This window comes from Drosophila grimshawi, unplaced genomic scaffold (assembly GCF_018153295.1).
Source record: "Drosophila grimshawi isolate 15287-2541.00 unplaced genomic scaffold, ASM1815329v1 contig_1377, whole genome shotgun sequence".
NCBI lineage: Eukaryota > Metazoa > Arthropoda > Insecta > Diptera > Drosophilidae > Drosophila > Drosophila grimshawi.
The window spans coordinates 3,007,783-3,079,871 of NW_025062900.1; the positions used below are offsets into that span (position 1 = coordinate 3,007,783).

Sequence of the window (72,089 nt, forward strand, 5' to 3'; positions counted from 1 at the left end):
TCTCCATTTCTCTCTGCTGTCTGTTTTTCCCATCAGCTAACTAAGGCGCGACAAATGTATGGACTTTACTCGCTCTCTCTCTCTCTCTCTCGCTCTCGCTCTCTATCTCACTCGCACAACACAATAGCACAACACACTGCGCCATTTCCCGATTTGCTACTTGGCAAGCGTTGGATGTGATTGTAGCGAATGCAAGGACGAATGCACAGGATCCCGCATTAGTTCACGCACGGTTCAGTGCACCAAACTTAATCCTTGCTCTGCGGCACCAGCCACGCCCCAACCACTTCTCTATGTGTGTATATGTGTACGTGTTTGTGTGAGTGTGTGCGTGCTTCGCTGGATCGTTAGTTTATAATTTTAAAGTTGGATTAAGCCAGCAAAGCAGCGACGTGCAAGCAACCAGATAGGTTGAGTAAGAGGTGTGGGGTTGGGGTTTGGGGATACAACTCGTTTGGGGCGGGCTTTTGCGAAGGACGCGTAAAGAATGTGCTCTAGAAAATCAGGTCAAATGTATGTGTCACTTTTACAGCTTATTATGGCAAGCACAGGATAAGAGTTGCTCTCCCCGATTCCTCTTCTCTGCTGTGGTTGCTGCTGTTGTTGCTGCATGCAGCCTTTTATGGGCAACATTATCGCATAATGTAATCATTGGGCCAATGATAGCATGTCCTCAAGACAAATTCTTTGTTAAAGTCCTTTGCTCTGATCCCCCCTTTTTGGCATCGCACGTTGGCGCCAGCGCCACATGAGCGAGGAGAAAATCCAATAAAATAATAAAAGTTCGTTTAGTTAAAGGCAATAAAGTGACAACACCTCATCACCGCATCATACTCGTTATCCTGTAAGCAGCAGCAGCAGCAGCAGCAGCAGCAGTAGCCGCAGCAACATCACAATGTGAATTTGTCCTGCGGGCTTGTTCCAGTTTAGAACTATGTACAGTGAAAACTGTCAGATAGCGCACTTGAATGGGGTAGCTCCCTTTTGAAGCGTACAATCGCCATTGTGTCGAAGCATTTCAATAGCTGAAAGATAAGTTTGCCATTCAAATTGACTTGGCAACTAGGAAATAATTTCTTTTCTTTAAACTATAACTATTATTAAAAATTGCGAGAGCACAATAGATTCGACTGCCTGCCAGCTAGCATAATATTGACATCGTTTTCATTGAATGGTGACATTCCCATTCTGCTTTGAATGAATACACAGAACACAGAACGAATCCAAGTTTGTGCAATTTTCTGATGGATATAAATGGATACTTGAACTGAATTTGTTGCTCAATAATGCTGTTGAATCAATTTTATTTTTCCGAATAATTTATTTTTATTTGACAGAGGCAAGAATAACATTTTTATGGTAATAAAAATCAATTTAATTTCTTTAAAAGTGTATTTATATTTATAAACAAACAATTTTTACGGAGTTCTAAGAATGGAAAAGTTTAAAAAACTTGACCATTTCAACTTGAATTCTATAATTATATAAAAGTTTTTTTTCTTAGTAAATCAATCAAATCAAATATCGAAGATAAACCGAGTTCACAATTTAAGACACTTTCAGCAGCATTCGTTGACAACTTGTAGCAAAGTACCAAAAGTTTTCTATGCTTCAGCATATTCGCTAAAGTTTTAACAAGTAGTCAAAGGGCGTCATTTAAATATTATTATTATTGTACACAAGTTGCACGCTCTGACTTTTGTTAGAAGACAAGTCTCAAAGATAGGCCTCAGTATGCGTACAAGTTCTCGTTTTATATTTATTAACAAACAAAAAGCAGAGAAAAACAGAAAAACATTTTGCCAAGTTATTAAAAGTTTTCTGTGCAGTAAGAATGCGTGCCACAAGAGCGCCAGAAGAATAAGTTCCAAATAAGGTTGTTCGTCACACAAAAGTTCATTACCGGGGCGAAAGTTCATTGTGGACAAGTTTGCCATGTGCCACAGTCGGTGGCAGCAGCAAACAGGCAAACAAGTTTTCGGTGCTTAGTGTCTTATTGTAAATGCATTCAGATTTGCCGCAAGCACACCACAACCGAGCTTGCCGCAAAAAGTTGCAAGCAGCGCGATGCTTACACAAAACTAATGAGTTTCCGTTCAAGATTTGCACTTGTTTCAACTTTAAATTGAAGTGATTTGTGGCCAGTTGCAAGTTGCAAATGGCAAACAAAACGGCCACTCGACAGCATCTTTATCGCTTTATCTCCGTGCTCTTTTTCGCATAATGCATTTTTATTTGCCTCACTTTTGTTGTGCCCCATTGTTGGCTTTTATTTTTGGGTCTTTTTCACCGCTTTTTGCTGTTTGACTTGGCAACAAAATTTGCATATTTATTGCACAGCATCGAGGCAAATAAATCTGCGAGAAAATGTAAATAACGGTAGCCATAAAAAATCCTAGCCAAAATGAGCTGCTTCTACTTCTGCTGCTGCTGCTTATCTGGCATATTGATCACTGCTTACTTAACTCTTATTTTGCCACTTAAAAATATAAATAAATATCTGAGTCAGCAATTTGACGTATGGCCGAGATAACTGCGAATTTATTATGTCTTTTTCTTTGCCGACTTCTTTTTTTGATTATTACCCTTGGCAAACATGGCAAAATCAAATTCCTTTGTGTCTACAACTTTTTAATGCGACAACTGTCAAAGAGCAATGTCAATTTGTCGGCACATGTATAGATATATAAATATATATATATATATTGATAAATATATATGCAGGTCTATGTGGCAGCCAGTTGAGTTCACGATAATTGATTTACTTTCAGCTCATTGTCGTCAATCAATTGTGATTGCCATAGCCAACACTCATACGCCACGTGCGCCCAGCAACAAAAAAAAAACGACTAAGTCGACATAACGAGCAAACTCTTACACACTTTCTACTCTTCTCTTCTCTTTTCGCTCTCTTCATATCTTTCTCCTTCTCTCTCTCTATATAAATATATCTCTATGTTGCCCCCCGAGTGCTGATAACATTTTTTGAGGGCGGCGACGCACATTGATTGATGTCACTTTGTCAATGGCACGCCAGCTGCCAACTTTCTGTGTGTGTGTGTGTGTGTGTGTGTATGGCCCATCAGGGGGCAATCAACTTTGCTCCGAGGAACTAAAGGATTGCAAAGCACAGAGAGATGGCAAGATTGCGTGCTCTTCACTTCCAACCATCCTTTGTGATAAAATTGCCTTGAAAATGAATTAAACATTTTGTCTCAATTTACTTTTTCTATGAATCAAATAGTATTGATTCTTAGCTTGATTTCAAACTTGTTTATTTATTAAAATAAAGCTTACAGGTCATATCGGAAATAGGAGCACAAATTTATAAGTCAAGCATTTAATTCTCTTTACATTCACTTTGTACCTACCACAAAACTTGAACCTTCTAGAAACGATCCTCTTAATTTAAGAGTCATAATTCTAAAAACTTCTTTAATTCAGCATCTTAAATCGAAGCATGTGTTTAGATTAGTCTCGCTTTTTTTTGGGATTGGTTCAACTCAGCGTCTTAAATTAAAGCACTCAATTTGTTCTCGCATTTCCCATCAAATGGCGGCCTTTAACTATAAGCAAAGTGATTGTACACATTGAAGTCTTACAGACAGTTCGATTGTTGTGCAGTAGTTGTTATATTGCAGAGTAAATGTTGTGAGTCGTCTTTTTCTGGCACGCTGCCATCTCCACTCAGAGTATAATTTCTTGTGAGCGAAACACAATTGCGCCATTTAGATGAGATTGAGCGTGCCACTCGTACTGTTTTGGGAGTGTGTGTGTGTTTGAGTGTGTGTGTTTGAGTGTGTGTGTGTGTAGTGGTGTCACTGTGTGATGGCTAAAGTTTGGCACGTGACAAAAGCCTGGCAGTAATGCCGTCAATGGGAGGCTCGGAATGGAGGCACTGTGGCGCTAAGTCGCGATGTTGGCCGCAAAATGGCAAGCGAAAATAATGACGCTTATATTTATGAAATTTATGCGTGACACCCACTTGAATACGACTTGGTGTGTGTGCTAGTGTGTGTGTGAGTGTGCTAGTGTGCTTATCAGCAAGCTGCGGGCTGCTCCGACAAACCAGAGGCCAACAACAACAACAACAAGTTGCGTTTCGCTCATTTTTAATCTTAATAAGAGAAAACTTTTGCCATGCCAAAAATGTCCGTGGAGGCGTTTTTATTGCAAACGCCTAACCTTTATGGGGGGACGGGGGATTGTGGGTGCTGAGTTAAACTAATGAGCTCTCACAAAATGGGTGTACGTGTGTGCGTGTGTGTGTCATCTGACAAAATGACATTGGGCTAGAAGTATATGTATATATACCATTATTATCAATGCATGCCTGGCAAACTTTTGCCCTTTTAACGCTCGAGCTTTGGTCTCTCACTGAAATAAAATGAAATCAAAATATCATCATAAACACTTGAAGGCTAACGGTTCTGTCTCCGACTGGGCGTGTGTGCCACTCCAGATATATCCAATTACATATATATATACTTATATATATAACTCAATACTCCCATATATACATATTTTTTATGCCCGCAACTGTCGGAGTCATTAGATAAATAATGCCAAAAATAAAGTTTGCTCAAAAAAAGCAAGTTCGCCACAATTTTCTTTTTTTGTTTAGCTTAGCTTAACTTTGGTGTCAGTTTCAGAAGTTGTGATTTTCTTCTTGGCAATCGTCGACGGTGAATCAACAAACAAATAAATAAGGCCAATAATGGTTGGAAAATTGATGCGTTTTGGTATTTCTTGTGAAGTTGTTGCTGGCCTTGAAAGTATCTATTGATACACTGGCGTAGCGTGGAAAAATATTGTGGCGAACTGGCGAAATGTGTAACACAATACAGTCAGATTTAAAAAGACTCCCAGTCGTCAATAACAGCGTTCGATATTTCAACTTGAACAAAATATAAACAAAATTCAATTCAAACTCAATATGTGTAGCACTGAAAATTTCAAATTAAACTCTTAGATTAAATTATTTTATTTTCTTTAACTTAAGTCACTTAAGTCCAGTCTGCTAAAATACTTATTTGAGTTCTTGCATAAAATATAATAAATATTTATTATATTTTATTACATGTATTTTTTTAAATATTTTGATCCTTGTTAGGAATTTGAATTTTGATCTTCTCAAATATGCATTAGGAAGATATCTGTCTTATAACATTAAAAGCTTGTTTTATATCTAAGATTTGTTTTGCTAAAAGATGTATTTCAGCAATTAGAAACACAAAACTCATCTTTGGATTATCTGAAAACAAATTCAGCTTTGTTAAAAGTCTTTTGTGTCGTCGCCAACGGCTCTCAAATGGCTCCAAGTGAATTTTCATTTTTTACAACACAAATTGAACTGCTCTTTAAATGAAGTTTGCTTTATTCTGTGCTGATATTCCCTTGAGGCGTCTTCATTTTTTTTTTTTTTGTGGGCAAAGTCCACAAAAGTTCTAGCTTGCAGATGCTTATTAAATATGTATTCGGTTGAAAATGCTGTTTAGTTGTGTGTGTGGTGTTTTTTTTAGTGGTTTCTAATCAACTTGAACAGTTTTAAATATTCATGTTAAAGTGCTCAAGGGTTTTTCAAATGCTTTACGTTTATTTTTGACTGCTGAAAAGTGTTAAGCGCAGTTCTACGGAATACAATTTTTAATTTCCAGTGAACATGAATTTGTTTGTATTTTTATTTTTGATTTTTCTTTTCGCAAATAGCTGGCAGCTGTCGCTCAGTGTTTTTAAAAATTCGACAAATTGTTTTCAGAAGAGCCAAAAAAAAAACATTTTTTCCAACGGCCACAAAAAAGACCAACAATCGCAACAAATTCAGCGTTTTATTGACTGTCACTAAGTTCAAAAATAGAAAATCTAAAACAAAAAACTAACAAAGAAAAAAGAATATCAATGAACGAAGTACATCGAGCAAATACACAAATTGAACACAATTTGACACAGACACACACATGTATAAATATAAAATGAGGGCGTGTCGAAAGCAAAATGTACTCAAAAAATCAAATAAATCAAATGCTCGTAAATAAATCATTTGAATTTTCTTTTTTCATATGGACCGGCCCAAAAGAAAAACCTGACAAAATAAATGCACGATAAATACTCCAAATGACAACAACCAGGACAACAACAACGAAATGACGACTCGACACGTTGCATAAGGACCTTTAGCAACACTCGCCCCACACCACTGTCCAGGCCATAAACTGAAAGCAGGACACGCTCAACAGACACTGAGTGACAACAAAACGTGGCAGACAGGACACTTTCAAGTTGTCTGTTTTGTCCTGTGCTGAATGTCTGCTTCCAAAGCCGAAATGTTATTTTCTCACTTGCTGAGCCTTTTTATGGGTGGGTGTGGGTGTGTGTGTGTGTGTGTATGGAAGTGTGTGTGTGTGTGTGTGGGTGTGTTTGTGTGCTTTGCACTTGTGGTTAGTTATTTGGTTGGCCCGCCTGCTCTTTGGCTCAAGTATTTGAGGACTGAAAACAATTTCGCCTGATGCCTGCTGCCTGCTGCCTGCTTCAGTTTCATTTTGTCAAAGCATTCCATTATATTATTCCACATTTCTTTTATGTATATATTTTTTGTGTGTTTGGGGTATTTAAACGTTGGAACGTGTCTGCGCATTCATGGCATCTTTGCAGGTTCGTCATTTTAGCTGATTTGAATGTTGTCATATCAACGATATGCTTCTTATTGAATCAAACACATATTTTGGCCCATCAGAAACACATATTGCCAACTAATTAATTACTGAGTTCATATATTAAGCATGAATTTAGAATTTAGTTCATTGATCAAAGTAAAATCAAATCTAATCAATTTAACAATTCTCATTAGTCAGCTCAATATTAAACGAGCTGTTCGATTGAAGTTATGTTTTTGATATGGCTGAATGTGGTTAAAGGCATTCAAATTAGAGATATTTGTGTATTTAATCCTATTATGGACAGCCTTAATTAGCACATCATTTTACAATATGAACCTGTTCTAGCCATTGTTAATTTTCATCTTCTCTGGCTTATTCGCCAGAACCTGTCCAAAATTTGATTATCAAAACTTTCAAACTTTCCTTTGTTTAATTTTAACAATAACAAATATGAGAAGACGTTCGATAGATTTTAATTATTGACATAAACTTGTCGAAACTGAAGAGATTTCCGCAAATCAGATATTTTCGGTTGTGGTTTGCTTCAAGTTAATACTCTTTCCAAAGTTGAGAATCATGCTAAAATAATACCATCACAGATTGCTTCTAGGAATGGGTTGAAACTTTGTCAAAACAGCAATACGAGACTTGTCCAAACTTTTCACTGTTAGTGCAATTAATGTAGCCTGATTGTTTGATATTAATCCAGTATACAGCACACAATTTACGCAACTATCTGCTGCTAGTATTTTGCTTTATCATCTACTTGGGGCAACAAAACTGCTGGTGGACAAACATTTCACAACAAATTCCACTTTGTTGTTTTTGCTCTTCAGGACTTTTCAGTTACGCTCGCAAATCTTCATTTGGCAGAAGTCCTCTTCATCTAGTTGCCGATTCCTTCTCATGTAGCCACAAACAAATCTTTTAAGCTGAAGCATTTCTTGTTTTGTCTGAAATGTTGAAACACGAATTTTCAACAACTCGTCTGCTGCTGCTGCTGCTGCTGTTGCATGCAGCAATAAGCAAGTAGAAGTTTCCTGTCTGCATCAGTTCCTGTTGCCATTCTTGCTCGATTCCTCTGGCTTGTTGCCGTCAAATGAATACAGGCAGGCAGGCAGGCATCCAAACAGAAATACAGACAAAGATAAACGTAAGCCGAGCTGCTGTGTCAGTTTTAACTTGGCCAACAACACAAGTTGGTAGCAGCGCCCCCATTGGCAAAACAAATTAATTACATTTTATTCAAGTTGTCAGGTTTTGTTGCAATTTAGTAGTTTGCTTGATTCGCTCGTTGTGTTTAGTTTGATGACGGTGGCAACGCGGTTCTCAATTTTACAATTGCTGCATGTGGCACGTGCGACGTCAGCAGCATTGCCATTGTGCTAATTGAATAGTTAAGCGCACTTCAAGCACCGCCAAGTTGCTTAGCTAGCTTGAAACTTGCACTTGAGCTCAGCTGCTACTTAATTTGCAAACGTGCCACGCAGCGGCAAGCTCCTTAATGATGAGCTAGATCAGCAGCAGCAGCAGTAGCAACAGTTGCAGCCGCAATGACAACGTGCCACTTAAAGTACATCTGTCTGGTAACATGCGGCTATCTGCCACTTTTGCGGATATGCAGCTTATAATTGTTTTTGGGTGTTGTTCTTTTTGTTACACTCGGAAAAAATACAAACTTACTTCAAGAAAATGTTTCGAGAAATTGAGGTACAATTTTAATCCAGTCTTAAATTATTTAATTAAAAGTCTTATAAATATTGTGGTCTGTTTTGAGTCAACCATCAATTTTCATTAAGCTCATCACATTCTCGATTTAAGTTTGATAATCTAAGCTGTGATTTCGTTAGAGATTTTAATTTACACGTTATAAAAACCAGAATAATTTCTTGTGTTTGTATGACATTTTAAATTCAACTGTATATTTTTTCCAAGTGTATTCTGTTTTTCAACAGAGCAATCTAAAAACAGCTTTAGAGCAGTAGGAGCATTCACATAGGTTTTAATGCCCCACACAGGGCCTCTTTGCTGCTCTTGTTTGTAACTCCGAATGACTTCAGTTTTTTTTTTTTCATGTTGAACGCATGTCGTTGTGCATGTTGTTGATGTTGTCGCAGTTGTTCTTGTTGTTGTTGGTATTGTTGGTGTTGGTGTTGTTGTCGCTGCTGTTGCCTGTCCTATGTAGGTCACTTCTTGCCTTCTTAACTCATTTGAATTGCACGTCAACAATTCGAAAAACAAAGCCAGAAACTTTTGTCATTTGCTCAACTACAATAACAGCAACAACAACAACAACTATCAGAGTAGCAGCAACAACAACAACAACAACAATAATCAGAGCAGCAGCAAACCAACCAACAACAACAACTCGACAGACGAGTGCTTTTACAGAGAACCAGGCAGCTTTGTGTGACTTTGTCGCATAAAGCCGCTTAGAGATTTGTTTGGTTTGGTTTTGTTTTTGTAATTGCAAACGCATAAAAATTTGGTATTTGTTGTGCTGAATGTTCCAGCTGCTTAAACGACAAACATGTTATGAGATCTGTTTTTGAAGTTGCTACAAAATCACAAATAATTGCTTTATTTTGTGTGTTACACAAATGTACGAATGTTACAAATGTTTTTAACAATGTTAGTTCAATAAAGAACCTATTATTGACTGTAGATATTTATTTTTAATTTTTGTTTTATTTTTTCTTTGAATAAACAACATATTCCTGCCTGTGGGATTTTCTTGTGCTTTGTGTACGAAATGCTTTAAGTCTCATAAAGCATTTAACTGTTGGAATTTTAATTCTTTTTCCAAGCTATTGGTTTCTTTTGAATTGCACAGCACAATACAGACCATGTTCTTAATAGTTTTCCATTTATTTTTTTCTCATAAAAATTATACAGAAAATATACAGCTGAGTTTACCACCAAAAAACTTTCAGTACCATAAATATCTACTCTTGTCAAAGGAATTTATGAAGTGAAAGACCTCAAAATTGCATAATATTTTTGAAGTTAACAAAAGTTATTATGCGTTTTGGCTATAGAAAAGTTCATTTTCATTTCCCTCTTGGCCACGAAAAGTGGTAATTAATATTACTGAAGGAAATCATTGAAGTGGAATAATATTCCATTCGCATTCCCATTTTAGCCGGCAAAATGGCAAGCTGAAAGGTTCTCAACTAATTTACTTTGCGTATTTCCGCAGTCATAATTTTTTTTAGTGTTGCTTTTTTTTCTCTTATTTTTATTTTTGTTTTCGTTAGTGGGATCAGCTAGCAAGTTTATGTCCATTAAACTTCCGCCACAATTTGCGCTTTATTTTTTGGGGGTTCAAACTTAGCTCCACTGTCGCTGCGGTCGCTGCTCTGGCCAGAGCTGGCCGGAAAGTTGATGCTTTTGTATTTCCGTCGAAACTAGCTCAAAAGGGCTTTTTGCGCTGCCACTTCTTGTTCTTGGGCTTGGTCGTCTGCTCCTGCTGCTCCTGCTGCTCTTGCTGCTGCAGCGGATGTTTTACTTGTGGCGGAAAAGTGCAATTTCAAAATGTGTACAGCGTCGCTGGCAACGGCTGAGTCCTTTATGCACAGCTCAGTGTCCTGAGTCCTTTACAAAGCAATGCTAAGAAAATGAGCAAGTCCAACTTTTTGGCAGCCAAAAAGCGGGCTTAAACATTTTTAAGCACAGCCAGACAACTTTGATGGAGAAGAAATATAGCAACAACAACAACACCAGCTGCAGCTGAGCACTCATCAATTTGCATAAGTTGGGCAAAAATGAGGGCGCAGCTGGCTTAAGTCATTCAAAGACTGACGCTAATATTGTTGACCTCGATTGCAGCGCGTCTTTATTCTTGCCACTTGCGCATTATTCGCACTTTTATAATCATTGCGCGTCCGCTTGGCTGTCATACTACCAATTGATTTGACCACAAAAGCTCTGGCAGATCTTTTTCCTTTTTTTTTGTTTTCTTTTTATTCTTGCGCACAATTACACCGTCCAGTTTTTGCCATGCATAATTTATGAAGACAGCGAACACAACAACAATGGAAAACCGCCAATAAGGCGAGCCATTTGTATGCAGCACTCAACGGTGTAGCGGAAAAAGCAATTGAGTTACTAATTACTTTGCGTTAGCCCTAATCGCCGCCTGGCTCTAGCTGGCCAGGCTAAAAGCAGATCCACTCCTTTGGGCTGTCCATTAAAAGTGAACCAAATGTTTCAAGTGCTGCCATAAACAATTAAATATTTACGCAGCGACAGCAGCAGCAACAGCAGCAGCAGCAGCTGCTTTTACTCATTCTGCTCCAGTCATCCTTTCAATTGCCCTGCAGATAAAGGTCAAGGCTGCGGTGTAAGCAGCCCACAGCACCCAGCCCCCAGCCCCCGCCTCCGATCCCACCTCCACACAGTGGCCCTTGGGCTCATTTGACTAAGCCTTAGCTGCGTTAATTGGCGCCTTTTGTTTTGGCCCTTCCCCAAGTTAGCTAATGGCCGTAAACTGTTGTTACAGCCAACAACCCAACCGGGCAGCAGCAGCGCGCTTAGTGTTTGAAGTGCGATTGAGAATTTGTGAGCAGCACGCGAGGAAAATTGTGCTTGGCTGCGAGAGTAATCTGCAAACGTGGTAAGAGTAAACACCTTGCCGCGGGCTATCTAAATTCTATTGCAACTGAGCCTTGACAATTATTTGGGGCGTTCGCAAATATGACCCACTTAGCGGAGCTGTTCTGCTTCTGTTAACCCGTTAATGGTTTGTTAAATTTGCTGAGATATATATGTGAATTATTTCACATTTCGATTTTGCATTTGTGTATGTGGGATGAAAACTTGTTCAGTAATCAACTACAGGTTTATCTTGATTTTAGATGCTGCAATTGACGCAAAGTCAAAGTCAGAATAGCAAAATAGTTGGAGAGAAACAAATGTGATGTAATTGAATTATTTCTGATTTATAAATAATAGAAAGTTCGAATCTTAAAAGCTATGGCAGCTCCAAAGAATTTGTGCATTTTTGATCCCAACTAGTGAATATTATTATAATTACTCAAAGAAATCTCTGCATGAAGATTTCATTTGGCTTCAAGACAATGGTTTTTACTTTTACTTTTGCATTTTTAACCTCAATTATTTTCAATAAAATAATCTCTACACAAAGATTTATTTCTTATTGTATCAGAATACATTTGTTGACTACTCAAATGTATCTGTTCATAAAGACGTCGTTTTCTTTGTGCTAGAATACATTTCTAAAGAAAATTCAAATTTGTTGGCAAATATGCAAATAAATATCAAGTTTTAAAATCAAAAAGCAGTCGAAATTAAATTGCTCTCCTGATTGTGGAACTGTTATTCATAGTCAAAATTATTTTTGCACAAAAATGCTTTAATTGTATGTTTCTGCATTTGATAAAAGTATTGCCTGCTTTTGGGAGTAGGCAAAAGCTTATCTTGCCAGAAACACAATTTGAAAATGGGAACACAATATCAAGTTAAAAAATGATCAGATTTAGCTAATTTGACATCAAAAAGCAAAAAGCAAAACGGAAAACAAAACTGAAACTGAAATGAAAATGGGAATAAAGTTAGTTACACTGCAGCACAAATTGACACAAAACACACAAAACAAAATGGAAAGTGCATAAGCTGGTTAAAAGTTGATGGCAATGTCATAAGTTTTTAATAGCTGTAGATAATCAACGCAAAAAACATAATGATGATGATGATGATGACGATGATGAACGTTTGTCAAAACATTGTTGCTGCTGTCGTTGACATAAAATATTTAAATAAACCGCATAATTTTAATTACCACAGCACGAACAGAGCACTGAATGCGAAATTTTATAATGAATTTGAGAAGACCAAGCAGTTGGGTGTGTGTGTGTGTGTGTGTGTGAGAGAGTATTAACTAAAGCCAAAAATTGTTAATCCATCAAATTGCAAAAGTTCAAATATTTTCCACAGTTAATTAAAATGTGAATTTCAAGTAATAAAACAAATGTTTGGTACTATGAAAAACGCGCTACATTTCGATTTATGCAAACGCCATAAAAGTGCACAACGCAAACTATACAAATGCCACAAAGGCAACAGCAACAAGGACAACAGCAAGAGCAGCAGCAGCAGCAACAGCAGCAGCAACAACCGCAGTTGCAACAGCGGCAGCCTTTGCGCTTTGCTCATTAAACATAGTGCGAATCAACAAGCAGGCAAGCAAGCTTACCACAAGCAGCAACATCAGCCACAACAACAGCAACTACAACAGCAACTACAACAGTATCTGCAACAGCAGCTGCAACTACATCAGCAACAGCAACTACAACAGGAACAGCAACAGCAGCAACAGCAGCTGCAGCAACAGCAACTACTACAACAGCAGCATCATCTACTCAGCAGCCAAAGTGGCATCCATTATTTAATCTTTCACAGCAACAAAGTGAAATTACAAAGCTTCGCGCCTCACCAAAACGTTAACAATAATTATAGCAGCAGCAGCAACAACAACAATAACACAGCCCACGGCAACAGCAACAGCAACAAGAACAACAACAACAGCAACTTGCAGCAACGTGAACAAATTAATTGCTGGCTACTGTACAAAGCTAGGCAGTAAACAAGGACTGGCGACTGGCGACTGGCGTCTGCTAACGCTATTTACTCAAGGTGTTGCTGGCGTGCAGCATTTGCAGAGCAACAATAACAACAGCAACAACTGTAGCAGCAGCAGCAACTTGAAGTCAACGTTTGCTGTTTGCTGTTTGCCTGCGTAGTTATGGTCGATCCATTAAAAATCTTTTGGGTTTTGACAAATAGCACCTATTTGGGTAAGTGTGTGCACGGCAATTTCTCTCTCTGTATTTGTTTCGCCACTGCAAATCAAGCTAAGTAGCAGACGCTTCATGTGTGTGTGTGTGTGTGTGTGTGTGTGTGTGTATTATTTACAGCTGTAAACCACTGCTGTTCAAATTTGCAGGATATGTGTGTTATTTGGCCCGCGGGGAAATGCCAAACTAATGATACCCCTGTGTTGAGCCTTTGAGTAGAGGGCCTTTTAAGCATGCCTCTATATGTGTGTAATTCTTTCACTGCAACGTGGTTATTATTTTAATGGATGCATTAATTTCAAGTCTAGCTAAGAGATGGATGCTCCTTAATGGCCCGGCCTGATGACTGTAATATGTTTTGAGAGTGCCAGAAAATGAGTTTATGAAAGAGTTTGCCTTATGTGTGTAAGAGCATATACATAATAAAATATTGTCATTTGTCAACGAGATTTTGCCTTTTTACTCTACACATTTAACTGAGTGATTGTTGTCGTCAATATGTATGTATTTTATATGAATTTATAATAGGATATCATCTTATACATATCATATATACACATATAATAAATAAGATTGAACTCTTTGGGTGTCTTAAAAAGCATTTGGGATATTCGTATTTTTATAAATAATAAAATGCATATTTGAATATTTTATTATGTCAAATATTATTCCATAACTATAACTAGAAAGCAAACAAAAAATACCACAATTGTTGTTGAGTCTTACTCCCTTACTGAAAGGGATTATTTACTTATTTTATGCATATAAAATAAACACAATTACAACTTATATAATCTAATTTACACTTGTCCACTTAAAACTTGTAGTCAATATCTAGAAACTTTAATAAAACACTTTGCGAGCAGTTTAAAGCTGCTCAGGGGTTACAAACAAATCTATTTGTATAAGTGCCCAGCTTTTGGCTTTGGCAAAAGTTTTTGCAAATAAATAAATAAGCTACACGCTTTTAATTTACTAATTAGTTTTTGTGACACAAAAACAAATAAATAAATAACAGCATCAGCAAATACATAACAAATACTTCAAACCACACACACACACACATACACACTTATACACACTCACACAACTACTTTTTTATTGCTTTTCGTTTGTCAGCGCAAAAATTTTAATCCTCAAGGCAGTTAACATTGCGCCGACCACGCCCACGCCCACTTTCATGCCCACGCCCATGACCATGCCCACGCATAATGCGACAACCGTTGCGTAATAAATTAGCCAAGTTTATGATAATCTCTGTATTGTGTTTACACATGTATTTCGGATTTAGTTTGCCAACGCTTCTGTCTGTGTGCATACCCTGTAACCTGTAGGCGAATTAGCTCACGGGTATGCTCAACTTGTGATAGGTAACTGCTGCAATCATGAATTAGAAGAAGAATACAATTCCGAATCCAATTCTAGCCTTATTTATAATTTTCATTCTCATTTCCCAAGAATTCATTATCATTTTATGATTTTAAATCTTTATTTTAGGTTAACATTTGCTAAAGTGATAAATGTCTGAATCATGAGTATCTACTTCGGACAGCACAACTATTTCTTGGCATGTCTAAAATCCATATGCAGGGTATTTTATAATCGAGTTTTAAACTATTTCATTACAACTTGTTTTTCTCTGTGCTATGCAAAAAAGTTGCTTTCACATAAAGTAAATATCGAGTTTTCTGTTTGTGTTTGTCTATTTACATTTATTTGATATTGTTTGCATCTGTGTGTCTGTGTGTGTGTGTGTGTGTGTGTGTGTGTGTGTGTGTTATTGTGTGTGCTTGTGTGTGGCGACCATTAAAACTATTACAACTAATATTACTATTAGTGGGTTTGGGTTGGTTAGGTTAAGTGAGCTGTTTTTGTGATAAGCGGCGTATACGTGATATATCAGTGTGCCAAAGGCGAAAGTTGGCAGAGGCTTTGACATCGTGATTCATTAAATGGGAAGCTCTATATTAAAATCAAAGGGTTGAAATAAATTTAGTTAATTTAGCCTGCGGTCTGGATGAATGTGTGTCCGTGTATCTCTTTGACTTTTAATTAGTTTTCACCTGAATTGATTGCTTTATTTAAACCGTTGGGCACATCAAGTAAAGCTTGGCTAGCAGCTTTAAAAAGGGATATAATTTTTCCATTTATATGGTATTCTGAGAATCAGAATGAATTTTGTATTTTAATTCAGCTGGTGACAAAAAAAGAAGAAAAAAAAGTAATAAATATGTACATGTATCCAAATCAGGGGGCGCAAAAGTTTTTAATTGCGGCTGAGCCCTCTCAGCGGACATAGACCGTAATTAACACGTGCAGTCGAGTGTCCGAGGTTGCCCCTATACCCATCCCCGAACCCTGTATCTCGTTAACTTGCTCGTTGCGTTAATGAACAACAGTAACGACAACAACAACGACAACAACGGCAACAACGACAACAACGGCAACAATGACAACAACAACTTGCAACACAAGACCTTGACAAAGACTCACAATGTGAAAGCGTGGAATGGGAGCAACTCATTATAGCTGACAAAATATTTGTCAACTCATCAGGCGCTGCCGTTATCGCCATTGCCGTGCGCCATATTTTTTAGCTGTTGTTCTTGTTTTGGTTTTTGTTCTTTGTTCTTTATTTATATTTTGTGTTCTATATCGCGCAATGTGCGCCATCTTGTTTTTTTGTGCGCATTTTTTATGACTTTTTGTTTTTTGCGGTGAGCTTTGTCTTTTGTGCGTCTTTTTTTCTGTTTGCCTTCTGTCACTGGGCGCATTTTTCATTGCGATACCCTGTGGGTCAATGGAGGGGGGTGGGTGTTATGAGCAGCGATAGCATCTTTAAATATTTTTTAGTAATTAATCTAACTATAGCTAACGCAAAAAATATTTGTCAGAATATACAATTCTGAGTTCATCAGCATGTCAATTTTCTAGTTTGAAAATATGAGAAATGACCACACATTCTTTTAAACAATTAATTATCCCTGTTCATTTCACATTAATCACTGGCTGCAGAGGATGTTTTAGCTCTTCAGTTGCTATCATCTAGCTTTACAACTTGTTTATTTTTCAAAGACCCACGTACTTTTTAATTAGTCATAGTTGGCGGTGTCTAAGTACTAAGAATCACTCGGAAGTCTCTTCAACAAATACAGATTTAAATGCTCTTGGGCATCATAAGCACGGCCAATGATTATTTAAATATTTTCACAAGTTTAATTAGCTTTACAGCGTCTTCCAATTGTTCAGGTGCAAGTGAGGTCACTTCGGTCATTGGCTATTAAAGCCCGTTCCACACACTCTTAATGATGTTGCTCTGTGTGTGCTAATGAATACAAATATATGAAGTAAGATAAAATATATATGTATTTATTTATGTGTATATATGTTTATATAAATTCGCGGCTCTTTCGACGCGCCTCGATTCGCAGCCTAATTGAAAATATGCCCAGCAGCCGCTAAGGAAAAACAAAATCCTGTTCACCACGGACTCTGACCCGCCCTGCTGCTCTCGTCCCTTTGGATGGGGCATCAAAGTTAATGAGCTGCAGCGCCGCGTCCGAGGTCGAGTTTTGTAGTGGCCCAAGGGCGTTATTTGGATTTGGTTATTCGTTGGGGTTCAACGAGTTTATTAAATGGATTTAATTGTGTTTTTACTTTGTGAATAAAATGAGGTTTTCTCTCTCTCCCTCTCTGTATAGTCGAGGTTTTTGCGTGCTGCGGCTTTCCAGCTGATTCACCAAATTCCCAAATATCTCTCTCTGTGTGTGTGTGTGCGTGTATCTGTGTATCTGTGTGCGCCGCTGGTTGCACATAAATCATGCAATATAGCTTAATAATTACCTGTGCTAATTACTCTGGGGTCTAATTGGAAATTAAAGCCAGGCAAAGAATTTAAGAAGCAGGAAAAGTGAATTGAATTTGATGTCTTAATCAAATATTGAATACATGAAATAAGTAAGCAGCAGTGAAAGTAAGTCAAATCATAAATGTAGAACAAATACATAAACGTTTGTTCGCTTAGGGCTCCAGTAATATTAGCTAACTTCACGTAACACGTATAATATTATTGCAGTCTCTTCTTTCACTTGAGTTCTCCCTTCTGGCCTCAATTTATACATAAATATTTTTGCAATTTTTTTATTGAATTTTAATATTACTTTTTCACCCACGCATGCAAGAATTTTTCTTGAATTTGTAATATTTATATTACTTGCGAGCACTCCCATATTTCCTATTGAAGTCAAACATTTTAATAGGGGTCCAATAATATGAGTCAACTTCACTTCTAATATTTATTTTACATTCACTTTTTCCTTCTCTTTCCAAACTTAGTTTGCCTACACACAAAAGAATTTTTTCTTGAATTTTTAATATGTCTTTTTCACCCACACTTTGAAGAATTTTTCTGAATTTTTAATCTCTGTATTATTTAATTTAATTTATTTATTAATGACTCCTTCACTTATGACTCCTGTTGGTGGCACTTCGTGTCGAAACACCTATTATTTTATTATTTGGTTGTTCAAAATACTCTTATGCTTAACTTACTTTACATCATGAGCCGCGTTAGCTGCACGAACAAACAATAAACCTAAAAAAATCCACTCAACTAGCAGGAACAGACACCTTCTGCCCCCCTGCTGGTTGGTCCCAACATCCCTCTAGTAAATCAACAATGTTTAACCCCAACCTGCTGTCACTTTAAATGTTTTGCGCTTTGTTGCCTTTTCGGATAACAAAGCACCTTTACTTCCGGCTCTGTAAACTACTCTATTTACCTCCTCACCTACTTCTCTAATGCACGTACTATATAAATATATATTTTTTGTTTTTTACCATGGCTGATTTGAGCAGCTCTGACACTTGACTCCGCTCTCCCAGGGCTGTGCTCTAAACCAAATTATAGAAAAAGAGAAAAATAATGATAATAAAAAACTGCACGGGGCGCTGCTCAGAGAGAGAGAGAGAGATAGAGAAAAAGGGGAGGAGTGGAAAAGGGGAAGGTTAGAGTCTGACGAAAAATGTTGTTGCCAACAAAATGTTGAAATGTTTCTCAGTCTGGTGTGAGTGTGTGTTGATGTTTACAGAAGCTGCTGCTGTTTCTGGCAGTCATACAATGACAGACTGACATATGGTTTGGTTAGTCGTAGGGCCGTGTGGGGGTTGGATATGGGTGTGTGTGTGTGGTTGTTAGTGTGCCAGTTATGTGACCATAAATAGCTGACTTCAGCCCGGCCACGTTAATAGTTTAAAGTGAGTCCTTTTGACTGCCGCTTGTCGAGCGCTCAGCATTCCGTTGCCCCCTCCCTGCCTACATGTGTGCTTGGCTGCCACTGCTCAGTTTGTTGGCCAATTTAACAGCAACAAAAAGGCCACTTAAATATGCAGGCTGAATGTGCTTTTTGTACTTTTGCCTATGCCCTTTAGCCACGAGTGCCAAAACTTAAGTCAAGACAGCGACAAAGTACAAAAAAGGACCAACAACAGCAAAAACAAAATTCAATTTCAGCTAGGGCTCTATTTGCTCAGTCAGCTGCTGTGTGTATGTGTGTGTGTGTGTGTTTGTGTGTGTTTATATGTGTGTGCTTATAGCTGTTTTTATATTTATTTAGTATATTGTTCTACACCTACTTGCGTACATGCTGCGAAGTGCCTCGCTGACTGCTTACAGCTTGCTCTGCTTCTCTCTAAATATACCCTGAACCCATTAAAAGTGGGAGGAAGGGTATAATGAAGCTGTTCAAAAGTATGTTATCGCATTTTTGATTAGCAGCAACAGACGAAATGATTTAGCCATTTTCGTCTGTCTAAGCAAACCATTCTCACAGACTGTAACAGCTAAGGAAAATGTTACCAGATGAATTTTATTAAATTCTATCGATAACTACAGCCGCGTATCGAATATCGATACAAAGCGATGTACAAGTCAAAATTGTAAAGATATATCCATACATATTACTGATCAACTGTAGATTTTAGTAACCAAAACATATTTTCATATTACAATCAGCAAGACTACTCTGTATTTAACAGCTGAGTGCAGTGTATGTCCTAATCGAGCTGACGTTAATATTCTAGCTTCTAACAAGTTTTCCACATCGGACAGCAATATCATATAAGCAGCGCACAGCTCCTGGACTGTTGTCAGAAAGGATATGTAATATTCGGCTTCCCAAAAATGCATTTTAATTTTCCTTTTTTATTATTAAGTTTGCCCTATTTACAAAAGTTGTGCGCCCCAACAAAAAAAATTTAAATGAGAAGAGTTGTTTGCGTTTTTCTATTTACTTTTGCGCATTTCTCATTTTCTTTCGCTTTCCGGTTTTCGAGCATTACGCGCCTCTGCGACCCCCCTCAGCCCCTTCCCCAATGTGTTCAACGAGTAAGTTAAATAAAGCTGAGCTAAATTCTAATTTAGATTTCGTTTATTATTTCACGACCTGATTACTTTTAATTTAGCCAACTGAATGTTATAAAAGAAATGCCTGATAAATTGTTAATGAAAGCATGCGAAATTTAATCTCAGTTGCATATAACTAATATATTTTCTAAATTGAAAATCATATAAACGAATTAAAAATAAATACAGAATATTGCATTTTGGAATCTAAAATTGAATTATTTGGCAAACTCACCGAATAACGTAGAGAAATTTGAATAATTAACGAAATCGATGCGCAGTGAAAACATTCGAAATCTATGGCATTTTCCGTTGGAAAAATTAATAATTTTTCACTTTGCCCAATAAAAATAAAGTGCTGAAAATTGTGAAAATAAATTTAGTTATTCGGTATTATTTAGTTATGTGTTCACGCCGGAAAATCAAATCGACAGAGTACAATGCAAACATATGCAATTAGTTGATAAAATGTACGCTCTCTTTGAATATTAAATATATTTATAGATATTGAAAGAGCCCACAGAACATGTGCATATATTTTAAAAATTTCATATATGACAGATTAAAATGCATTGGGAAATGCATTTAAGAAAATGCCTTATGTATTCTGATCAAAGCAGGAAAGACGCCCGCACAACTTGCGTTCTTTGGCATATTACGTATACGCATGAAGTGCCGGGCTGCAATATTCACATCCAGGCTGCTGTTGACTGCCAGCTGGCAATATTAATTTTTCCCAGCAACTTTATGATGTGTGACCAACTGTGTGTGTGCTGTTGTCTCTCTCTCTCTCTCTCTCTCTCTCTGTCTATCTCTCTGTCTGTCTTCCTTTGTAGCATTCACTTAAAGCATTTATCGCATTTATTTTGCACAAAATACAATTTTATTTATTTATACATGTTTGCACAAGTTGCAGTTGCCATGAAATTCTAGCAGGAAAAGCGAATTATTGCTTCCGCATGTGGGCAATTTTCACAAAGAAACCAGAAACTTCAACTTGCAGCAAAAAACTTGTTTTTGCTTCCCGTTCCGCCCCCTCCCTTTGAACCTTATCTTGTGCTGTGCAAGAGTGTACTTGAAGATATCTGTTTTTCAAAAGCAATAAATCAATTATGAAAAAATCACATTTTATTAAATGCATTGCATGGATTAAATGCAATCAAATCAACAAGCTGAAACTTCATCAAAGTCTTAAGAAAGATGTTATTGTGAAAAATGTGGCGAAAGCTGAAGCAGAAACTCGAATGCATTAAAGTATTTAAAAGCAAACCAAATATGCAATAAAAACCGCAATGAAAAGGAAGATTCATCTCAGAGCTATGCCTTTAAGCAGAGCAGAAAGAGCATAATCTAATATTTTATACATTTTGCTAAGGCACTTTTCCAACTTTCCAAGTTTTAAAAGCTTCTTTAACACACATTGCTCATATTTTATGAAAATGCAGCATAAGTTTAATATAAACATTGGAGTTAAACTCCAAAAGTCATTAAAGCACAGATTTCTTTGGCCAAAGCTCTTTAGATAACTTTAAGCAGGAAATTAGCACTGCAATTAAGCAAATAATTCTATAAAAATACAAAGCGCAAAGAGAACAGAATTATTTTTAGCTTCACTTGCCGTTGCAGCAAAACTATCTTTGCTTCGAGCGAAGATGTTATCCAAGAACGATGTTTGTCTGCGATGAGTTTTCCTATTAAGTGTTGATGCATTCAACACTCGGTCGTCAACTGATTCGACAATTTAATTATGCTCATTAGAGCACAGGCCCCCAACATCTGTGTTGCGACGAGTTGCGATGCGTGCCACAATTTAATGCATGCCACGTTTTGCGCATAAACCGAACAATTTACGACTTTGTGAAGCCGCCAAGGCACGCGCGCAATTTGTCAATCGATAAATTTTGGCTATAATTAATGCGGCTTATTGGCATTTCATATACTCGTTTTACTACTATTCGCCAAAGGGGGGTGCGTCCAAATTCAATCAATATAAAAAGTATCTTTGTATTTTCCTATCCTTGTATCTGTGTGTGTTGTGCTTGATTTTCTCATGCGTCTCCTTCTATCTTTTTTCATTTACAGTTACAAAATTTGTACGCATTGGTATTGCCGACAAGAACGACTCTCCGCCGTATTTCGATAGATTTCTGTACGAGACTGAAATCGATGAGAATGCCGATTTGCAGAGCACAGTGCTCACTGTCAACGCCAAGGATCACAATGAGTGTGAGTATAACTAAAACACACACACACACATACGCACGCACACATGCACACACACACACATATCCTTTTAATTGTTTAAGGCGATTTGTCATTGTCGCTCAGCCATTATCCATCTGTGAGCTCGTATCCGAAATGTGTCAGTTGACTTAAGTTAAGGCAGAAATGAATTTTATTTCATTGCTATTTAATAAAGCTTAGGCAACATTTTGTTGCATAAATTAGACATTGATTTAATCAGTCTTGCTTTTAATTGCAATTGCCCAAAAAGGCAGTCTCATCTAATCTATGTGAGCCCTTTCAACGGCAACTGTTCTCTAGCATAATTGATATACATAAAAATACACTCGAATGCGAATTGTGTGAAAGAGAATATTGCCTGCCTTAGGGCAATGCGATGGGAGTTAAGGGACTAAAGTAAATTCTTAGATCTACACTTGGGCCATATTCCATCTGCTTTCAAGTATGCTGAAGTTAATTATTTTGAATAACTTAATAAATCAACATGGAAAAGGTTTTGCAGCGCCGAATTAACTTAAGCAGAGACAAATTCTTAGACCTACACTTAAGCTAGATAACTTGTTTTTTAAGGCAAGCCAAATTGTCTCCGCGCTTTTATATTTTCAAAGTTGATTGAAAAACCCAATTTGACAGGTTGTTTTGTTTGCTGAACTGATACAAAGATTGTATCAACGTCACTTCAAATTAGCGATAGAAGAAATTATCCAAGATTTAGTTAAGCTTTGATTATTTATAGGTGGAAAGATAGAAATCTGTGTCTTTTTCCACAATCAAAGCTGACACACAAGTCAAACTAAGCATTGTAAATCCCAAGATGTTGATGACTGCGCAGCATTTTGAGACGCTGCTTTTGGCCATGTTTACTGATAATAATCATAAGGTCATCAGCGGGGTATAGCCTACAATATAATGTAATTTTGTCAAATCATTGTGACGCGCTACTTTGGGGCATTAACTTTTTGACTCATATCGTTTTAATGCCACTCTCTGCGTGCACATAAAAAAATAAATTCACATAAATAAATGATGATATAAACATTAGGAAAATACCAATTTGGCAATTTCCTATATGGCCTTTCTTCCGCTGCTGCTGCTGCTTTAGCTTCAGCTTTAGCTTTAGCTGCCTGCATAAATATTAAAAGATGGCTTTGAATATTTTTCACATTCGAGCACACACAAAATATGTATTTGGACGATTTCGTTCGCGTTGGCTCGTAATAAACATTTGTTTATTTTAATACGCCGCCAAGATACACACTATGTGTGTGTGTGTTTGTAACCATTGTGAAAATATTATTGCTCATACGCCATGTACGCCAAATATTTACCAAATATTAACAAATAAATGCTCATTGAAGGCAAAGATACACAACAAGAGATACACTCTCAACTTGCGCTCCCCATGAATAAATCCATAAAATACAAAGACAACACACCCACACACACGCATGAGCAACTACCTCCCATGCTCTTCTATTGATTCGCCATACGAAACTATCATTGTAAATATTATGGCCAGCGAGAACTACATGTTTTATCGCATGTTCCCCCAATAAGTGAGGGGTGGATAGGGAAGGGAAGGCGAGCGAAAAAAGATTTGCAGTATCGCAACATTCAAAATCTCATTGAGAACGTTTAACAACTTTGATAGGGGAGTAAAACACGAGTGAGCCACAAGCAAGACACACACACACACCACACACTACACACACACTTATGCAGGCGACACATGTCAGCAACAGCAACGGAATATATATGGAGCCAAATCTTCTTCTTCCGGTTCGTCCTGCTGCTCTCCTCGTTTGTGCTCGTCAATGTCGCCGTCGTGACGACTGCGAAAAAAGCATTAACCCGAATTGGAAAAAAAACGGTAGACAAAGAAGAAGAAATAGCTGAAACAAGAAAGCAGCAACAGCACCCGTCCATACAAATTGGAATGTATTTGCGTCCGTCTGTCTGTGGGTGTGTGTGTGTGTGTGTGTGTTCGAGTGTGTGTGTGTTTAGTACGCAAAACAATAATACGAAAACGAATATTCGCCAAAGCTGAGCAACAGAAAATGGCAAAAACAAGCTGCTGGCCACAGACTTGGAGATATCCTATTCCCAAATAGTCAACAAATAGTTAAGATACAAAAGCCGAGAATCGTTAAAGAAAGCTCAAAGTCTGCAAGCTTAGTTTAAACTAAGTAAGCCGTTGAATAATATATATAGACAAGAGAAAAGATACATAGAAGAATATTTCTCTATATAGCAAAGACTTAACTAAGAAAATAGTTTAAGAAATTATTTGAAGAATACTTGAAAGAGTTATGAATGCTGCAAGTCAATTAATCAACTTTGTTTCTGTGCTTGGCATACAAAAACCTACATAAAAAGAAAGTTTTTTTAGCTCTCTTTCACTTAAACTTAGTTTCTAAAGATTGTCTGACATAAAACCAAGTTTTGCTCATTAAAACCGAGCTTGCCAAGTTTATGCCATAGTTAGACATAGTTAGTCTATCTGATTAAAATAATACACATATAATTGGTGTAGTCGAGAATAACCGACTGTCTGTCACATATATTGTGTGTGTACTGTAGCCCATTTGTATTCATTTGCAATAGGTCCAGGGCATATATATAAATTGTTAGCTGGCCAAATGTTTTGTATACATTGAGAAATCCATATCGCACATCGCTCGTATTTGCGAGCAAGTCTCACAAATAATATATGGATGGCCCCCAAACACAACAAATACACACTCACACACACTCACACACACACATTAAGTGGAATATGGGGGCCATGACAATCTTTTATGTGATTTCTTTTGCCTATTTTGCTAGTGCAAATGGCATGGAATGCTATGCACAAAAATGAAGCTGTAAAAACTTCGGTGATTCCAATTTTCCTTCAATCTCTCTCTCTCTCTCTTTCTCTCTTTCTCTTTCCCGTTCTCTATTTGTCTACCGCTCTCTCTCACGCCCCTTTGCCAGCGCAAATACAACATTCGAAATTTATGAGCGCAAAAATTATTTATTATTCAAGTATGTGAGACTTTGAAACGGTTTTCAACATGCAAGCATTTTCGGTTTGACAGTGTGTGTTTGCTTATGTATGTGTGTGTGTGTGAGTGTGTGTGTGTGTGTGTGTATGTGTGTGTGTGTGTGTGTGTTTTAGTGTGTGTCAGATGAGGTTCTTAAATTTTTAAACGATGTTAGCTATGCTAGAAACATTTGTTCTTTTTATTCAATTTCGGTACATTGTTAGAGCATAATCCAACTTTGTTTGTTTGAAGCTTAAATTGAATCCATTCACTTTATTATTATTTATTTATTTATCCCCGGCTACAAGTTTGAAACTTATTAGGATTTGTGCGAGTCACAAAAGTGTTAAATACAATTTGGTGAATATTTCTCACTCATTTATTATTAAATTTACTTTTTAGATAGCATAATATATGAAAATAGAATATTAAATACTTGTGGAATTATTATTATTAATTCTCTTCAGCCTTAATACTACCATGAGATATTTCAGTTGGTTAAAAGTTTGTTTCGTGAGGGAATATTGGGCTTACTTTGGAATAATATATAGTGTAGCTTAGGTCAATATTTCCATTCATATTAAAGATTTAAAGTTGAAGAGTATTTCGAGCTTAAGTTAAGCTCTTTGAGCAATCTTATGACATAAATGCCGTTTTCATTGTAAAACTCATTTGCTTGCTATTACTGGGCAAACATTAATCAAATTAAAGTAAATGTGCACTTAAATTGAGTGAAAATCTTTGATTTCGCTAATGCACAGCAACTAATTCAAACTTTTTTCTGATTCAGTAGTCCCCAAGGTCTTTTGGATTTAAGTGCGTTAAGTAATCCTTTCGTGGCGTTTGACTGTACTTACACATTGGCTGGCCAATGGCTTTGGGGATGCCATGAAATGGCTTTCCATTATCATCTCAAGTTCTCGGGCCGTCATAAAACATTTTAACGCCAAAATACAATTCAACAATAGAACGGGTCACGATTGAACGCAAACGTTCCACTTAGCCAGAGTCAGTGGGCCACAGTGGTCCCTCAGTGGCACGGCTGCAGTGGATGTAAGCGAGTCATAAAAAGTCTTTGCTACCACGATCTTAGACCATAGACGAAGCACTCAAATAAAGTAAGGTCAATAAAATGGTAGGAGGGGCAACGCATAGAACCAGAAACAATAAGAAACGCAAGAATAAAGTTGTTTTTTATTTCACATTTTAAACTGACTTTTCATGCTAAATAAGTATGGCATAAAAACAACAACAAAAGACAAAAAACAAAAAACAAAAACAAGAAGAATATGTAGTATATGAGTAAGCAGAAATGAGGCAGCAGCTGCGGTTGCCACAGTGTGTGTGTATTGTGTGTGTGCTGGAGTCTCAAAGGAACGAGCTGAGCAGCAATTCCCAAGGCGAATGTCTTAGGGTGTGCGTGTGTGTGTGCGTGTGTGTGTGTGTGTGTCTATGTGTGTGCTTGAGTGTATTAATTTATTATCATTATCAGTGATTTTAAAATGGCGTCGTGACATCGTAAATTATAAATGCCTCTGTGTCTAAGACACGCTCACTGAGACTGGGGACTACTTAACGCCTGCCAAGATACTGTTGCTATCTTGTTCTTGCTGCTATTGCTGTTGCTATTGCTGTGGCCGTTGCTGTGTTCGTAAATTGTGGCAACCAAAAAAAAATAAAAACAGAGTCAGGGGCCCCACTTAAAGTGCACCATGTGTATATATTTTTAATGCTGCCAAAAAGACGCGACTAACATAATGAAAAAATGCTCTTAATATATGGCGAGGGTTGCTCAGAATTGTGGTTGTCATGTGCAGCTACCTCGAAAGAATAGAGCTGGAATACTAAATACTTAAAGGCACGTTGACGACTTAGAAGTCAGCTAACTAAACTCGATTTGCAGTAGCCGAATTAGTAGTCAGAAAGAGAATTTTAATGAACTGTGCTATCCAGGCAAAAGCTATAGACGGGGCATATAATAAATAATATGTAATAACGACTAGCAAATAAAATCAATCTTAGGCTCAACATTGACTAGTTTTTGTTTAATAGGTAGTTGAAAAACCTGGAATAAATTTTATGTTATTTTATTTATTATGTTACTTAATAATAACAAAATATAAATTAATCAGCATTCAAATGCACACATGCATAATTAGTCCATATTTATCTTTAATTACAATCCAAAATGATTTAAGTTAACTGAAAAGTTATGGCGGAGTTTCTCCTAAAATATTGTACACACTTTAAATTCATATAATAACAAATTCATAATATGCAGAAATCAGAAGCTAACAACTGATAAGACGTGACATTATGAGCATTCTAACATATCCCCAATCTTCGTTGCGAATGTTTATGTTAATGTGAAGCAGCCCGCGTAAATTGTCTTACTGCTCACATGCTAACTGCCTTTAATTGAGCAGAAAGCTGTAAAGTTAACACACGTCTAAAGTGCTCAGCATTGAGACCAAGTTGTCGCCGCCTCCCCCCACTCCCCACACAAGTTGCCAGACTTTTGGGTTAAGCGATTTACGCGTCGCTAATTCCCGCTAATGTTTGTCATTTTACATTTTTGCATAAATGAACTGGCAAACTCCTACTTCGTCGTCTACTTTTGCGTCTTCTTCTTATTTGCATAGCCACGCCCATACGCCCAAGTACATGACTGTGCATGTGTGTGCGCGTGTGTGTGTGTGTGTGTGTGTGTGTGGCACACATGTGTGAAGTTGTTGTTGTTGTTTGCCGTCTCGCCCGCTTTTTTAGCCCACTGCTGGCAAGAAGACTTCACAAGCTGTTTAATTATTTAATAAGTAAATTATACGCCATGGCGCAGGACACGCCCACTTTTAAAATGCTAGCTGAGAGTTCTGGTGCAAGTGTTTTTAATTAATAAACTTAATTATGTTGTCCCGTTTTCCTACTGATTTCGCTATCGTCGTCGCATTCCCACTCAACTTTGATCTTTCACTTGGAGTAGCAAGTTGTGCATTTTAAGTTTATAATTCCAAGAAAATACCAAACATTTTGGCTTCTGATTAATTATCCAAATTCAATATATCAGCAATTTTGTTTCGATAAAGCTAAGCAATTAGAAAATCTGAAAAACGCTTTGATGTGGATGCCATTGGCTAATAGTTAGTCCTACACAAAACTGTATATCAATTTACTTAAAATTAAATGCCAAGTGCCCGAGGATCTCTGCGTAGACTAGGTGGATGCAAAATAAATTAAATTCACAGCAAGTATAAAATAAAAGGCCAACAAACTCCCCGTTGAGGTCTTAATTGCACACAAGCCAGAGCTAAAGTTCTCTCTTACATTATGCATACGCCATGTGTGATGTGAAGAAATCAGCTTAAGTTTAAATGACCTCAATGGCAGTACTACACTGAGAAAAAACAGATTAAAGCCACATTAATAATAGTGAAGAAATCTGAATAATAATAATAATATCGAGTCAGTTTGTATTGTAAAATGAAACAAACTTCATTCAAGCTATCAATTTGTATCAAAGTTATTCGTTTATTTTATAAATATATAAAATATAAATTCATCAATTGAATGGTTAACCGGAAAAAGAAATTTGGAATAAATTTATAGCCTTTACAGAAACTGTTCAAATTCACTTAAACTTTGTAACAATGACTAAATGATTGTTATTGTTAAATTGATAGGTAGGAAAAGTGCTTTGGTTGATTGGATAATTGCTACAAGGCTTGAGTACAAAATACGATACGGCTAAAAATATATTCCTTAATTGAGGTTGTAGCTATTAATTTGGTAGTTACTAATTTTAGCAACAGTTGAACAATGTCCTAGACACAAGCATTTAATTAAATAAAAAATCGTTTCTGTATTTTGCTTTCTGTTCGACACAGCGACGAATATTCGATACCAGATCACAGGCGGTAACATAGGCAATGCCTTTGCCGTTCAGAATACGACCGGCGTCATCTACGTTGCCAGTCCGCTAGACTATGAAACGCGGCCAAGGGTAAGTATTAGTCGTATAAGTATGCAAATAAGCCAGCCTCTCTCTATGATTTCGCTTTACCCTTGTCACACACGACAGAATACTGACGACAGACAGGAGCTGTGCTGACAGCAGAGCCTACTCAAAAGTCTAGCCTTAACTTTCTGTTTTATTTTCTTATTTTACTCATCTTCAACTTGCAGCATGTATTATTATTTTTGTCTTCTTGTCTGTGTGTGTTTTATATTTTATGCTCAACTTTTTTGGTTGTGCATGCATAATTTATATATTTTTTGGTTTGGTTGTCGTACTGTGGAATGCCACGAGTAAAAATATGCAAAACTATGCAAAACTTACAGCCGAACAACTTTTCGACGCTCTGCTGCTGCGACTACAAAAGAAAAAATTAACAAAAAAAAAAAAAGAAAAAATATATGTGAACATGCAAATAGATATACATAGTCGCAATGTGTGCGTGTTTGTTTGTCCGCAACCCAAAATTACGTGAAGAGCAAAAAGACAAAACAACAACTCGCATCGAGTCAACGTTGAGATCCACATCTGTTGGCACATTTTCCATACCGAATTTTTAACGTGATTGCACCCGGGCAAACTATTGAAATGCTGTCGTCCTTCTGTCGCCCCGCTGGGCCCGCTGTGTGAATTACAGGGATTCTGCTGCCAATGGGCTGTCACGCAACAAGCGGCAACAATGCCACAAAACATGTGTTGCCATCTCCTCTTCCTTTTTTTTCTTTTTATTTTGTTATCTGCTTTTAGGTTTTATTTTGTTTTCGCTAGTTTGGGAAAAAGTTTGACTGACATTTTCCAGCGATTTTTGGCATTTTACTTTTCTAAATAACAGGCAAATTGAAGCTTTTCGCTGCGGCTGATTGCAATTTTAATTAAATTGAATTGAAATTAGATGCGATTTCTATTATTGACTCATTCTGATTGCAGTATGAGCTGCGCTTGGAGGCAACACGCAATCGCAAAAACAACTATACCACCGTTGTCATCAATGTACGCGATGTTAACGATAATCCACCTGTCTTCGATCGTCAAACATATCGCACACAAATCACCGAAGAAGATGATCGCAATTTGCCCAAACGCATTTTACAGGTGAGTACAAATAAATACTAAAATTACAATTGATAGTTAGTAAAATTGCTCTCTGTTCGGTATTATTTGCTCCCTTTAGAGACTATATAGTTATTTCCTCATCATTAAGTCCTTAACGAATGCAAGCATACAGGAATTCGTAGTCAGTTTGAGGTTTTGTATGATTTTCGAGTTAACAACTTTGTATAGTTAATGCCAAACATTCTGCTTTGATGCGCTCTGAGAATTCCAACTCATTTTCACAAAATTGAACGATTCCACTGAGAAAACAATCGCCCTGAATTTTCCAAAATCGGAAATTGCTTGAATCATGTTTGGTTAGTGCTGCCAAAGAGAGATCTGGCTTGCCTGAAACCTACTGCCTCTAAGCAATCCAAATGCCAAATATGTCTCTATTCTTTACTCAGTTACTGCCATATTGTGGTTTTACTATGCCACAATATGGTTCTGTTTCCAAATGGGATGAATGGGCCTCGCAGCGCCCATTCTTGCCCTGCCATATCCCTATTACCCGGAATACACCCAAGGGGGATCCGAGTTGGTCAAGCTTGGTCCATAACTAACGAGCAACTGTAGACGTTAATTTCCGCTGCCTTAGTGCAATTAGTGCTGCTTGACTGTTGATGTTCATCTGTGTTGGAAATACCCATTTTATCAGAGACAAGCACAGCCTTCGTTAGCTGAATGATAAGCAGGCGAATAGCTGATGTTGTGCAAAAAATGCAAGGAAAAACATACACGAAATACAATTAAAGATAATTAATCAACGTTAGCTTACTGCAATGACTGCCATGGCTGCAATTTCTGCAGTTTGCAATCTATAATCGAGCCGTTAATCAACATTCTTCAATATTGGTGGAATTTCCGAGCAGAGATCCACTTTTGGTGGCTTATCGCTGCTATCATTATTTTCCCATTCCACATTTATTATCACCCGCTTGCTCTTATGCAATTTAAATATTGAAAGGAAAAAGAACAGCGACAGCAACAACAACAACAATAACAACAACCGCCAAACACAATACATGCAATTTGCATAAAAATTCAACGGTCGAAAAAACTATGGAGCCGAAAAAAAAGACAAGCCAAACAAAAGCGCAAACAAGGCCAGAAGACCAGGACTCGAACCCAGACCCAAACCCAAACCGAAGCCAAAACCAATCCAATCCAATCCAATCCCAACCCAATCCAGCCAACCAGGCAGCTCAAGCCTCAGATCTGGCTACTGCGTGTTCGAGGCATGTAAAGTGGTCAGCAACGATTCAACGGCCGTAAATGCAAAATAAATACTCATTCATTAATAATAACGTGATAGTTGCACAGTGCTCCAACATAAGATATATATAAATACATCTGTCTCTGTGTGCGAAGTCTGTTGCAGCGACTTTTATTTAAGCCATAATTTACAACAATCCACAACATAAGAGAGAAATAATAACCTGTGTTATCCGTTTGCCAAAAGGTTAAATGCTCTTCTTTTCCACTCAAATCCGAATATGCTATACAATTGAGTGAGTCATAAAAAAGAATAATACTTCTATATCTATAAGGTAACGGATTAGCTGCTTAGCTGTTATAATACCTGCAAACAATAAAAAAGAATAGTAATAAAAAAGGCAATAAAAATATCATAATAGAGTTAAGAAGAGCTAACAATGAATATTGCATAAAAACTTTTTGCAATTACGATATAATAATATTAATGACTAGTTTTAAGCTATAATAAAAAGAAGAGTTTGGAAAATACATAAAAATCGCACACAAGAATTGCTTGAAAATTAGTTAAGAAAGAACATTTGTCTACAAAAACCAGACAGAAAGTTGAGAAAAATGGAAATTATGGATTTTTGCTTAAAAAAAACGTTGAAAGCACTACAAAAAGACAGCTCTACAAAGAATTTATTGTACTCTTTATTTTCATGTTGTTTATAAGAGTATTTTAATTGAGACCAATATAAAATTGTTGAAGATTTTATTTAAATTTATTTAGTGGAATTTTGCATAGAGTTTTAAAATGTTTTTAACGAAATATGTGAATCATCTCAGCTTGCTTTGATCTGTATCTATAATTTTATATACACAAAGTTCTAGACAGTGAATAGCGAATCTTTATTAAATAATTTCCCATTTCAATAATTTGATTGACAAATAATTGCTGTAAAAATAAATTACAAATTACACAAAATGATTCCAGTAAGCCCAATGAGTTCGATAGAGTATTACCGATGTCCTGCTGTGCGCAAATTATCCGTTCAACTCTTGGAAAATATACATTTAAATTGCACTGCCCGACTGCGATGGCGTCTGTCAGCCAATGACAACAACAACAACAACAAGAACAACAACAACAATAATGACAACGAACATTTTTAATTACACTTTTATGTGAAAGTAAAGAAATTGAAGCGGTGCCAAGTGCCAGCGATAATCGAGAGATGCATATATATATACATATATGTGCATATATACATATACATATACATATATATATATATATACATACCTATACATGCAATAAAGTAGGGCTAAAAGCATTGCCTGCTGTCTTCGACACCTTTGACCAAATTGATTTTTGTGGGCGCTGCAAAATGAATTGCAAATATGCCTTTATCGCGTGACATTTTAAATTATATACGCCATTGTGTGCGAGTGTGTGTGCGAATGTGTGTGAGTGTGTGTGCGAGTGTGTGTGTGTGTGAGAGTATTTAAATGTATGACTTGTTGAGAGGACAATGGCATGCGGGCCTCACAACGCAGCACGTGGGCCATAATAGTGGCACGTAGACAACTCTTTTGTCATATGAAATTGTGCGAAACATTTAACGTAAATTGTCGCATTGTAAATGCTTAAATGGGGGGCGAAACATGGCTTCCAATGGGCGTGGCTCTTAGCAAAATAGGCACTCAACTGGAGTAGCCAACACCTACTCCCCACATAAATGGCCATATATGAATGTATTTACATTTACTGTGCCCATTCAGTTGGCTTAAATGGTTTTTAGCTTTGCTATTCGTTAACTGATGCCGCATTGTTAATACCAACTTTTGCAGCTGGTCTGGCTCTAATTGGCTTGCCGAGTGTTTGATAACTGTCATTTCCTTGAATACACAATGCGAGAGGGAAACTCGACTTAACTCTATTGATAAATGACAATGGGCATACTTTTTGTGTGGTTTTTGTATTTGTACTCGAGATTTTGTGATATGTGCATTTAGGCTGAGTATGCAACTAAACATTGCAAGACAATGGACAAAATAACATCGTTGCAAATCCAAGCAAGCCTATTAACAGAGAGCATAATGTATGCAACCGACAACTTTACAATTTCAGCTGCAAATGGCTACGAGTCTCAGTTGCCAAATGGGTTTTGTTGTTGTTTTGGCTATTCCATGGGGAACAAACACAGTAAATACAATTTTTGATAGTTGTATATCTTTTATTGTACATTCTGAATTGAACATGTACCTTGGACATTTAAGGGGAAAATCAGATATTGAAGGCATTTGCAAATGTGGAATTTAGTTGTAGTGTATTAAAAGGAAAGTTATGTTATAAGAATAACAACTCTTAAAATGAATGCAATCCAGGAATTAATAAATAATAGGTTTGTCTTATATATATATATATATTAGTTAATGGTTCATTTTATTTAGCTGCTAAAAATTTAATAATTAAAAAGAAAACCTATACAAAAAACACTAAATGTTATTTAGTAACTATACAATTAAAAACATTACTAAGTAAAGTAAAAAAGTTCTCAATTTAAGTATGATTCTTAGATTCTTACAGAGAAATCTGTTTCCCGTTCAAATCAAATCTAAACCGATTGTCAATTTCTGTTCCCTTTTGTGTTTAACCAAATTAAAAATCTACATTTTCGCTATTAGTCTTGATGCCAAACCATTGCATTTATTTCGAAATGGAATTACATATTTAAATGCCAGCCTTAAGCCTACAATCTAAAAGCAACCGTTCTTAAATAGTGCTCACTTCACACAGTCGCCTTTATTTATGGACACTTGGCAAACAGTTCGCAGATGCCTATCGAAAGTAAGATGTGAATAAGAAAAAGTGTGCAGCAAATTTGCTTGCATCTTGTTTCTATCAAAATATAAGAATAGTAATGCGCAATAAAATATTCGATGCGCAGACAGCAGAATAGCGCTAAACACAGATTTCATTTAGTAGACGCAACCACAAAAAGAAAAAAATCGAAAAAATAAAATATATAATCGAAAAAGACAAGGATGCAGAAAAATACAGCAAGGCGATTGAATAATTACATAAATCTCGGTTAATATTAGCATTTTTTACAGACAGCAAAGAAATGGAATAAAAATACAAAATCGAAGCATAAATTTACAAGCAATCTGGCCTGTGAAAGCCAGCAGGCGGTAGGCGGCAGGTGGCAGGCGGCACTCCCCCCGTTCCCATTAAAGTCTCACCCGTCCCTTCCCTTGACAGATTTCAACCACCCGCCATCGTCCACAAGCGCATTTCCTTTTGCTTGCTTTTTATTGGACATTTAAAGGTTTTTTGCACATTTGCATATTTGATTTATTGACTGAATATTGTAAGTAAAGTCCAGATTGGGCCACCAACGGCTAAACAGTTTACAACCCCGACTCCCCCCTTTTTTAAAGGTACCCTTGCCCACAAGTCAATGCAATGCAGATTTTTCTGTACTAGCATCGCTTACTCATTTCTCTTCAATTATTTTCTTCTTTTCTTCTTCTTTGATTACAGGTTACGGCTACGGATGGCGATGTAGATAGACCAATAAATATTGTATATTTCCTTACCGGCCAGGGCATCGACCCGGATAATACAGCAAATAGTAAATTTGATATAAATCGCACAACGGGCGATATTTTTGTACTCAAGGTAAGTGGCACTCACAATGCTTAAGCTGATTTCCCGTTTACCACCCCGGAACCCACCGACACCCACCGACACCAATCGACACCATAAAACCCGTAACCATAATGAATGCCAGTTAAATTCCCCAACTGATGATGAAAACATGAAATCCTCTCCACTACACCCACACCCCTCAAACCAGTTGAAGTCAACACAACCAGGCTGCCTCCTCTGAGTTAAGCGTGCGAATGGCGTGCCATAATTTTGTTTTTGTTGGCCCACCTGCAGTGCTCAGAATATGATTGCCAGACGGTCGGTTGGGGGTGTTGAGGGGGTGCGAGGACAGCTGCTGGCGGTTTACAATGGGGCCAACAGTTTATACACACACACACACACAGTTTATGGTGTGTGACGAGCAAACAGTTAAAAGTATAGCATAAACAGACTGACTGACTTTATATACTCTGAATACAAATAATATTATGATTATGGGATAATTTTAATAAGCAATAGAAGCTAGATAAATATATCCAATTTGAATACTAGATTCTAATATAATTTTAATTGCATTTAAATTTCAACAATTATAAAAATAACCAAGCCTGTAATTTAAATGCTTCTTTCTGATACAACAATTATAAATAATTAATAAACAATTGAAATAATAATTTAAATAACAAAAATAAAGCATCAATAGATCGAACAAAACAAATGATTTAAGCAATTTAATAAAATATATCAGCAACACAATTAAAAGCTAGAAAATAATTATAAATCGTTTGAAAATCACCTAAATATAAAAAGACTGTCAGCATTTAATATTTAAACTAATTGCTTTTTATTAAATGGAAGATAGCAAATATCTGCAATGGAATTCTGCATGATTCATTTTAAAATCGATCAACTTCTTTATGCATATTTCAATTGGTTAAAGATAAGTGATTGCGCAGCTCTATTGACTTTTTATACACTACTCAAACTGACAGCTGACGCAGCTTTTAAAAATACTTGCTTCCGCACACACACACAAAAACCACACTCAAACACACACATACACACATACATGAATACACATATAGAATACAAATGAAACATGAGTAAAATAAATACTTGCTGGAAACTATTTTCAATACTTGATGTTTTTGGCTGCTTTTGAATGTTAACAATGTCCGTCTGTGTATTGTAAAGCTTTCCACGCGGCTCGCTGGCGTATGATTAATTTAAAACTGTTTCAAACCGCACAATCTCACACACCAGCAAACACACACACACACAGACACACACACAGACACACACATACACACACAGACACAAATACACACAGCCGACAAAAAAAAAAACGGACATTTTCAAGTATAAAAACTGCAAGCGTTTGATGCCAGGCTACATGAACTCCAATTAATTTCAGACAAAGTCCATAAAAACAACCAGTCAAATGGTACTCCCAACGACCATGCCTCCCCCTCAGAGCACACACCCCACACCCCCACACCCCTCAACCCCCACTACTGCCATCTACCCCTAAAACTTGCTGCATCAAATGTTCAAATGTTGCTGCTGCTAGCGGCATGCTTTATTTGTTTTATTGTTTTAGGAGCACTCCGCCTTTATGTGTGTGTTTAAATGTGTATGTATGTGTGTGTGTGTGTGTGTGTAAGTGTGTGTGATTGTTAGTATTGGTATGTGTGGCTGGCAAAGGGGATTTTTTGGGGACGACAGCGTGCGGCATTTGTGGTTTTGACGCTCTACAAGCAGCCACATGTAAATGACATTCGTCGTTCGTTATTGGTGCGTGGTTGCCTCGCATAAAATTGTGTTTAAAATGTAGTGGTGTGTGTGTGTGTGTGTATATATGTGTGTGTGTGGTTGTGATGCTTGATAAGAGGTTAGTCGTTGAGTTTAGTGAGCGCCACTCGACAGCTGCAGCGCGGTATTTAATTTGTAATTGCTTTGCTATGCGTGTCACATGCCACTGAATTGTGAAATGTGAAATGCTAAAACGTTAAAATCGTAAAATGGGCAAAATGTCAAATGTGAAATGTGAAATGCGAAATGGGAAAGTGGAAATGTGGAAATGTGGCTACGGGGTAAGGGGTCAGGGGTAAGAAGTTTTCCGCCAGCTTTAATTGAGCGAATGCCATTTGCTGCAATTCAATTTATGTGATTGGAATTTCTGGCTTATCGTCGCGAGTCTTTCACGCATTTCCATTTTGTTGTTTTTTATGATTTATTATTATTGCTATTAGTTTTTGCAAATCTTATTTAAATACTTATCGCATCTCTAACAAGTATCGCAAGAGTCGCCAAACAACCCTTTGCCAAGGTATTTTCCTTACTCATCAAGAACATCTTTAAATGCTAACCAAAATATATTGCACATAAATTAGTAAACAGATACATTTATATATAAATATATATATATAAATATATATATTGCTGCCCAATGTAAGGCAAAGTCAGATTTAATTTGCATATCCAATCGAAAATGTATCCAAAGCGAAAATGTAATTGAAACGAGACTTAATCCACCTGACCCAAACAATTTCGAAATGAGCCAGGTAAGCAATATTTAAGGATAATTTAAATAGGATCACAGTCAAGTAGGCAAACACACACAAGCACACACAGAGATGGGGCAAACTGACACGATGCTGTGTTGAAATTGAACAAATTTCATTTGATTTGATGGTCTTTATTTAGTCATGATGCTGGCGCTTACATTGAGTCGTATTCATGCGGATAACTCATTTAATGAGAGAGAGAAATCTAATATGAGCCTGGGCAAATAAATTGACAGCAACCTCAAAGATGTACACAACAGCAGCAACAACAACAATGACAGCAACAGCAACATCATTAAGCCGAACGCCAGGCAAACGGACGTCTTCCTTTTCCAAGAACCTGTAGCTGACAATAAGGCATGCCATATATGTGCATATATGTATATGTACAAACTGTGACTGCCTTCCTGCCACTGCCACTGCCACTGCCATTGGCATATAATAATTTGCAAACAAACAAGGCAAACAGCCAGCAAATCGAACGCTACTCAGTCTCAGCCTTTACTCTCCCTCTCTCTCTCTCTCATACACACACTCACTCTCTCCCTCTCTCTCTCTCTCTCTGTCGCACTCATCACACAGCCCTTGGACCGGGATCAGCCCAATGGTCGGCCGCAGTGGCGCTTCACCGTATTTGCACAGGATGAAGGCGGCGAGGGTCTTGTCGGCTATGCGGACATTCAAGTTAATCTGAAGGACATCAATGACAATGCGCCGCAGTTTCCGCTGGGCGTCTACTTTGGCAATGTCACAGAGAACGGCACAGCCGGCAGCCCCGTCATGACAATGTCTGCCATTGACTATGACGATCCCAATGAGAGCACCAATGCCCGGCTAATCTACTCAATTGAGAAGAACGTCATCGAGGAGGAGACGGGCGCGCCCATCTTTGAAATTGAGCCCGAAACAGGACACATCAAGACAGCCGTTTGCTGTCTGGACCGAGAGCGCACACCGGACTACTCCATCCAGGTGGTCGCCATGGATGGCGGTGGCTTAAAGGGTAAGCACAACACAGTCATACATATATACAGACATACGTACATATATATGTATGACTACATTGAGGCTACTCAATTGGAATTCACACTACTCGTTGTACTCTGTTGACAAAGTGGAGTAAGTTGAGTGTTCAATACTCTATAAAGCAAATTTTCAAGTTTTGGTTGCAAAAATTAATAATACAATAAGCAAAGTAAGCATTAACTTTTGTGTCTAAGATATTAAAGTGTCCAACAGTTTTTCAGAATCTTTTCTTCTATTTTGTCTAAAGAGACAATTGAATATACAAGTTTAAAATCTTTTATTAATTTATTTTATACAACTATTATTTCCATTATCAAACTATCTCCTGGCTTATGAAAACCTTTTATTAAACATCAAACAGAGTATTGCACAATTGTTAATACTCGAATGCAACTTTTTCAATGACTTTCGGATATCAATTGAAGCTAATGTGGTTTCTGTTATTGTCTCGTTGTCTCGTTGTACCCGCACAGGCACTGGGACCGCCTCGATACGTGTCAAGGATCTTAACGATATGCCGCCACAGTTTACCAAGGATGAGTGGTTCACGGAGGTGGACGAAACAAACGGCACTTATATACCAGAGACGCCGATACTGACTGTCACCGTGCAGGATGAGGATGAGACGAATAGTTTTCAGTATAAAGTGGTGCCCAATAGTGGCTTTGGTGCCGACAAATTTGCCATGGTGCGGAATGCCGATGGCACTGGCTCCCTGAAGATTACCCAGCCGCTGGACTATGAGGATCCGTTGCAGAGCAGCGGCTTTCGCTTTCGCATCCAAGTGAATGATAAGGGCGAGGATGGCACTGATGGCGCTAGCGATAAATATCATGTGGCCTACTCGTGGGTGGTGGTCAAATTACGCGATATCAACGATAATGTGCCCCGATTTGAGCGCGATCACATCGAGGTGTCCATCTACGAGGACACCAAAGTGGGCACCATACTCGAACAGTTCCGGGCCACCGATGCAGATCAGGGCGGACACTCGCAAGTCTCCTACAGCATCATACGGGATAGCAATCGTCGCCGCCAATTCGCAATCAGCGAAAAGGGCGCAATTAGCATACAGAGGCCATTGGATCGCGAGACTGAGGATCGACACAATGTGCAGATCATTGCCAGCGACGATGGCAATCCATCGCGCACAGCAACCGCCACACTCACCGTGATTGTCAAGGATGTCAACGATAATGCACCCACGCTGGCACAGGACTACAGGCCAACGCTGCCGGAGAATGTGTCGCCACGCAAAATCATCGAGGTGGCCGCCAAGGACGCCGACGATCGACAGCGTGGCAATGGCGGACCCTTCAGCTTTCACCTTGATCCCCTGGCGAGCGATGAGATCAGAGCCGGCTTTAAAGTCGAATACGATCGCAGTAAGTTTTATGTTCATTGGGGGAGGGTATACATCAGAGATAATACTTTTAATAAGTATTTGGAAAGTGGAAAGTTTATAAAAAAAAGGAGACATAATTCAATGTAGTAACCAAATTGATGACTCAAGATGCGTTCAAAGTATGAGTTATGCACTTGTAGGCCCTGTCCATTATTATTTAAAAAAAAGGAAGGTATTTTTATATTTATACGAAAAAAAAACTCGAACTGCAATTGCCATACCCTTCTAGTGAGAATCATAATTTTGTTTGTAGAGTTTCCGCCTCCATAAAATATATAAATTGATCAGCATTACTAACCCAGTTGATATAGCCAAATCCACCCATCTGTCCGTCTGTGTGTCTTACATGTTTTGAAGAGAGTTTTATAACTTTGCTCTTGAAACTTGGCACATATTTCTATATATGCTGAAGGCAAATAGTTACCATAGGAACAATCCGCCGAAAGAGAACTGTCACAAGAATATAGAAGATAAACTAAGACACAAATGTGGAATATTCAAGTCACAGCCAGTCGGGAAATTGTAGAGAAACAATTGCTTAAGACAAGAATATTTCGGAGCACGGACTATAATTTAGATGGCATCAAACTTTCCGTTTGCAAGGGTATTAAATCTTACTTATGCCTACGAAAACTGTGCTCGGTTTCTCCTTAGCACATTAAAATCAAACTTCAACTTGATTATTTACAAACTGCAAGTTGCAATTACTTTGGAATGGGAATAGAGCCAGAACTTTGTCTTTGCATTGCCAAATCTGAGTGGGTCTGTATAAAACCGCAAGTCAATTTGCGTTCATAATCAATCGTAGGCAGCCACTGCTATCGAAAGACTGCACTTGCAACAAATGGCAACCATTTGTGGCATGCTCTTGAGTCTCACTCAGTTGAGTGGGGTTGCGTTTACTCCATTCACAATCAGCATCAAACGGTTAACCAAAGTGTGTTTCTGCATAGTAATAGTGATTGAATTATGCCACAGACAATCAGCATCATCAGCAATGTTTGTGCTCCAAGTTAGTTACCCAAAGAGACAACGAAAAATCAAAAAGGAAACCGAATACATCTGAGACTAGCAGCATTGACAGATACCCTGTAACAGATACACTAAAACCGGACAAAATCAAAGTACCACAACCATTTTCGTATAGGGCATTCAGATTTGGAATAGCTTGAAGCCTTCGGGCCAATTTCTGGCATCGACATTCGAATCATTGAACTGGCTTAGTTTCCACTGCGAATTCATTTGCCTTCCTCTTGGGTGAAAATCAAATTGCTCTTCACAGAAAGCAGCTGTATTCGCATGGGGTACAGGGGTACAGTAGTCATTAAAAAACTAAAGTAAACAAGTTTTGTTTGCTCTAGTCGAGTGAGCTCGACTGGGAAATACCCAGAAAGTTGTTTTGAATGAATGAAAATACGTTTTGCATAACACAATTTGTGCTTCTCTGCCGATCGTAATGAATATTTTATGTCAGCTTAGTTGATATATAATTTCTTATATTCTTTAATCCTTATTTTCGATTTGCAACTTGAAGTCTCTAACTTGTCTAGTCTCTGAGATGGACTTGTTCCTACAGACGGGCTGAGTTGTATCTTCCGCTTGTTACGCACCTTTTAGTTAGTCATTATTCCCTTTTCCCATTTGCAACGTGTCCAGGGTATAGAAGGAAAACAAAGACAAAAGCTCATAGTAATAAGCGGAGGTCGCAAAAATCGAATCGAATCGAAACGAAGGAAAGAAATTTGAGGTGCCACTCGAACACAAGCCTGCCATTGACAAGCCGTGCGTTTTTCAATTTTCTTCTTTGGGCCATTTACTTTGCCTCTGCCCCATCTCCTACCCAATTTTTATTTGAGTTTCAGGACACATCTTCGTCAGGGACAGCGACTTTTTTCCTTTGAATCTGCCTTTATTTATTTGTTGTTCTTTTTTTTTATTTCTTTTTGGGTTGACGCGTGCTCGAATTTCAACACGTGGCTGGTTGTTAGCCGAATAAATAATTGATTCGAAAAACCTTCCAAATTAATTCCAATAAACAGAAATATACGGAAATTATGTGGGATCAATGCGGCTGCTCCCAAACCGTTGTCAATTTGCATGGTTAATTATCCAAATGAGTTGTGTAATTAGTAATAAAAACGCTCTAAATGCAGGTGCTATTTGCAAACGTACATAAATAAATAAATATAAATGGTTAATCAAGCTAATGCATTTCGCATATGTTCAATTCGATTTGCGTCATTAATTATGCCAAAAATTAAATACATATATAAAAAGGATAATAAAAAAACATGCCCTTAAATGCATTTGTTTTTTAATGTATCGATTACGTTCGCAAATTGATAGCCGCATTGAAATTCAAATAATCAAAAGTGATGTCATAAATAATGCACACAAATGTTGATCATTAATTTACTATTCAGGCTCAGTCCTTTTTTGCTATTTTGCTTTAATTAATGCTTTTCAAAGTGCGTTGTTTTCATTCGTATTTAATTAACCAATTCATGCTGTTTTTTGTGGAAGCCTTAATCAAAAATACCACAAGGTAAAACTGATTCTGCTATAAATAGGAGTAGTAGAATACACATAACAACAAGTATCATCAAATTTAGTGACTTGAGTGCTTTTGAGGTATGCGATTTCAGTCAATTTCAATTGAAAGTGTCTTTTATTGGAATTTTAATAAAAGACTGCGCCTAAATAGTTCCTCATCTTGAGTTTCCAATGCTAACACAACAAACGATTTCCCTTCTCTTCTTTCTATGCTTCCAACAACAAAATGCACATCAAATGGAATTCATTTGAATGCTTGGGCCACAATCAACAAACATTTCAACGAACCCCAAAAAATAAATAAAATAAAACCCGAACACTTCAAAAACAGGAGGCGACAATGGCAACGGGGTGGCCATCATCTCCTCGCTGCGTCCCTTCGACCGTGAGCAGCAGAAATCCTATGACATACCCATCGAGATAAAGGATAACGGGGCACCGGCAATGACGGGCACCAGCACCCTGACGGTGACCATTGGCGACGTCAACGACAACAAAATGCAGCCGGGCAGCAAATCGGTTCTCGTCTACAACTACCAAGGCCAGTCGCAGGACACGCCAATCGGACGGGTATACGTCAACGATCCAGACGATTGGGATGTCCCCGACAAGAAGTACTACTGGGAGGCACAGGAGCATCAACGTTTCAAACTCGACACGGACACCGGCATTCTGACAATGCGTGCAGGCACTCGTCGTGGTCGCTATCAACTGCGCTTCAAGGTAAAGTTGTTAAATAGTTTGCGACAATGTGTGGTCCTTTTTATATAACAATATGTAGCTGTATTTATCGATAAATAATTAGCTGTACATTGCTTACCATCATTATCCTAATCTAACTTGTTCTAGGCATCAACTCTTTTTCAAAAGTTTTGCTATAAATTCAGCATCAGCTTTTATCGTACTTTCCTCACAAATCTACTATTTGCTGTCTATCGCCTGTTTATTGGATAACAATCGCTTAATTATCCTTTGTTTATCACTGGATCGCTTCAGATCTGATTCCCTACTTACCAACGAATGTGATAATAAATATATATTCCATCTATCTTTATCTTATCACCTTTGTTTTACCTGTATAAAGTTCCCATCAACATCTCATCATCTTTGTATTGCATCTATCTCAGTCTTATATCCATCTTGTCACCTTTGTATTTAATCTATCGCTTTCTTATCGTAAATTAAATACCGATCAAACTATATATCTGGAATCTTTCTTAATCCCATCACCATCTCATCAACATTGTATTCCATCTTACCCTTTGCCTTCCTAACGACGATCTACCCCTTCATTATTTTTTACCTATCATAAAGTTTTCAATTACATACTCAACATTTCACATATGTCTTTTCCAGGTGTACGATCGCGAACATGGTCAGGAGGATATACCAGCGAATCTGAGTGTTACGGTGCGCGATATCACATCGGAGGCAGTGCAGCAGGCGGGCTCAATGCGCCTCTCGCACATCACCGACGAGGACTTTGTGCGCACCTGGAATCCGCTGAAGCAACAGGTGGAGCCATCGAAGCTGGAACGTTTTCGCAACAAGCTCGCCGAGCTGCTCTACACGGATCGCGACAATGTGGATGTGTTTAGCGTTCAGTTGCGTTCCCAATCTCCCCATCCGCTGACCGATGTACACTTTGCCGCCAGATCAGCGACACAGCAGCCGTACTTCAAGGCGGTACGGCTCAACGGGGTGGTGCAAATGCATCGCGAGGAGATCGAAAAGGAGGTCGGACTCAACATAACCATGGTGCACATTGACGAGTGCATGCACGAGGGTCGTGGCAAGTGTCCGAGCGGTTCGTGCAGCTCACGCACGGAGCTGGGCAAGCGACCCTACACGGTCAGTGTGAACCGTACCGCGCTGGTAGGGGTACGCCTGGAGTTGAGTGCTCAGTGCGTGTGTCGTGCGAGGAACTTCACTGGACAGGATCACAATTGTCGCTGGCATCACTGCTACAATGGGGGACGCTGTGTGGAGACCAGAAATGGACCGCGTTGCGTTGCCTGCCCGGTTGGATATGGCGGGCCTCGTTGCCAGCAATCGACGCGAAGTTTTCGCGGCAACGGCTGGGCCTGGTATCCACCCCTACAGCTGTGCGGTGAATCTCATTTGAGTCTGGAGTTTATTACACGCGAACCGGATGGCCTCATACTCTATAATGGGCCGATTGTGCCGCCCAAGCTGGGTGAGCCGGTTATCAGTGACTTCATAGCCATTGAACTGGAACAGGGCTATCCGCGTCTCCTTATTGATTTTGGCTCCGGCACGCTGGAGTTGCGTGTGAAGACCAAAAAGACATTGGACGATGGCATCTGGCATCGCTTGGATGTCTTCTGGGATGCGGAAAATGTGCGTCTTGTCGTCGACTTTTGTCGCACTGCTCTGGTCTCTGAGCTGGAGGATGGCACGGCGCCCGAATTTGATGACAACGCGTGCCAGGCACGCGGACAAATACCACCGTTTGCGGAGACACTGAATCTGAATCAACCGCTGCAGCTGGGCGGCCTGTACAGGCAACACTTTGATCAGACGCTCTACAATTGGCAGTACGCATTCAGCTCGAAGGGATTCGATGGCTGTATTCGCAATGTGGTCCACAATTCGGAGCATTATGATTTGGCATTCCCGGCGCTGGCACGCAACAGTTTTCCCGCCTGCCCGCAAACGGATGAGGTGTGCCTGAAAACGGAGCACACAGCCAGATGCTGGGAGCATGGCAATTGTGTGGCCAGCTTGGTGCAGGCCAAGTGCCATTGTCAGCCGGGTTGGATGGGTGCCGGCTGCAATGTGCCCACTGTGCCGACCACCTTCAAGGCACAGAGCTATGTCAAGTTTGCGCTGAGCTTCGAACCGGATCGCTTCAGCACGCAGCTCCAATTGAGATTTCGCACCCGGGAACAGGCTGGCGAACTGTTTCGTGTCAGTGATCAGCATCAGCGTGAATATGCCATATTGGAGCTGCAACGTGGCCAGCTGCAGTTTCGCTACAATCTCAACTCGCTGCGGAATGAGGAACAGCTGCTGGCGCTGACAGCGGTCGCTGTCAATGATGGCCAGTGGCATGTGGTGCGAATTAGTCGGTATGGCTCGGCAGCGATTATGGAACTGGATGGTGGCGAGAGTCGGCGCTACAATGAGTCCTTTCACTACCAGGGACACCAGTGGCTAACCATTGACAAGCAGGAGGGCGTCTATGCGGGCGGCAAGGCGGAGTATACGGGCGTCAAAACGTTTGAGGTGCACTCGGACTTTCAAAGGAGCTGCCTCGATGACATCAGGTAGCCCCCCCCCAAACAACCAATCAACCCCATAATATAGTTGCCCCTTCCCCTCCCTGTGTCCTTTTGCTAATTATGCGCATTCAATTCTCTTTGTTGCATGCACGAAAGACTCGATGGCAAACATCTGCCACTGCCACCGGCAATGAATGGCACCCAATGGGGCCAGGCGACGATGGCCAGAAATGTTGAACGCAATTGCCCCTCGAATCGGCCCTGCTCCAATGTTATCTGCCCGGATCCCTTTGATTGTGTTGATTTGTGGAATGAATACGAGTGCACGTAAGTATGAATACCAACACCTGCAACACCTACATAACCTACAAACACCATTCAAAATGCCTTGTGGCCGCTCAACTTTGGCCAAACAGCAACAGCATTTAGGCAGCTGCCTAAATGCCAACTACCAAAAAGCGAATCTTTCTTTCAGCCATGCAATGTTCAATGCAATTGAGGTATTTTGCAGGAACTTTGTTTTTTTAGATAGCCAAAGCAAAACCAATGCGTATCTTCAACTTGCCTTGTTCCAATCTTCAAGTGCACTTTTGAGTCACAACTAACCAGGTCTTTTTTTGTATGCATCTCTATCAATTTCAAAATATCTTTAACAGACGAAAAATCTGTTTAAACTTAAAAATAGACCAGGCAAAATCTTAAGCAAACAGCATATTCTTAAATTAAATTAATTAATATTAACAAGATAATAATAATAATAAATAATAAAAAGTTATATATTTTAAGGCTTTAGTTACTAATCAGTTTTATAAAATTTAACTAGATTACATTAAGAGTAAACAGGACATTAAACATTTTATAAATTATGTATTTCCCTTACATTTTTAAGTCCCATATATCTAGACTATTTATCTATTTGAAAGCAGTTACAACTTCATCTATTCATTCAGACTATCAAAAACACATTTTTCATTCAAGATATTAAATTATCTTTACACTTTTAATAGTGAACAATTCATAAATTGATATTCGCAATAATGTTTTATTAGTGAGCTTTAATTTCATTTAAAATGTTTTTTTTTTATATTCCACATTTTTAATTGTTTGCTTATTTAAATTAAAGTAAATTCCTGTTAACAAAACAGTGTCTAATTAAAAAAACTGATGGCAAAACATTACTCTTAATTTTAATAGTAACTGCAGCTATCAACACCAAATAAGGGCAAAAAAGATGCAACCTTTAAACCTGTTTGTATTTGAGCATTCGCAACTGCAGCACAAAGTTCAAGGGAACGCATAAATATTTATGTTTGCATTTCAGTTGCTGCGCTTAGCTACACTTTGCAAAAAGGAGAACACATTCGAACGCAATGTGTGAAACACATCATTTTCACATTAACTGAAGCATAAACTTTAAGCCCCATCGCTGCCAGCAGGTGTGGTGCATTTGTGTATTCAGTTACAGCTACAGTTGCTGGTGCAACAGAGGGACGCACACTCAACGCCGCTCAACACTCAACAAATAGCAAATAATATCAATTGTCATCAGCATATCCTGACACATCTACACCCCAGATGGATGCACCGCAGAATATGCAACAAATTTATATATAAATATATCTATTTGCATGCTGGCCGGGTAGGGGAGGGGTGGGGAGGGAGGAGTGCTTAGCGAGATACTTCAGCAGTTTGTGGCAGCTGCCATTTGCAACACCTTCAACTGGATGCCATGCGAAGCTGCGACAAGCTGCACATTTTCCACATCATTAGTTTTGCCGAGTGACTCCATTTGAGTCACACTGAGCACAAACACACCCACACACACTGCTCCACTGCTCCACTCCTCACTCTCTATCTTTTTAACTTGCCATCTATGCAGTGGTGCATCATGACTTTTACTACGCCCCCCCAAACCCCGCCTTTCTCCCCTCTCTCACAGCTAACAGCCAACAGCCAACAGCAGCGTGCTCCATTTACTTTTGCCATTATATCAAGCAGTGGGAGGCAAAACGGCTGCTGTAAAATTTGCTCCCATTTTGTAAGTCGAATTGAAGAGTTGGACAGAGAAAGAGAAATAAGGAAAGGCGCTTTAAGCAAATTTAAATAATGCCACGCGGACACATCCTTCCATCTGAGCTCTTGAAGCTTATACATATATATATATATATATATATGTACTTGTCCAGGTGGCGATGTGCCATAAATTATGCCTGCTTTTTAGCCTCAATTCGAATTTCATTGTGCAGTGGCTGTTGAAATCGTGTCAGGCGCTGAAATATAATGTTGCGGCTTCCCCCTACTCACAATCTCTCTGCAACTCTGCAACTCTCTCTAGCTCCAGCAAGCACTTCGTAAGAAGACGAATTGACCCAAATTGCAAGTGTGTTGTAAAAGCAAAAGCGAGCGTGCAATTTAAAATATTTAAAAAGAACTTCAAGTGCTGACAATGTGCTCAATTTGCGTAAATGCAGCTGAACAAAAGCAGTTTAACAAGGCGGCAAGCTCTAAGCAAAATTTGGTTGTTCTCTCGATGTTCGCCTTAAGATTCAATTAGTTTCCTTGCTTTATCACATTTTGTATCCCAACTCTGTGTAATTTATTTGTGAAGCTGATGCTGGAAATCCACGTTAAATTCGCAACATTGTGAAATGCATCGAAAAATCAACAGCTACAGCAAAATTGCTTAAAAATTTGCGAGCTTGCTCATGAATAAGTGATTTCCGTGTGAAACTAGAAACTAATCCTTTGGAGAGAGAGAGAGCCTTTCGCCTAGCGGAACTAACGCGAGCCTAATGCGTTGCAAAGCTGCTGCACACACACACACACACACACACACACACTGAAGACACAAAGCGGTGGCTGCAACGGGGAATACATGCTACAACGGCTGCCACGAACTGACCAACTTTTTGGGTTGAAATAAAAAGTTGGACGCTTTTAAAAAGTTATGCACAACATGAATTTTACAACTGCCACTCTAAAACTCAACGCTACTCATCCCTTCTCTCTCTCTCTCCCGCTCTCTCTCTCCCTCACACACTCTCCCGTTTGCTCGCTAACGGTCTCATTAACTACACGTTAAAAAATTGAAGCTTTCAGTTAGTTTTAATTTTCTGAATTTAACTTTTTTAAATTATTATTGTGAAGTGTTCTTTGGAGCTGATTTTAAGTGAAATACTTGAATTTCAAAGAATTCGCTTAATGGAAAATGAAATAACAGCAAATAATGCTTTTATTTATAAATATTGTTCAATTTTGCATGTTTTTTTTGAGTTTTAGAAATTATTTCGCTGACTTTTACAAGCGAAATCAAAACAATACTTAAGCAAGCCAAAATTGTAGTCTAAAAAATTTACGAATCTTTACTTCAAGTTTTATTCAATCTAGAATGGAAAAACTTAAATAAAGAACTTACAAAAAGAGTCAAGAGTATATTTTTTTAAATAAGAATGTTTAAGATTAAGAATATTAACTTAAATTTAAGATCGACGATGGCAATCAAGACTGAGTTCGTTGAAATTGAGATAGATGATGAGAGCAATTTAACTTGAATCCAGTATTTTTTATTCTTAAATTAAGAATGTTAATGTAAGATTGACCAATTTCTAAAAAATCAAGAATATTTTCGAATTTTTGAATTGAAATGAGAAGTAAGAAAAGAACTTTAACTTAAACATTCTGCGCATTCTAAGCAAATTTAGATACGTTTTGCACATGGTTGTTTTTTTGGCGGTACATACAATTTTTCTGAGTGTACCAGTTTATCACACCTCTCGCTCTATCTCTATCTGTATCTTTATCGCTCTTCCTTCCGTTACAGTTGCAGCGAGGGACGCATTATGTCGGCGGACACGAAAGGCTGCGTCGATCGCAATGAATGCCTGGATATGCCCTGCCTGAACGGAGGCACTTGCATTAATTTGGAGCCGCGACTGCGATATCGTTGCATTTGCCCCGAGGGCTATTGGGGCGAGAACTGTGAATTGGTGCAGGAAGGACAGCGTCTGAAGCTTAGCATGGGCGCCCTGGGCGCCATATTCGTCTGCCTGATTATCATATTGAGTAAGTACTGTACGGTAGACTACACAGACGGACAGACAGACAGACAGAGGCCCCATGTAGAATCTCTGGCTCACTAAGCTGCTACAATTTGGCATTCATGTGTGTCAGCTTAAGCAGCTTAAGCCGCATTCGCAACCCTTTTTAACACGCCCCTCGCCGCCTCCAGCAGCTCTCCCTATGCAGGCAGAGCTCGTTGTTTCCGTTGTCGGGCTTTCCTACATGTAAATGCAATTTTCTGTAGGTTGGACGCGTTGCACTTAAATCCCAGCGCGACAAAAAATCCCCACACGAAGCAAGTGAAACAAATACGGGAAAAAATCAACGACATTCGCATATGTTTGCATAGGGGTTGTCAACGGCTTCTAGGGGTGCTTACTGTTGGGGGTGTGTGTGTGGGGGAGGGGTTGTCTCTCGTAAAATGGCACATTTCTTGTCTGGACATTTTGTTTTGTTAGCCAAATGGAAATGTCAGGCGGCTAATTAACAAGTGCACAAACGGAGAAAGAAAACACCATTAAGAGTAATCTTCTCACATTTTATTTTATGTTTTTTTATTTCTTTGCTTTGTTTTTAACTCGCAACACATTTGGTTGGCTTTGGTTGGACAGCACAAAAAATGAGAGAAAAATGGAAAAATAATTTAAATAAGCCGAACATTTGTTTTAAGTGTTTTATTGTATGCAATTGTATTGAAATTGGATTTGTCTTGGGCATACCAACCAAAGACAAAGACTAAAGGATTAATTTAGAAATAGAGCATGGAATTCTAAAACCCGCAAAATTTGTAGAAAAATGTTGTCTTCATTTCTTTAAGATCTGCATTTCAACTTTTAATTAAATATCTTTAAAAATTCCTTTCCATTAGAAGTACAAAATGCATTGTTTTTTAAATAGATAAATTCCATTCACTGAGCTAGAAAATGAGCAGAAAAAATGTTTGGTTTTTTAACATTTTTTGATTTAAAATTTGAATTCAACGAATTTTTATTTAATACATTTAACATGTATTTCACCAATTTTACTGACTAAATATTTTTGACAACATTTCAATTACATATGGATTATAAATTGATCATATATCAAGGCTATATAGATTACGCAAAAAGCAAAAAAATATCGCGTAAAAAACAGCTCTAACGCTTTTGTATTGTGCACGAAATTCAGTTAACAGTAACAATGCATTTTAGACTTTCTCTCTCTCTCTCTCTCTCTCTATCTATCTATCTATCTATCTTAGTCTCTTTGTCCATTCTAATCGGTATTTGGCCATTTGGTCGGATTTGGTTTTTACTTCGCAAAATTTTTATGTGATTTCAATTTGAGCTGAGAGTTGTGTGTGAGTGTGTGTGTGTGTGTGTGTGTGCGTGTGTGTGTGTGCTTTTTGCAACACTGCCACTTAATGGACTTTGCAGCGAGCGTAAAGTGGATTTGGTCATTTTCCAAATGTTCACTGCAGAAAGCGAGACAGAGAAATGTGAATGCCACGCAATGCACGGCAATTTATTTTCATTTGCTGGCAATTCGACGCCTTTTTAGGGATTTCAAAAAGGGATTTTCAATTAGCAGCCCTGGTTTTTTTTTTGCTCAATTTATTTAGTAGCTGTATTTAAAAGTGAAGCTGATTTATCCCTGGGCAACAGAATCGTGGCTAGTTTTAATGAGCGAAACGGATGTGGTTTAAAGTTGCAACAAAAGGCAGCAGTGACAGCAACAACAATAGCAAAAAAAAACCAGATAAAATAAAGAAACCTTAAGCTAATTAGTCGCTTCGGGGCCAGCTAATTACACAGTTGCCGTTTTGGGGCTAGCACAAAACACGCATACGCAGTGTTGGCCATAAAACCGCTAAGCCGCCAAATAGGCGCCATAAATAAACGCAAACGAATGTTGTCGCACAGCAGGAGAGAGTCCAAAAGAGAGTCCACCGTTTATGAAGTGAAAATTTCCACGAAACTGACAACAAGTCCGATTACTGTAGGCGTTTTATCTTGGCCATGGTTATTGTTGTTGTTGTTGTTGTTGCGTTAAAGTGGCGTAAAGACAACAAAACAAACTAAATAATTATCTAACATTATTTACAGTCAACGCTTTTGTGCCCATCTCCCACTCTCTCTCTCTCTCTCTCTCTCTCTCTCTCTCTCTCTCGCTCTGTCTCAAAATTATATCTGTGCTTAAGTCCTGTGTAATTTGAGAATCGCTGAACTGTATTTCGGGCATAAAATTTCAAGTGGACCTTCCAGTCCTTGGGCATGAAAGAAACTCACAACAACACAAAAAAAACTAAATTTAAAAAAAATGGAAAACTTTGCTAGCTGGCCCCGATGAGCTGCTACAGCAGAACAACTGACCTGACCTGGTCATGAAATAAAAAGAAAAAACCAATACAAATTCAACTAGAAAACCAAAAAAAAAAATAAAAACGATGTCCTTTTTTATGTATGTGTAGTGTAGTGTAGAGTAGCTCAGTGTAAACAAAGCAGACCAAAGAGCCGGACAGGCGTTGTTGCTTTATGGGAACATCACTCGGCTGTTGTTTTTTCTGCTCACAGTTTCTTCTGTTGTTGTTTTTGCAATTGCTGTTTATTTTTGAATATGGTTACTTACTCGCAGAGTGCACTGAGTGTGTGTGTGTGTGTGTGTGTGTGTGTGTGTGTTTGACCTAAATTGAGTAATTACTGCAAGAGAGAAGAGGAAAGCTTCACCTTAAGTTAAGGAAAACAAAATAGTTCGAGGCATGCATAGTAAATGGAGACTTACATAATTGTTTAAGGGCAAAGTAGAGCACAGAAATGTTGAAAAATTCTTGGCCAAAATTGGCTTTTATAACTAATTAGGTTTTAATTAATGGTGAAACATGTAGTACACGAAAACTTACACTCAAAGCCGAACAACAAATTGAATTTTGATTGATTTTCAAAAGCAATAACTTTAACAGTCATGGTTTGGTATCAAGATAAATATTGAGTTTAATTCACTATTTTTAGCAACGATTTTAAGCTGGAAATTCCTGCTCAAAAAAGTAACTTGGACTGCCTAAGCTTCGCTAAAACTGAAACGAAGAAAGCAATAAATTTGTAGTCATATAGTGGCCCCCATTCAAAAATTTAAATTACGATCTTTGCTCGAAATTATTATATATTTTCTGGCCACAAAAATCAACTCTGCGAGTCTTGCCAACTTTTCACAGGCAAAATCTGATTCTGATTCACTTTCGATTCAAGCATTCTTCTACTTTCATTTGCATTATCATTGGGTATCAATTACCCTTTGGTCCCCCTCTCCAAATGCGCAGCTTGCCCCAAGTGTCGTCTCGTCATTAAGGGGCATGCCGCATGCTGCTCCACTAACTGTTTTCGAACAAAGCTTTTTAAGTATTTTCGCCTGTTCTGTTCTGTTCTGTTCCCTTTTAACTGGCGTGTTAAAACGTACAATTGCGGAATAAATACCAAAAGGTAAATGTCGACAGCCAACTGTAAGTGGAAATGGTGACGGCGCCATAACAACAACTCCATTTACATTTAATGATGCCAATTAAATCGAAAGAAAAATGCTATTCCACTCCGCTTGTGGCACGGGAGAAGGACACTTGAAAAGATGAAACAAGATAGAAGCAAGGCTAACGAAAATATTTCAAGAAAAGTTGACATTGAAAAATATGAAAGAAAAAAATGCATTAATGAAAAAAAAATGTGGAAGTCGATATTATATACAAAAAAAATTGAAGAACGCTGAATAAGATAATAAATGAAAGTGTTTCAATCGGATCGATTTGGTGAAAACAAGAAGAAGTTAAGCAAATCTCAAATTTGTGAAGTAGATCAACTTGTGAGATAAATGGAATATGTTAGAAAGTAAATTCAAGTTTTGTTTTGATTTTTCTTGATTTAGAAAATACAAATAGAAACTTGGCAAAGTCAACTGTAAACTTGGTCTACAAAAAGTAAAATGGCAACTGTTAAATATTTTAAATGCAGAAAACAAACAGACTCAGAGATTGAGGAGGTAAACACAATAAGAGTTGTCTGTTTCTTATAGTATTCTGCACAGAATATCTGCAATTAAGAACAGCATTCACAGCACTTGATGTTCTCTTAATTTTTAAGTACTGAGAAGCTCACTTTCATGGCTATTATAAATGAACCTTGGCTGGTAGAGCAGCTGCCAGTTATTGCAGTCAAGCTAATGAATCCGGTAGAACAAAAAAATAAGCAAATAAAACAGAAGCAGCAGAAAAGGCGAGAGAAAGACTGAGACAAATCGAGACAGAGAGAGAGAGAGAGAGAGAGAGAGAGAGGGATGAGTTTTAATTATTTTTGGTTGACTGTCATGTTTGCTGAACCCGCCGACAACCAGTAAATATTGCTGTCAACCGGAGCACCAATGATAAACTGCACTTCCAACAACATTCAACCCCCTCGCACACCTCCCCCCTCCCACCACTCTCGTCCACTCCACAGCTTGTTTACACGAAAAACTGAGCGAACATATTGCAAGAGCATCATAAAACTTATTAATAACTTTATGCTTTCTGAGCAGAACTAAACTAAAGCCAAAAAAGAAAAGGGGAACTTAACAAGTTTTCTGCATTTGAAATGCTCGCGTTTCTTTTTGTTCTTTTTGGTACACTTAATCCGCTTAGCCTGCAATACATTCTCAACCCCCCACAACTACCCTGTTCATATAGAAATGCAGAGCATCCGATGTCGCCAAACCACCAAATACATGCGGATTTCGCAAGTGTTTGTCTATGACTACAAAACTAATGCTGTAACCAGTAACCAGTAACCAGTCTATCTTTCTCACACAAATAGTATGTGCCTCTCTCTCGCACACACACTCGTTGCGTCTCCTTCTGTGACTGCGTTGGTTGTGGCAAAGTTTAAGCTGAGAATTACAAGTAGTTGCAAGTTTGGGCCAGCAGCAATAGTTGATTACCAGTTCGGTTATAGCGTAAAGTGCATTTAACTTTTAACTTATCCAGCAAACGAACTTTTACACTTAATGTGCAAAGATTTCGGTTTCGTTATCTATTTTACAATAATCTTCACATTTTACAAACTACGCAAAGAAAAAAAAATAACATAAATTTATGATGCAAAGTTGGCTTAAAACTTAAATCCATAAAAGGCAAAATGTGGCAGAGAATAACCAGATTAACAAATGCAGAACATGATTCTCTACAAGCTATAAATTTCTTAAAGAATATTGCTAATAACAATCAAATCAAGCACAACTGGAAATTGGCGTTTGCAATACTAATTTAAAGTATCATTTATGCTATGCTTTTATCTATTTTTGTGGCAGTTCTCGCATTGATATTCGTGATATACAATCGCAAGCGCAAAACCACCAAAAAGAAGAAACGCTCCGGAACGGAAAAGGATGTGCGCGAAACGGTGATTAGCTACGAGGACGAGGGAGGCGGCGAGGACGATATGACGGCATTCGACATAACCCCACTTCAAATACCAATCAGTGCGCAGAGCGGCACAATGCCCCCGGACATAGCTGCCTGCAAGATGCCCATCATATGTGAGTAAATACACACAAGCACACACACACATGTGTGTATTATGTGTGTGTGTGGTGTGTGTTTAGCATTTATATTGAATATGGAGCACCAAGCACTGCGCACAATTTAAGCTGCATTTATAGCATGCCTTTGGTTAAATTCTATTTCATTACAAATTCAAAGCAGAGCAAAGCATTTTGGTTATAGTTCCAATTATATACAGAAAATACATTATATATATTAGCTCCGATAACTGGTTCTCAAAAATATATCCAATTTCCAGATGAAATCGATAACGTTGCAATTGTTGTTTCAGTTCCGGTTCGAAGGAACTAATTTTGTTGTCCACATATCATTTTAAATTAAAAAAAAATGACGATTTACAAATATTTTTACTCTCAATTTTAAATACTTTCGTAGCCAAACTTTAACTTGCAGACTTGCACTAACAATAAATAACCCACAACTGGTTCTTAAAAAATAAATGTAAAACTTCGATTGCGGTTCCGCTTCTGAAATTTAGTCAATAAATTTGCGGTTCCTGTTCCGGTTTGACACGTCGCCTCAAGGGAATTGATGTGGTTGCATACGCATACCCTTTGCTTTTTTGGTTTTAAAGTCCATTTCGAACATATTTCTGGCTTTCTGGAATAATATTAAGGCAAATGAAATATAATTCTTATTACACATTGACTACAGGCTTGTAGAAAGTTAACCTTAGCTGCTATTAACTGAATTATGTTTTCTATTAATAAACTATAAAGAAATATATATTTTGAAAGTAAAGTAATATTTTGAAGCCTATAAAGTTATAAAGCAAAAATAATAAAATTGAAAATATCATCGACGAGCATCAATCATTTTCCAATTGCTGTTTAGCAAAACTATGATTGCCCTAGCATAAAAATGTGTATTAAATTGAACGATATAAATTGCTTACTGTGCAGATCCGGTGATGACACTGCTGTCACCTGGCCAGGAGTTGAATGTGGCCTATCTGATGGAGGAGCGTAAGCAGCGCATCGACAAGGATCCCAATGCGCCGCCCTTCGATGACCTGCGAAATTTCACGTTCGAGGGCAGCGGCAGCATTGCCGAATCGCTCAGCTCGTTGGCATCAGGTACGAATATGACACACACACACACATATATACAAATACACAGTAGAAGGAGAAATACACTTCCTTTTTCACTATCCACTTGCCACTCTTCATTCCAATTGCAGGCACCGACGATGAGAATCAAGACTTTAACTATTTACAAAATTGGGGTCCACGTTTCAATGCCCTTGCCACGATGTACGTGCATGATAAAGCGAAAACCAAACAGCAGCAGCAGCAGCAGCAGCAGCAGCAGCAGCAGCAGCAGCAGCCTCCTCAAGTGGGCGTGGACAATGTCCTGGCAGTGGTTGCAACGGGCAGCGGTGCTGGACCTGGGGGTGGTGCAAGTAGCCTTGTTATTGCCCCCGCATCGGAAACCGGCAAAGTTGTATTATAAAAATAAATAAATTGTAGTTAAAAATGATGTTTCAGCTGTAAGCGTAATATTCCAGGATATAGAAATGAATGTGTGTGTGTGTGTGTGTGTATTCTGTAGATTGTGCAGCAATTTCAACTCAAAACTTAAGTATTCAATGTGTGTGTGTGTGTGTTTGAGTCAGCATTTGTGGCTGTTACTTTCGAATGAGAATGAATGGATGTGATTGCTTTGTGTGAGTGTTTGTGCGAGTGCATTTATATTTAGTTTAGCTAGTAAGCAACAAATATGGATTATACTGAAGCAGAGCATTTACGAGTACTGTCACTGCTCCATAGATATTCACATATAGCAAAATACCATTCAAACTACATACAACAAAATATAACTGCGTAAACCAAATATTTCTACACAACTTTCCAACAACTTTTTATCATTTGTGAATTTTTTTGAATTTTCAAAATGCTCTTCGCAGTTTTTTACTTTTTACAAAGACTGTCATAACAAATTCTAATCGAAATATTTAAAGAGCAATTTATATTTCATTGTAGAAAACTTTATCTTATGCATATTTCTTTTGAATTGGAAACAGAAACAATTTTTTAATAATTCTTTTTAGAAATTTCCTATATTTTTTGTTTTACTATAATATATTTATTTGAATTCCTTTTCAATTAAATTTGAATTCAATGCTGCAGTTCCATTTGTCTCGACTGTAAACTACACATGATCTTTCTTTCGTTCGGTCATCTCGCATATTTCTGTCAATTTCCACAGAAACATTTTCACGTGAACCAACTCAAAAAAAAAACAAAAAAAGATCAACTAAAAACATAGTTAAAGAAATAAAGAGAATGAGTATAATTAGGCATGCTGCGATGCAACTATGTCAACGAGTTTCTAAAACTTGATGCGCAGCTAGTTAAACACTCTGTAAAATATACCGCATTAACTTTAGCACGTAAGTTGCAGCTATCCACCCCCTCCACCCCCCTTTCAACCCCTTTAAAACCTAATCCTAAACCGTAGCTGGCATTCAGTTGGAGCAATTAAGAAATTACAGCTGTGTATTTTAGCTGCTGCGGAGTGTTAACTCCGGCACGTGTTAAATTGTGAACCGATTTCACACCTGAAACCTGTGAAAGCTGTCTACAGTCCTCCCACATTCTTCTCCCCTCCCCCCACTAATGTGGCCCGAAAAGTTGTCTGTTGCAGCCGGCGGTGGCAACAAAACTTTTGGTGAAATTTCAAACAAAAACCTAAATGAAAAAAAAAAAACATACAAAAGAGAAAAAAAAGCAACTAGCAACTGAAAAAAAGTACTGTAACATAATTTTGTAAATATTAAATTGTGTAATTTTAATATTAAATTATGAGCCAAGTAAAACGGCAATTAAACGAAATGAAAAGGAAAAAAAAGAAAAACAAAATAATTAAGGAAATAATGGAACACACAACAGCAAACACATAACTACTAGACTAATTGACTACAATTAAATTTAAATTAAATTAAATTTAAATTTAATTAACGCCCAGTTGATCAACCAATTTCATATTTCTGCATTTACTAGCAAATACACATGGTAAACAACAAACAACAAACAACAAAACAAACACAAATCAAAATATGAAAACACATATAAAATTCGATAACAAAAAAAAAGAAAAAGAAAAACGAAAAAATTATTATTATAATAATAATAATATTGTATCTTGTATTAAATGAACTTAAAATAAAAACAAATAAAAACAAAAATCATGAAAATGGCGAATACAAAATGTTAATTAAATTTACGTTAGTTAATGGACAATTTGTTAGTAGCTAGCATTTAAGCATAATTTTTTAAAAATCAATAAACCCCCCAGAAAAACAATAAAACGGAATACGCAAAACATTCGCATTCAATGGGAGCCAATTAACTACATACCTACCCCAACCCCCCCAGTTCCCACCCCTCAGCCTGTCAGCGCCTAACGATCCTTGAATCCATCCACCAGAATCTGGTTACAATTTCCGGACTAAAACCAAACCAACTTTAAAATCGCGTTAAGCTTAAAGGTGCCAAAAAGGTTCACAGAATGTGGTAAGCATCAGGCGAGTTTCAGTAATTGATGGACCTAATAAATACCCTATAAATACCCTATACAGCTCATTTTTGGCTTTCATTTTATATACATTTGTTGTAGCTTTGAATAGTTTGAACTAAGCAAATATATTTATGAATAGATTTAGCTTGTAGGACTTATGAAGACTGCTTGGCTCAAAGTCTTCTCCAATATAATATAATATTTACAGAGTTGATATACCCCATAAGAAATGGCTTAAAAGCAGGTGTTGGAAACAGAATAGAAAACTTTCAGCGCCTGCCAAGCCTGAAAAATCCAATGGAGCATGCGACAGGCGACAGAGCAAACATGTAATGCGTTTTATGCCACAAAGAAGGACGAAGGGATGATGGGATCATGAGGAGCAGTGCCAGCAGTCCCACGCCTACCTCTTCTGCCCTACAACAACTGGATTTTAAACTTCATTGCGCACACACATGCTGAACACAATCATCAATCTTGATTTTGGCAAATAAAGAAAGTTGTAGTTGAACAAACGAAATCTGTTTTATTCACAAGGCAGAAATACTTTTATTTCAGAGAATTCGATTACCACTTATAGCAAAAGTACGTTTCTTTACAGCCAAGCTCTCAAGTTCTAAAAGATCTCGAAAGAATGTATTTTTTTGAGCTCAGAGGTATCAGTTTGCATTCAACGATTTCTTGGATCTGATAAAAAAAATGTGTCCAAAATTGACGATATCTGAAAAATTGAGAAAAATCGATCAAATCGTTGTCTTCATGGCAAGTAAGAGGACCATTTAGTTGACATTTAGTTGACAACCAATTTGCATTTGCATTGATAAAGATACAAAGATACAATTTTCAGAATACATATCACACTTCGCAACAAAATTATAATTGCTACATAAAAATATAAAAAGGCAGCAAAGAAAGATAATATTAGGTAAGCCGAATATTAGATACCCTGGCTGAGCTGCTGGCATCCCATTTCCAGTAAAACTTAAACAAAATACTGATTGTTCCTATATAAGTTGGCTATATGTTAGAGCAGTCTGATGTTGTCCAAATTTTCGATTTGATTCATGGAAAAAGAGTGATTTTCAAGCAAGAAGTCTTCTTTCGAGTGATTGTCTTCATGTCAGGCATAATACGAGTATATATACTTGTACGATCCGATTATCCTCTACACATGTGTGCTACCTGCACTAATTATATATATCATTTATAAGGTCTACAAAGTCTGCTTTATTTCGTTACACACTTCACTCAAAAATAATGATACCCTTTTCAGCCAGCCATTTGTTGTTCTTGTTGTTGTTGTTGTGAAAAGCTTATAGTCATAAAAAAGGACCAACCTGACCTTTGAGGATTGGCGGCCGTCTGGCAGTGTCGTCGTCCTCATAGTCCTTATCGTCGTCGCCGTGCCTCGCACCCACCCCTGGAATTTGGTGATTTGCTTCGATAACATTTTTTATACATTTTTTTTCTTGTCGCATAATAAATGAGGCAGCTTTATGCTATCCATATGAAATACGAGAATTGAGTGGACGAAAATTTGTTGATCAAATTGATAGCCTCAATTAGTTTAAAGATAACACGAATTGGAAGCGGGCCAAAAGGGGGCCTGGGAAAGCGAGGGGGGGGGGATTATGTGAGTGCCTTTTGGGCAAAACATAATTCTGGAAATTTGTTGGCCCAGCTTATGCATATGTGGAACAAATTATAAATAAGATTTTGCTTAAGGCAAATTTATGGTTGCAAAAGCTGCAAAAGAACTTCAAATATATTTGGCTTAAAATTGCGAATTGATTTTTAACTTTCAGTGTTGATTAATGGCTTTTTAGTGGGGTGTTAAACGGGAATTGAAACCGGAAACTGACTTTACCGATTGATGTTCAGCAGAAATTTAACATTATAAAAAAGTGTTGAATTGATTTATAATATTTACGGGAATCTAAAGTTATATCTTCACTCGACTATTTTATGAACGATCTACTTAAGATTGGGCTATTAAAATGTTCATTTTTCTGAGTGTAAATAGATATTAATCTTTTCAAGATTAATGTTGTTAATAAGCAAAATTTTTTGTTTATTTTGTTAGTTATTTAAATTGTTTATTTGAAGCAAGCACAATATTAACTGAAATAGTATTTAAGCCACAACATTTAATATTTAATAATAATTCTTTAATTAATAATTTATTTAATTTGATTACTTTTGCGGGGATTATTTTAGCCATATTCTTTCATTAATTGCACATGTTAAATTCTTTTCGATTTTATTCTATAATTTCAACTGGATAAATTGAGAAATCCCATTTGAGAAGTGCCTCCAAATAGGGAACCCAATTAAATTAGATAGTTGTTGGTGACTTAGATTTAGTCACGTTGGCAACCGGCAAAAGGATTCAGCTGCAAATTGCACACAAGTGTTGTTGTGTGGTAAGGGGTGAGAGGGTTGAGGGGGAGGGGGGGACTGGTGCAGTGCAGTTGGCAAAGCTGCTAATTGATGCTCGCTAACAATGCCAGCTTACAACTGCAGCTGAGTCCCCATAAACAACAACAGCAACAACAAATAAAATTTGGATATTGCAAACCACAATCAAGTCAAGCCACAAGCCAAGTGGCTAAAAGCAGTGAATTAATTTATGACATCTAATGCAGTGTGTACACACTGATTTAGACGCCATTGCTGTTGTTGTTGCAAGTGTTGCATGTGTTGCATGTGCTGCTTGCAGTTTGATTCATTTGCTGTTGCAGCTTAAGCTTGAGCCGAACGAGGCCAGCTTGAAAAGTAACAAACGAAACTAAGCATAAAAGTAATCGATATGTCGATGTGTGTTATCGATCATAAGCAGTACATTGTCTATCGATAAAGTTACAGATTTTCAAGTATAGATTTGGTATCACATTTCTGGGCCACACTTAAAGATTCATCCAGCTATCTATGTCTCTGAAGAGTTTATGAAAACCCTTAACAATTATATTATTTATTATTATTTCTAAAGAATATATAAATAATGTAGAATGCTCTAATGGAGATAACTCGACTAAGAGAATAATATTTTATATTGTTGATAGCAGTTCAATATGAAAATACTTTTTGGTTAACAAAAGCAGAATTATCCGATGGTAATTAAATTTTAACTGATGATTGGTAACATTTCTGGGTACATCAATTGGAAAGCTATAAGCTCACAATAATGTTGTTAATCATTATCGGAAATCGATTTGTATCGATAATAGAACAAAACTTGATTTCTATTCCAAATTTGGGGTTTATCTCGGAGGTCGGTTTATTCAATAATAAATACGAATTTCAAATAGTTAATGAGATGCAAATATATTTACGATGGTAATATTATTATTATAAATACCAGCTTTCATAGATTTGATATATTTTTCCATACAAATACATAGCTTAATCTTTAGCTCGATAAAATGCTTGAATTAAAATTAATATTCATAAATTATAAGCAAAGAAGAGCAGTAAAATTAAATTGTTCTCAAGCAGATTTAATTTACGATATTCCTAATTATCAAAATTGAGAATTAAATTCCATTATCTCAAGTAAAGGCAGAAATCCAAGCTGAAATTTGACTAGCTGACAAAGTAAGCAAACGACTAGAAAGAGAGACAAAATGAGCGAGAAAGAGAGAGAAAATGAGAGTGAAAGAGAGAGAGAGCGAGTCTTTGAAATATGTAATTAAAATTGATGTTAATGAGTAAATTTGTGTATAAGTAATCGAATTCAATAATCCGAGCTGGCTTATAATAATGTTCGGCACTTTTGTCCGCTTTCGGCCAATTTTCATTTCTGGCCAAAAGCCAATTAGAAATAACAACAAAGGTCAACAACAAAATGTTATTGCCAATTTCGACTAAGTATTATTCGAACCCGACTTAAATGGCCAAAATGCCAACGAAAAGAGGGCGCAGCGTGGAGTGCCGGGGGGAGTGGCATTTGGGCCTTCGATTAGTTTTGCATTTGTTTCGAAATAAATGCAAAACACTTTTTTACCAAGCCCAGTCGAGTTTTTGCATAACTTTTCAAATGCAATGGCAGAAATATTAATACAAAATAATTATAATTAAATTGAGTGCAGCATATTCAAATAATTTAGCTAATAGAAAAACTGCAAGTCATGCGCCACAAATTAGACGACATTTCTATATCATTTGCATGCGTGCATAAAAAATGCCATCGAACCCATTTGCATAATTTAGTCATTGATATTTTCAAATATTTGTGCAAAAAACATAAAATAAAAATAGGAAAAATTAATTTACTGTCCAAAATATGCGCATGGAAATCCACTTTAATTAAATTATTTAAATTAACAACGAACAACGGGTTGCAAATATGAAAATTTGCATATAAATAAGTGCATAAACAATCATCTGCCAATCAATATAAAAGTTATTAAACAAAGTACTTGAAAGAAAACAAAATCAGTTTTCTAAATAATAAAACAGAAATTAAGAAATTTCACTATTTTCAAAGGTGGCGGCAACTAGAGCCATCGTTTAACTTATTAAAAATGTACAAAGAGAAGATTAAACAATTGGCAAATGTTTTCGCAATTTAAGCACAAAAATATTAAATGAAATAAATAAAAAATGAACATAAAAATTAGTTAAACTGACTGATTAAATAATTCTTAAGCAAGATATATAGATATTGGTAGAGAATGAAGTTATGTTCCGTTTCCTTAAACTAGTTACAATAAAGATTTTGCATTTTTTCAACAATTTTTACTCGTTTTTTGAAATTCTCTGAAACAGTTGAAAAAACAAGGAAAACTTTTCTCCCTGGACACATTTTGGTTGCTGTCCTTGCTAATATGCGTTAAGCGACTTTGCTAAGGCGTCGTATAACAGTTACTTGCACATGTAGCAGAAACATAAACCTCGTATAACAGAATCGCTGAAAGTGCGACACAACTAACGCATGCCAGTATTAATTTGGTGTTATACAGCACTATTTTGGCATACGTTAAGAATCAAACGGGTTTCATGCATTTGAAAATGAGAAATATAAAATTAAATATAAATCAGGTGGAAAAAACTATAACGGATACGGATTGTGCTGCTATCAAAATAATAATAATAATAATAATAATAATAATAATAGAAATAATAGAAATTTATGCTCTACAATGGCAAATTAACTAATTCATTAAATAATTTATGATAATTTATAATTTATTTGCTGAGCTCTTTTTGGCTGCAGCAAATGACATATTAGTAATATCTTTAACAGCGTTAAGTAACAACTTGCGAGTGAATCAACAGGAATTTTGAAAATATTTTTTCAGTCAGTTGAAACTGTCGTTTGGTGTCAGCTTAAGACAAACCAATGACAATTAACTTTCCACAAGTCATTAACGGGCATTTTTTCTCGTCGCTGCAAACACAAAAAATGCGAATCCACTTAAAATGCTTTAGCCAAAATAACAAAAGAAAAAACGGTCTACGGTCATTACGAAAGGTCAACATGGATGCCAGAAAACAACAACAACAAGAGCGACAATAAAACCAACAACAAAAACAGCTTCCAGTTAAATCATCGATTTTTAGTTGGCAGCAAAAAAAACTGAGCAAAATAAAAAATAATTTGTAGTTAAAATATTTTAACAAATAGTTTTTTTTTTTGCCCGCTGCTTTAATGTTTAACAAATTGCGTGTTGATTGAAAACATCATTAATAAATAATTTGTAGTCAACTTCATGTTTTTAATATCATCTTTTTACACATTTGTCATTTACAAATGCATTTTAACACTCCGCTGAACTTTGACTTTTAATTTTATTCAACTTGCTGTCAGCGAATAGATTTTTATGACATGATTTATTTCGAAATGTGTTTGTTATTTTTTCTTTAAACAAACAAAGAGTGAAATTATAGCTGGGCACAGTAATTAAAATTAATACGCCATTGATTAAGACCACATTTAATTTCATGTTGGCAACTTTTCTGGTAGCTCTTCGCCCCCTCTCCTCTCTCGAATTCTTCTCTTCTGCACATTTATCCAACTCACATGTTAAAATTAATAATTGAATGATTGATAGTTTCGCGCAACATGTGGCAAACAGCCCCCTCCCCCCTCCCAGCTGCCCACTCATTGTGTTGGCCAGTTTGCGGAGGCAGCTAACAGCGGGGAATTAACAACTACTCGCTGGGAATCTGTTTCTGTTTCTGTTAGTCTTTCTGCTTGGCCAAGAGTCTTGGCCGAAAGTGCTCCTCGCCTCGCCGTGAGAAATTTGGCGTAAACGTTTTTTGAATGAAGTGCGCTGATTGGTTGTTGTTGTTGTTGGCTTATTTGAAGTCAATACAACAATAATTTCACTCGATTATCAACTGTAAATTCCAAATCGTATTTATCTTTAACAAAAAAAAACTAGTTAAATCATTTTCGTAATTTATTTTTTAATTTTTAATCTATTTATTGCAATTGTCATCTGTCATTTTAAGAAGTATTTTACTTATTTTTAAGTTAAAACAACTACGTAAGCTCTAGTCGAGAGTGCTCGACTTGGAGTTACCTTGAACTCAGGTCAATACCTATCAAAATCAAGGTGTCAAACAGCAAACAGTCTATTGCAATCGAGACAAGAATTCAGTTTATTAGTTCAAATAGAACAAAGAGAATTAAGTATAATAAAGAGCTGGCGATAAACTCTTTTTTGTTTGTATTTAAGTCGGGCCAAAACACAATCAACAACAATTTTATATCATATTATATATGGGCAGAGGTATCAGGACTTCGACAAACCAGATGTGGTTTGGTTGGCAATAATCTGAAACGAGTTAAGCAAGTAATAACCATGAGGAAGAACAGGCTCAGGATACGCACCGATCCACTGACAGGACTTTATAAACTAAGAACTTTTGTGAAAGAGACGAAGCAGCCTCAAATCCTCAGAGTGTGTTGGCTTAACTAGAAGAAGATGCAGCATTCAAGGAATGCATCTAATGGGTTTCAAAGACAACGAGAAATGGAGGAGCTACGGGCTCTGAAGGGGGCACAATAGATCGAGTGAGTTGCAGTAATTATAATAATAATAAACTTAAATACATATTTATAAACGAAAACTTGTATTCCAATATTTGAAGTCTCAGTCTCAGCTTGTTCACAGAGAAAATAGATATACATTTCTATAGACCCTATGCTGTAAGTGATAATCAAGAATATATATTGCCCATAGTTTATTAGCTGCTTCTATCTTCTGTCATACTTTTGCACAGCTTCATTATGCGTTCTTATCCAATTTCAAATGGGTTCAACTAATGCAAATGTTTAGTGCTCTCAAAGAGGAAGCTGGTGTTAATCTAGAATATAAAACACCTACTAGTTTGGCATTCGATCTCGGAGCTCTCCCCTATTCAGTTAATGACAATGGTTCACTCAGCTGCAGAGGGTCTTTAAACCCCAAATTGACCCAGTTAGCAAAAGTTTCTGATTTCCGTTCTATACAAATTGCGAGTGTGCTCGTATTATGCTCCATGCCCATTATATTTTACGAGTATCTCTTTTATTTCAGATTTTTCTATTTTTCTTCGTTGTTTTTCTTGTTTTTTTTTTTTGGTTTTTTGTTAGCTGCAAGTGAAACTTTGGCAACAGACACTTTTATCGCGCTTGTGGCTTAAAGTGCACGCAAATTTGTTTAGTTAGTCGTGTGGTCAAAAGTTGGGTTGCTTTTTGCTATTTTTCTCAGTTTTGTTTTGTTTGCCAGAGCTGCGTACTTGGCATTAGTTTTAATGACTGTGACGACGAGCTGACAAGCTGAGAAAACTGAGAAAAGACGACACAGACAGACAGAGGAGACAGACAGACAGACAGACAAACAGACGCACGTGTCTGCAAGAAGCAAATGCATACCATCTATAGACCATATATACATATATATATATATCCAAGTTGAGAGAGTCCATGCCTTTTTAGCTTCCTCAGTAACTGCTTCAGACACACCTTACGCACGTCTCTCCAAATTATTTCTGCGCTTGTCAAACTTAAACACAAATACGAAAATGAGACAGTTATGATTGATCGAGACGAGAGTGTTCGACTGGAAGATACCCTCTACTTAGTGATAGCCTACAGTCTCAATTACTGAACAAATACTCGGCATAGATTATAATATATATTTATAAATGAGCTAAAAAAAATGATTTGCACAATAGTTCATTGTTTTTCTTTTCTTTTATAATTCAAATATATTTTTATATTTATCAACTATCGAACATTTTGAAAGTCATCGAACATAAATAGTTGGTCGACGATGGATAGTTATCCAAAGACGAACTTTATAAGAAGCCAAATGGTTTGACTACTATTTAATAACAGTTTCCAAGTGCCAAACGGGTATCTAATGAAAACATCCTGCTTAAAAGATTTTCATTCAATCTCACAAGCAATTTTCCTAAACAAAAATCTTTTTTTATACTTAATATTTTTTATATAAGCGAATTATCCTGCTGAAACAATTTTCAATTAATATGCAAGTTTTTTTCATAAGCAAGAACTACTTAAAGGCTTTAAATTAAAAAAAAACTTTATTATTTATTATATGCTCCCCGAAAAAATATACTACACTCCTAACAAAATACTATATATATTTATGAACATGAAAATTAATCTATGGATTATACATATTCATAAAAAAAACATTGTAGTTGCTTTATTCTCTTTTTAGAGGGTATACGAAATATGAGCTGGCAGGCAGAGAAAAAGAGACAGCAAGCAAGAGACTGAAATGAACTCTCCGAGTTGAATTTGGCTGCTGACCGAAGTTTATTACCCAAAGACCCCACCCCCCGTCAAAACACCAAGAACAGCAGCGACCGCAGCACGCGAGAGAGTGAGAAGGAAAACAGTCAATTCTAAACGGTACTCATTCACATCAATGGAAAGTGATGGGAACTGAGACGCAGCCGATGAAGAAGAAACTGAGACGGGGACGTGTGGAAGCGAAGAGGAAGAAACTGAGACGGGGACGAGTGGAAGCGAAGAAGAAGAAACAGAAACAGAGACGAATGGAAGCTTTTTTTGGGAACTTTTGGCGGCTGCAGTCTCTCACACACACACACACACACACATGCACACATGCATACATGTAACTGTTTCTTTTTGAGGTGCTTTTTGGAGTGGAGTGGAGTTGGGGGGGGGGATGTGTTGTGTGCGTTAATTCATCATTCGCTTAAATGGGTGTTACCTGTTAAGTGCGTTTATCACGTGCTGCTGCTGCCTCCTCTTCTTCTTTATGTTCTTTGCTTCTTTTTATGAGCGTTTTTCCACTTGTTGTTTGTGTGTTGCTTTTGTTTTTTTCGGTTTTTTTCGGTTTTTTTTGTTGGGGACATGCCCACTTTTTGTGGCGCTACTTTAAGCCACTCGTTTCTCCTTTCTTGAAAGTCAATAACTTTTGATTAATTCAATGCAGAACGTGAGGCATTTTAATTAACTTTTAACAACTTCCAGCACAAAAAGTGACTTTAATGGCGGCTTATTGTATGCATTTTAAGTTTTTCTTAAAAGCCTTGAAGCCAGCTGAATTTGTTAGCATTTTGTCTGTGAAAAAATGCCAACCGGAAAACAAGTGTTTTTTTTTTTTGTTTATGTGGAAAATGGGAAATCAATGAGTCTAATGAGCATTAAAAAAAACCATAAAAATTTTGATGAAAAGAAAACAATAGTTAAAAAGTTTTCAAGTTTATTGATATTTAAATAGAGATTGTGGTGAATTTATGCTTAAATTGGGTTAGTATTATTTGTATATTGCATCATTATAAACAATAAAATGTACATAAATTAAAGAGTTTCACAAAAATAATTAAATATCAAATGTTAAAAACTCGTTAACTAAAAAAAAATGCATATTTAATTCATATTATAATACTTCATTTGGAAATTGTTCATTAAAACAACCACAAATAACTCAAGAATATTATCAAAACAAAGTCAAAAAACTGGAGCAGCAGGCGGAATATTTTCAAGCTCAACTTGAATACTAAAAAATAAAGAAAAAAAATGTTGTAGATTAAACGAATTCAGCGATTTTTTAGAAACTAATTCAGCGATTAATATGCAAAAATTTTGAATACGCGCCTATCTAAATAATTAGACATATTTATGTGTTTCATAAATTTAACAGATATGATTGCCACTTCGATATATTTATACAATCATTAGGCAAGTGTGTGTGTGTGTGAATGTGTGTAAAACACAACAAAAACTGAACCGAATCAAAACTTCGGCAGCTTTTAATTAAAACCAGATAAAGGCCCAGCAATTCGTTGCGCTTGGTCAGCGAGACAAAAAAAAAAATAAAACCCAATCAAAACTGTGGAAGAATTCAACAAATTGAAAAAGCCCAGATATACACAGAAAAAAAGAAGAAAAAAAGTAAAAACTGTATGCATATATAAAAAGATTTGATGACGATTTCTTATCCCCATTTTTGGTGCGCACTTATTTATGTAAATCTTGAAAGCGTCCACACAGACAGCCAAAATGCATTTGTGGCCAGCTAGCTCCAAGTGCTCCACAATGCCCGCACTCCCCCTTCCCCCTTCTCCCTCCCCTCCCCCTCTCCAGCACTCTGTCGATCCACATCGAAAACGAATCCAGCAACTAAAAATCCAAATCAAATCGACCACTCGACAGACTCCAAAAGCCAAAAGCCTATTGAATAACTTTGATTTGATTTCTTTGCTGCCTTCTTTTTACAATACCCTGTACAGATTCATTGCGTCGAAAGGGAGTATTTATACAGCTGTGCATAGGTACGTAATAGACAGAAGGAAGCAAGGATTACGAAAGGTAAATAAATTCTTGTTTCCAAGTCAAACTGTGTCTCAGTCTATTTAGGAGCTATAAACTGTAAATTCAAGCATTTCCAGTTAATTTTATTCTATCATCATTATATACAGACTTACCTGAGTATCTCAGACGTGCATGATTCTTGACAGGTAGACTTTTACACAGGGTATCTCTATCTAGTCATGCATCGCTACAATACCACTCTTGTATATACCATCAACCCATTGAAAATATTTGAAATGGGTATAATGAAGATGTGCAAAAGTATGTAACGGACAGAAGTAAGCATGTCCGACCCTTTAAAGTATATATATTCTTGATTAGCATAAAGAACTGAGTTGATTTGTGGATCTAACTATATAAAGGAATTGTTAATAATATAATAACTATAGACTTCGAAAGATTATTAATTTATTCCTTTTTTTATTAATAGATAAAATCGATTTATTATAGCAACTAAAGACCCAATTCGGAATTACTTATTCTTCATCCACTTCAGATATATTTTTAATCAAATCGGATACTTATATAGAGTCATACTTTAGTATCAAGCATCTGCATACTTTCTGCCAAGTAAAGACTTTTCTACAGGGTATCGCCTAGTCGTTATGCCTCCTCTTCTTTTTGTAGTACAACACTCTTGCTCGAAGACTCGTAGTTTCATCTGAATTTTCTGGCTGCTTTAATCACTTAGTTACTTGATTTTCCACTTTATGACGGATTATGTGCAAATGTTTGTCGAGCAGCGGCAAATACCAAAAACGAAAACGATAAAAAAAAAGAAAAAGAAATATGAAAAGAGAAAAAAACTAAAAATAAATCTATTGAACAATTGTAAAATTTATGCGCATTGGTATTCTCATTTTGTATTTACCGTGACGAGGCTTACCGACTTACAGCGTCTTTGAGCCATTAATCATTTCCATTTCCATTTCCACTTGAGTCTTAGATTCGCCCATTGTAAGTTACCAACTGGTCCGAAGACTCTTAACAATTTATGACTTTATCATGTGAGATTACCAAATGATAGAACCCCCTTTAAAATGACGATCGTATAAAACGAAGAAATAGCTGCAATTAAGTTGCTTAAAGTGGGTTTTGCGGGGATTTCTTTGGATTTGTTGTCTTCTTACATGCATTTTGGCTCGTTAAAGTCTTAAACTAAACTTCAACTTTAACGTATATGGGTGGGAGAAATGTTTGGAAATGTTTATGTGCAATAATTTGAGTTTATTGATATCTCCAACAGTCATTACTTTGTCAAAACGCAACCGATTTGAATTATATCCTTCTTGTCCGAATTTCCCTTTTATATAACTTTGTCAAAAGTGAGCGGATTTTTAAGAATTATGCGTTTTTAATCATGATTTGAGCTCTAGACTTAAACTACATTTAAAGTTGGAAATGTGATTCTGACGCGATTATAATTTTGCCCTCAAAAAGTGCTTCTAGGGTTGGGTCAAAACATTCCCTGGGCATAGCTTGGTCAAAACTTCTCCGATTTTAGAAAATGAGTGCTTTTTTGTCATGTTTTCACCTCTAAATTAAAACTACATTTAAAGATGGAAATGTGAATCTGATTCTATTTTCATATTACAAATTTGTCCTCAAATACTGAGTATATATACAAGTCAAGACTTTGGTGACATGGTTTGATTTCTAGCTTAAACCTACACTTTTATTAAGTTAAGTTTTAAGCGCGATTCTGGTTCGAAAATCGTGTTCAAAAAGGGCTTATATGGCCATAACTTGGCCAAAACTGCTCCGATTTTTAAAAACCAAGTCTTTTTAATCATCATTTGACCTCTAGTTTAAAACTGCATTCAAAGTTTAAAACACGATTCGGACTCGATTCTCAGTTTAAAATTGTACTCTGAAAAAATAGCTGAAAAATAGTTTGGCCTCTGGATGAATACTGCATTTAAATGTGGAAATTCGTACTAATTTCATATAATTCAAAATAAAATAAAACTACTAATTTTAAAAGTAAAACCATAAAAAATTCTAACTTTTGGCTGATTCTGTTTTTCTTTTTTTTAATAAGCTTTATTCGAATTATCATCATCATCAGCGTCTGTTTGAACAAAGCTTTTCGAAAAAGATCCGTTGAACTATTTGGAGCTTTTCAATTGTGGCACATTCAAGCCGCTTTTTATACAGCTTTACATCCGGTACGAGTAGCACCAGCTCCAACAATCCATCAATCCGTCAAACCGTCAAGAGTTGGCCCGTTGACCATTTAGAGTTGAGCGAC

The 72,089-nt window shown here is 37.2% G+C and overlaps 1 protein-coding gene across 1 annotated transcript; it reads left to right on the forward strand.

Moving 5' to 3' along the window:
- Window positions 1–13,381: 13,381 nt before the first annotated feature.
- On the forward strand, window positions 13,382–56,994 carry LOC6562842 (putative neural-cadherin 2). The gene is made up of 14 exons (XM_032736063.2): window positions 13,382–13,471; window positions 21,957–22,100; window positions 29,026–29,141; window positions 30,081–30,245; window positions 34,993–35,130; window positions 38,250–38,670; window positions 39,167–40,078; window positions 42,983–43,374; window positions 44,008–45,941; window positions 46,053–46,223; window positions 49,717–49,958; window positions 55,263–55,490; window positions 56,418–56,591; window positions 56,696–56,994. Exons 1-14 carry the CDS (start codon window positions 13,420–13,422, stop codon window positions 56,965–56,967), a joined length of 5,361 nt encoding a protein of 1,786 aa, XP_032591954.1. The 5' UTR covers window positions 13,382–13,419; the 3' UTR covers window positions 56,968–56,994.
- The last annotated feature ends 15,095 nt before the right edge of the window (window positions 56,995–72,089 follow it).

Bases quoted from the DNA above. Each gene is read 5' to 3' on its own strand.
- LOC6562842 (XM_032736063.2), top strand. From the start codon at position 13,420: ATGGTCGATCCATTAAAAATCTTTTGGGTTTTGACAAATAGCACCTAT. The intron at 13,472-21,956 runs GTAAGTGTGTGC...TTTCATTTACAG, and splicing joins GACAAATAGCACCTATTTGG to TTACAAAATTTGTACGCATT. The intron at 30,246-34,992 runs GTGAGTACAAAT...CTTTGATTACAG, and splicing joins TGCCCAAACGCATTTTACAG to GTTACGGCTACGGATGGCGA.